Source organism: Chelon labrosus (assembly GCF_963514085.1).
Source record: "Chelon labrosus genome assembly, chromosome: 16".
Lineage (NCBI taxonomy): Eukaryota > Metazoa > Chordata > Actinopteri > Mugiliformes > Mugilidae > Chelon > Chelon labrosus.
The window spans coordinates 628,560-697,361 of NC_140349.1; the positions used below are offsets into that span (position 1 = coordinate 628,560).

The window sequence follows — 68,802 nt, forward strand, 5'->3', positions numbered from 1 at the left end:
TCCACTGATCCATCGCAACGTCACCGTCACTCCAACTCTCTGTGTGTGTGTGCGCATATGTGTGTGTGTGTGTGTGTGTGTGGGGACCAGACATTCACTGAAGCGAACTAAACGTTAATAAAGACGACGTCAGAAACTCTTCAGTCTCTTCACTTTATTAACCAACAGGTCATGATGTCACACAGACAGGAAGTGATGCTAATTAATAAAAACATTTATTAATGTGGAGGAGTTGAACCATCAGTCAGTCAGCTGGTTGATGTTTATTTATTCTGAAGATTTATTTTATGTTCAGGCTGTAATAATTAAAAAGTAAAACATATAAACACTAAACATGAAACTAACAGTATCCTAATAAACAGTAAAGAGAGAAAATAATTAAATAATAAATAATGTTCTGGAGGAGAACCTGTTAGTTTTGTACAAGTGGTTCTAGTTTAATTTGATCTGTAAAGAAACAAAGAAATATACAACTAATGTACGATATGAATATTAAATTAATAAAGTAAAGCTTTAGCTTTAGGGAGTCCTCACACAGGCGTTCCAACGTACCTGTACTTTCTCACACCTGTGGAAATAGAAATAAACTTTATTGATCCACAAGGGAAACTGCTTGGTCACAGCAGCTTAGTTAGACATAAAAAACACTGAGAAGAACCTCAGATAAAAGAAAGATTAAAAAAATGAAGTAAAATAAAAGTAGTATAAGCAAAAATGTATAAATTAGTATATGGACAAAATTACAAGAAATAGAGACGTAAGAATATATATTATATACAGAGATGATAGTAAGGTGTTCTCATCCATTAACATGACTAACATGGAGTTACCTGGTACAGACAGGTGAGCTGTTGAACAGCTGGACTGAGAATGAATGACGTCCTAATAAAGTCTAATGAAACTAATCCAGAAACCCTGAGTCATGTTTACTGATCTCATTACTACATTTATTCTAATAAATAACTCAGAACACGACCTCACAAACACACGAGAGTCTTTTTAATTCTGTTTTATTTGTTGGAGTTTGTGAATAAATCTGGAGGAAATGTCTTAAACTTGATGTTTAGATCCGGATTAAATCCTTCACGTGGATATTCAATCAGAACTTTATTCCTTTAGATGAAAAGTTTATTTTTATTAAAGAATTGTTTTATTTTACGTCTTTGTCAATTAAAAAAGAAAAAAAAAGAAAAAGACACTTGTGGGGGGCGGGGCCTCCCGGTCAGCTGTCATGAAGGAGGAGGTCATGTGACCGTTCACAACAAAGATGGCGGCGGCAGTGCAGACGCGGAGCAGCGTCGTCTTCATTTTTCTCTTCTTCAGTGTTTTTAGTTTGACTCAAAGTTTGTTCAGCGGCGGGAAGACGTTCACGAGACAGGTGAGTGAGCAGGTGAACCCGGAAGTGTCAGAAAAGAGACGAAACAGCGAGAAGAGCGGGGGGAAGTGAAAGTGATGATGAGACGTAAAAGAGTTTAATGTGTTGCGACTACATTTAATATTTTATTTTAACTTTGACTCAAACTGAACATGAAGCAGTCAGTCAGTCAGTCAGCTGATCAACGTTGTTCTCTGTACATGAGACATGTTTTATGGATCAGTCATGTGACCTGTCTTTAGTCTTTGACCCATTGACTGTATACTAGCCTGCTAGCTCTGACCACAGCAGAGAACGTCTAATAAGGGGAGAACTTCCGGCTTCTGAACTGTTCGTTACACTGGGACTGGCCAGGTGTGTGGAGGCTCTCCGGAGACGGGCTCTGACCACAGTGATGTTGTTTCTTCTTCAGCTGTCAGTGGTGGTCAACCCCAACACCTCCACAGTGCCTCCTGATGGCGACCTGCTGCACGTGAGAGCCGTGGGAGACAACGACACGCTGCACTACCTGTTCGGTAGCCAGGGGGCGCCGACGCTGCTGCTGGTCCACACCAACTCTTCTTCTTCTACCGTCAAGGTCTGACAGGAAGTCACTTCATTCATGTCATCAGCCATGACAGCTGCTCTAGGGTCGATCTTATTTTATTTACTTATTTTTATTTTATTTAATTTAATCTTTCTTTTATCTGTGGTTCTTAAGAGTGTTACTGCTACTGTGACCAAGCAAGTTTATCTAAGACAAAGCATATGGAGCCCCCTGGTGGCTGGCTGTTGTATAGGTCATAAACCACGCCCCCTTCATGTTAGTGGGAAACAGGATGTGACATCATGATGATTGACAGGTGCCATTGACAACTGCTACATGAAAAAACACAAAATGGCGGCGGCGGTATCCCCGAGTTACTAGTCATAATTTCTGTGATTCATATTTAGTCACAGACGTCAACATGTCCTCCGTGTGTGATGTCACGTGTGATGTCACGTGTGAGGTCACGTGTGAGGTCACGTGTGATGTCATGCTGACTAGAGCTGAATTAACTTTAAACACGTGTTTCTGTTTCATGTCTAGCAGGACGTTCACACCCTTTCAGAATAAAGGTCTGTTTTATCAGCTGACCAGGTGTTCCTAATGTTGTGGCCTCTCCGTGTCTCAGGTGGACTGGCCTGAGTATCTGAATGCGAGCAGCACCGGTGGCCTGTGGGTGGAGCCAGAGAGCAGCATCTTGTTCAGCACGGCCGTGGTCTTCAGTCGGGTCAGAACCCTCCGTCCATCTTCAGTGTCTAAGACGGTGCTCAGGTGTTTGACCTTTGACCTTTGACCTTTGACCTCTGTCTCAGCTGTTGGAGTACGACGACGCCAACAACACGGCCGAGCCGACCCCGGACGTCCTCCCTCCCTACGAGCTGCAGGACTTCAGCTGGTCTCGTCTCAACCTGTCGGATACGACCGCTCTGCTCTGCGGCGCCGCCTCGTCCTTCGCCAACGGCTCGCTCTGCCTGCAGGTCTGTCGCCACGGTAACCAGGTCACATGACGTCACAGATCAATCAACTGATCGCTCTCTCTCCTTTCAGCTGACGGTGTTTGCCTCCGACGGTCACGACCTGTCCTGGCCCTGCCTCCTTCACTCCGCTAACTCCTCCCAGTTGAGGGTGTGGCTTGATGGCATTTCGCCACGGACGAACCACTCCAGGTTCCTGTTGGAGCTCCAGTCGGTGGGCGGGGCTTATCCCCTGAGCAGAGTGGACATCCGCCAGTCGATCGACGACGAGTTCACGCCATCGATATTCAAGGTGACCAATTCAGTCACGTGACCTTTAACTTCCTGTTTGAGGTCAGCTGACTTGTCTTGACCTCTGACCTCTGACCCCTCAGGTGTCTCAGTGGGTGTCTCAGGTGAACGGCAGCTCAGAGGTCCTGGGCTTCGCTCAGTGGAAGCCCGTGGCGTACCGGCGGCCCAGTCCGGCTCTGGAGGACGCCACGCCGTGCCACCACTCGGAGCCGCGGCCTCAGAGCAGGGGCGCGGTGGCGTCCGCTCTGATCCGAGCGTTCTACTCAGAACCGGACGTCATGGGACTGAACGTGAGCTTCGGGATGGCGGGAGAACAGTTCTACAACAACACCAAGTTCCTCAGCTGGTACGTTGGTTCCCTTTGATCCGTGATTATCAATCAGCCAATCAGTGATTAACCATCGTCTCCTCAGGACGCTGCTGGTGGGCGTCGGCTCTCCTCCCGTCGACTCCTTCTCTCCAATGGTTATTGCCATCATGGCCGTCTGTCTGGGAACCCCCGTGATCCTCCTGGTGGTGGGCGGAGTCTACGTCTGCCACAGGAAGAGGAGGGAGGCGACCGCGGCAGTCTACGAGCCAATCAACTGAAGGCTGATCTGATTGGTCGATGGATGTTTCTAAACGAACTGTTTGTTACAGGTGGGCGGGTCCACGTTGCTGCTGCCGGTCGCTCTGTCCTTTTAGACCAATCAGTGACTTTTAGACGAATCAATGGCAGGAGGTTCAGATGCTTTTATTGTGAAATTTTATTGTTTGTTTTTATAAACTTCAGTTTTTGATTGGATCAATAAAACGAGTCTGATGATTGGTTGTATTATTATTTATAATTAGTTGTTATTATTTGATCCTAAAATAAATAAACTCTTATTAAACCTGATCCATGAACTCACTGATGATTCAGTTTGACCGACTCCAGACGTCTCCACGGAGACCTAAAGTCCCCACCGGTCCTCTAGAGGAAGCGTCGCTGGTGGAACGCGGAGGAGAACCTTAAAGAACAGAAGCTGAACAGAACCTTTGAGAATCTTTTATTTTTTTACTGATGATTTTTCATCGTTCCATGCAAAAACATAAAGAAGCTCATCTTCCATGTTCCTGCGTCTCCATGGAAACGGTCATGCCTCTAACAGTCACATGACTCCCGAGGAGCTGCTGCGATTGGCTGGCAGCAGAACGTGGCTCTCCTTTCCTTTCCCAGCATCCTTTGCTGCGTGGCTCTGCCCTTTGTGGGAGGATCAGGGGGCGGGGCCTCCCTCCTCCCAGTGACATCATCATGACACTGTGACGTCATCATGCAGCATGCAGCAGCAGAGGAGGATCATGGGACTTTTTTAGGCCCCGTCCTGTCCCCCCTCCCGCCCATCACCATGACGATACAGTCAGTCCCGCCACTCGACGCTACGACTTGCCGCCCTCTCTCTCCTTATTGGTCAGCGGGGCCAAGGCGGGGTCCACCAATGAGGTGGCAGGAAACAGTTTGAACCAGCCAATCACCATGTTGGATAAGTCGAGGTCGTCCAATAAGATCTGAGCAGCTCCCATGAAGGATTTATGGTCCATCCGCCCGTAGTCGCCCCAGACGATGATCTGCAGAGACAACGGGTTACACCTGAGTGACATCACACACACCTGAGTGACATCACACACACACACCTGACACACACCTGACCTGAGTGACATCACACACACCTGACCTGAGTGACATCACACACACCTGAGTGACATCACACACACACACCTGACACACACCTGACCTGAGTGACATCACACACACCTGACCTGAGTGACGTCACACACACCTGACACACACCTGACCTGAGTGACATCACACACACCTGACCTGAGTGACGTCACACACACCTGACCTGAGTGACATCACACACACCTGAGTGACATCACACACACACACCTGACACACACCTGACCTGAGTGACATCACACACACCTGACCTGAGTGACGTCACACACACCTGACACACACCTGACCTGAGTGACGTCACACACACCTGACACACACCTGACCTGAGTGACGTCACACACACCTGACACACACCTGACCTGAGTGACATCACACACACACACCTGACCTGAGTGACATCACACACACCTGAGTGACATCACACACACACACCCGACCTGAGTGACATCACACACACACCCGACCTGAGTGACGTCACACACACCTGAGTGACATCACACACACACCTGACCTGAGTGACGTCACACACACACCTGACCTGAGTGACATCACACACACCTGAGTGACATCACACACACACCTGACCTGAGTGACATCACACACACACCTTTGCGTTAGACAGGTGTGTGTGAGACAGTAGTGTGTGTGAAACAGGTGTGTGTGAGACAGGTGTGTGTGTGAGACAGGTGTGTCTTTACCTGTAGAACTTTTCCTTCTGGGTTTTCTTCAAACTGAAGCTGTTGCTGATAAAGAGGATCCAGAGTTTTTCTCGCCAGGCGAGTTCTCCTCTTCAACACACACTTCCCGTTGTCCATCAGATAAACCTTCACATACGGAGCTGCAACACACACCAGAACAAATCACAGTAACTGTAAGTAGTGTGTGTATTATTGTGTATTAGTGTGTAGTATTGTGTAGTGCTGCATTTCTCACCTGGAGTGTTCTTGTTGCCCTGTTTACCCACAAGCCCTCGGGCTCGGATCACCTCCACGTCCAGACGCTCCTTCCTGTACACCATCCCAATCTGGATGTCACCTGACCAGCAGAGAGCCAATCAGAGCAGCTTATGTGTTAGCGAGTAACACAGTGTAACACATAAAGACACAGACATAATGAATACATGCAAACAGACCCATAGGGGGCGTGGCCAGAGTCTGGCGTCCTGCTAGCTGGGCGGGGCCTAATCCCTCCAGGAAGCCGGTGAACTGTTTGTCTGACGCCAACTTGACTCCTGGAAAAATCAGACTGACGAGAAATAATATGATTATTATTACTAGTAACGTTATTAATTAAACTGTTATTAATGTTATTAATTAAACTGTTATTAATGTTATTAATTAAACTGTTATTAATGTTATTAATTAAACTGTTATTAATGTTATTAATTAAACTATTATTAATGTTATTAATTAAACTGTTATTAATGTTATTAATTAAACTGTTATTAATGTTATTAATTAAACTATTATTAATGCTTCATCACATTTTCCTGTCATGTGATCTGCTCAATGATCTGCTGACATCGTTGCTTTCACAGTGACCACGCTAGCCCTCCAGGCTAATGCTAGCTAGCGTGCTACTGTCAACAGTTACAGTATCTGGTTCTGAATGAAGAACAAACTCGTTCTCTTTACTTTCTGCTCTATAGTCTTAAAGTGTTTTTTTGTTGCTCCCTGAAAAAATATCTGAAGGAGGAAGATGAAGACGACTAAAGACAAACTAAAGACTGTTAATTAATTACAATAGAATCAGATTAGTGAAGCAGAGCGTCTCATGATGATTGGAGGACCACAGTAACAGGAAGTGACCAGACAGGGTCATCGTTAACAGGAAGTGATTCGTACGCTCCAGGTTTGGGGTCCTCGGCATCAGGGTCTCGACTCGGCTGTCGGGTGAAACGTGATTTGAACTCGACGGCCAATCCGGTCTCGACACTCCTCTGGACAGGAAGTCTTATCACCTTCTTTTTCTTCTCCTCCTCTGGAAGAATTAAGAGAGACGAGAAAGAGGAGATGAATTCATTCACACTGAACCTCTGCTCTGACTGGACCTGGCCTGCAGGGGGCAGCAGAGAGACGTCGTCCTCCAATCAGAGCAGAGACCGGCCCCATCCTTAACTCATTCATTCATCATTTAAAGGACGGACTGAGAGGACAGGTTAAAGTGTTCTGTCCATCTGTCAGACTGACCCTCTGGGTTGAGCTGTGAGGCGCTCTGACTCTTCTTTCCCAGTCCGACCATTCCCATCATCTTCGCACCAAAACTCGACCGACGCTTCTTGTCGTCATCGTCGTCGTCGTTTCTCCCCAACGAACAAATCTCACCTCCCACACTCGACGACTTGGTGAGAGGAGCTCCGGGCCCCGGTGGCGCCCTGCAGGAGGACAGAGGGAGGGGCTTAAACATCTGTTCGTTACCTGGGGGGGGGGAGGTTCTTAAACACCTGACTGTTACCTGAGGGGGAGGGGCTTAAACAGCTGCTTGACACTGGAGGGGAAGGGATTAAACACCTGTCTGTCACATGAAGGTGATGGAATTAAACACCTGTCTGTTACTTGATAGGGAGGGTGCAGCTGCTTGACACCGGATGGGGGAGGGACTTAAACACCTGTCTGTCACCTGAGTGGGAGGGGCTTAAACACCTGAGAGGACAGACAGGTCTCAACAGCAAACAGGAGGCAGCTTCACCGCCTGGACGACTTCTCTGATTCAGACGTTCTTACTTTGAAGGCTCAGGCACTGCCTCCTCTCCTTCCTCCACTGATTCGCTCTTCTGCAGTGTGGCTCCGCCCTCTGCTGTCCCCTGTACTCCCTCTGATCCCGTCCCCAACTCCATTGACTGGCTCTCCACAGATTCCATCCGACTGTCTCAGCCAATCAGAGGTGACAACGGCCACATGCAGACAGAAACATGCAGAATGATGGAGATGAAGTTCATGCTAACCCAAAGTGCTAATGCAGTGCTAACACAAGTAGCATGATAACGCAACAGGGTGAAGTCTGATGGATGAAAACACGACGAGCAGCAGTAGAACCACGAACATGTTCAGATGGAACATGTTCCGTTTACCTTGGACTAATGAATGAGTCACACCGAGTGAAACCATGATGGATCTGCTGTACCTGTTCTTTCAGAGTACCGGGATGTTGCTAACTAGCCATGTTAGCTAGGTTAGCCACAGTTAGCTTTCACTCACTGTTGATACGTATTCAGCCATCTTGGATTATGGTCTGTGTTGGTGACATTTTCATGATGTTGATGATGAAGTCATGAATACCAGCCTCTCCACAAGTCTACTGGTTCCTGCTCTGTGATTGGTTCCTGATCTGTGAAATATTCATGTCCTCACCTGAACCTGCGTAGAGATCGAGTGTCCGAGGCGTTGGACATGGCCGACACATCGCTGACGTCACTGTCTGAGGATTTAAAGGACTGACTGTCCCTCATCTGCAGAAAGAATTCAGGTGAACAGGTGAGAAGGTGTGAACTCAGAGGAGACGTATGAGCAGCGGTGTGATGTGGTTTCTGTTCACCTTAGAGATGTCCTTCATCACACCTGCAGAGACACGAGAGGACAGTTAGCGCGTTACAATACTCAGTGATGTCATCGTGTTGATGTATTTAAATTTAACGAGGAAACATTCCCAGACACTGAAGTGATGTCACACGTGATGTCATCAGTTTGACACTAACAGCAGAGCTGACGTTATGATGTCATCAGAAACATTTAAAGTGACAGCAGCTCAGAGAGGAAAACGTCTCTACCTTCTATGGTCGCTGGCAACACGCCTCCTTCAGACGACAACGATGGACGGAAACAAAATAAAAACATGAATGAACAGATGAATGAACAGATGAATGAACAGATGAATGAATAGATGAATGAATGGATGAATGAATAGATGAATGAATAGGGCGGGAACAAAATTCAAGATTCAAAGGTCGTAATCTGGTCACATGATCTAGAGACTAGGCACGTTCGACTTCATGCAGATCTGTGCAGATCTGACTTGACGTGATGCATGCTGGGTTGTTATGCTCATAGATCTCAAATATGATTGGTTAAAATGAACTTGTTCTACCCAGCATGCATCACGTCAAGTCAGATCTGCACAGATCTGCATGAAGTCGAACGCGCCTACTAACTGTCTGCAGGTGGGTGTGGCTAACAGGTGGTATCATACCATTGGCTGTTCTCTTCTGTTGGTCCTCCCATGTGACCTCTGCGTTATGCAGACAGAGAGGTGATTGGTCAGACTACAGCAGGTGTGTTCATCATCAAAACACACCTGAGAACATTAACACACTCTGACAAGGGTCACCTGAACCCGAATCAGTCCACCTGAGACTGGACTTGCCTTTTCTGGTTCCTCCAGGTGTCGCTGAGCGTCTCTCCAGCTCTGACATGGACAGGTGTGATGACAGCAGTGTGATGTAAGATGGACATATCAATGAATGAATGAATGAATGAATGGTGGATATCTGGATAGACTGGTCTACACTGACTAGACAGATATGTCAAACCTGTGATGTACACACCTGGAGTCTGTGGGGGTGGGGCTGGTGAGGGGGCCGGTGATGCAGCAGGTGTTGGAGCAGGTGTTGGAGCAGGTGTGAGGGTTGGCGCTTGGACAGGTGGAGGGGCAGGTGCGGGTGTGGGTGCTTGGACAGGTGGAGGGGCAGGTGCGGGTGTGGGTGCTTGGACAGGTGGAGGGGCGGGTGCGCGTACGGGTGCGGGTACGGGTGCAGGTGCAGGTGCGGGTACGGGTGCGGGTGCAGGTGCAGGTGGAGGTGCAGGTGCGTGTGCAGGTGCTGGTGCAGGTGCAGGTGCAGGTGCGGGAGTGGGTGCAGGTGCAGGTGCGGGTGCGGGTGCATGGCCAGGGGCTGGGTGCGGTTGGACAGGTGGAGGATGTGGGGCTTGGACTCGTATAAGAGGAGGTGGTTGATAATTGACAGGGGGAGGGGCTTGTTTGTGGACAGTGGGAGGGATCTGATGATGAGGGGTGGGTGAGACGGCGGTTGGCGGTGGTGCTCCTGAGGTGGGAGTGGCCAGAACTGATGAACATTTCGAGAAAAGGGAAATGAAGAGATGATGAAAGACATGCATAAAAACAACCAATGAGATGCTGAACGACCACAGGAACTGATTCAACAGCGACCAATCACACGACTAGTTCTAGGAACTCTGGGAAATAACAGGAAAACTGAGAAGAGGCAACGAGCTGTGCAGGTAGAAGAACCGGAGCCAGAACCTGAATCTGGACCAGGATCAGATCTGAAAATGTTCCTGGACAAACTGGAGAATCACCTTCAGTCACAGAGAAGAGCAACACTTGATACTGAAAAGTCTAAAGAGCTGTGGTGGGACGTCCTGGGTGGACCTTCAACCTTCAACCTCTGACGCTGAGGTCAGAGGTTGAAGGTTGAAGGTCCACCCAGGACGTGAGTGAGGGTGGACATGAAGCAACATGAAGGTCCGTCTCGTTCTGGTAGCGGTGGTAACCAGACTCATACCTTCTTCTTTTCAGAGTTTCTCATTTTCTAAGTAAACGTTGTGAAGCTGAAGTCTGATATATTTTAGAAACCATGACCAACGTGACACCGACCCCTTGGAGAAGCTCCAGAGACTTTTAGGGGAAGTCTAGATCCCTTCCTTCCACTCTCTCCACATCACTACTGCTACAGACTCTACCAGCAGAACTCGTCTAGTTCTATCGAACAGTACCTGTCTGCACACAGTCAGACGCCTCTCCTCCATCTGAAAGACATCAGTCGTCATATTAATTCAAACTTCAGCCTCTAGACTTTCTCCAGGTTTCTGACAAACATCAACCAAAGACTAGAATATTCAACCTGGAGCTGATCCTGGATGTGACGTGACATGATCACAGCTAAACATCAACTTCCACCTTAATGCAGACGACAGACAGCAACAAGGAGACGCCTGTCTGTCTGTCTGTCTGTCTGTCTGTTAAAACTAAACTCAAGGCCGATCAGACATCACGTTAGAAAACACCAGTCAGCTCATATTCCTTCCAGGTTACTTCCTGTGTGAACCATAGCTGTGCAGCTGATTGGCTGGTTGGACATACATACCTCTGTCCGGAGCTCCTTTGGGAGGGACAGAGGGAAGCTGGCGTCCTCGGCGGCTGCAGACTGGCGTTCCTGTCGGGCTCGTTAGGCCAGAACCCCCCCGAGCGTTTGCCCTGTTGGAAAAAAAACACAGGAATCAAGATGGCTGACGAGAGGGAGGTCAGGTCAAAGGTCAAAGGTTAACATGGTCACATAGTCATTAGAAAGTATAAGTCTTCTTTCTGCGGATGCTTAGATATTAGCTAGCAGCTCTATCTACTGTCTCATGTTTACAGTTACTGAGTCCAGTCAGATAAATTCCAGATGTTCAGGCTTCAACAGCTGCTTGACTTCAAGATGTTTAAACCAATCAGACCCCTGCGGGTACTTCCTGGTTTGAGGAATCATCCCGATGTCCTCTGAGGACCAGGAACACACCTGAGACGTTCAACCACTTCCAGATGTTATAGGGTGAGTCTCTCAGAGCGTGAGGACGTTTACTGATCGTAGAGAGGGACATGGAGACGAGGACCGATGGACGCTAATGTCACTAATAAATCCAGGACGTCCATGTTTCTACTAACTAATCTCTGAGGGACATCCACCCAAACGTCTGCTGTGACTGATGTCCATCAGTTCTCTCATGGAGGCTGTCCTCATTCTGTCCTTCATCTAATTCATTTCTGTGTCAGAGTTGAACAAACATGAACAACCATGAGCAACATGCAACGAACAGGACAACAGAAACCAACGAGCAGCATGCTGAGAGACAAAATGAAAAGAATCAGAGACGTCAATGGATGGGAGAAAACAAAAGACGTCATGCTTCTGGAGCTGCTTTCTGATTGGACGGCTGTGGGTCACCTGATTGGAGCAGGTGAGGGGGGAGCAGAGCGTCCAGACCTCAAGTGGGTGGAGTCAGTTCTGTCGGTGGAGTGTGAGCGCGTGCAGACCGGACGATCTGCCATCGCTCGTTGGTCCGCTGAGCGAGAGCGACTGTAGTAGTCCCTCCGGTCCATCCCCCGACTGTACCTGCACATCACCATGACAACCGTCACCCACATCCCCCCAACACCTGCACCTGGGGTGGATTAGTTAGTCACCTGGCAACCAGGTGGTCATCACCTGCAGAGGGCTGGTAAACAGGAAGTATAAGGCACTGGAGGCTGGAGTTGACACCAACAAAGAAGAAAGCCTACATTTCCCATAAGGCCTCAGTGAGAGAGCAGACAGCAATGAATGATGAGAGATGTGAAAGACGTCATCTCAAGATGGACAATGCCATATCCAGATTCCTAAGACAAACCCTATCTGTCCTCTACACCTGTCCTCTACACCTGTCCTCTACACCTGTCCGTCTGTCTGAAAGTCAAACTGTCCGTCCGTCTGTTTACCTGAGGAGTTCCTCATCATAGGCGTCAGGTTCGTAGGGGAAGTCTGGGATGAAGTCCTGACTGAAGAACAGAAACTCGTCAGAACTCCGGAACATGGTAAAAATCAACCCATCTTCGTCTAACACTACATTACCCAGAAGCCCTGGGGCTCACCTGTAGTCCTCACAGCTCCCATTCATCATGTGGTTTGTCCAGGTGGGGTTTGGACCATTTATATATCTTCCACAGACAACAACATGGAGGTGAGAACACGTTTACCTGCTACAGCTGTTACCATGACTACTACTGAGGCAACTGTACCTGTCGTGGGAATCTAGAGAGTTGGCAACAGACATTCTTCTCCACTGTCTCCTGGACACAACGAGAGACCGACGGTCAGAGCAGGAGTACAAATATAGCTAGGACTACAACCAGGACTACAACCAGGACTACAGCTAAGACTACAACCAGGACTACAGCTAATACTACAACCAGGACTACAGCTAGGACTACGACCAGGACTACAACCAGGACTACGACCAGGACTACAACCAGGACGGCTGTGGTTCAGTAGGTAGAGCGGGTTGTCCACGAACCAGAGGGTTAGCGGTTCGATCCCCGGAATGTGCCACATGCCGAAGTGTCCTTGAGCAAGACACTGAACCCCCAGTCGCTCCCAGTGCGTGGCACTGGTGTGTGAATGTGTGTGTGCTTGTGTGAGCGAATGGGTAGATGTGTCTATGACTGTAAAGCGCTTTGAGAACCAATAGGTAGAAAAGCGCTATATAAAAGCACGGCCATTTACAGCTAGGACTACAGCCAGGACAACAAACAGGACTACAGCTAGGACTAAAACCAGGACTACAAACAGGACTACAGCTAGGACTAAAACCAGGACTAAAACCAGGACTACAACCAGGACTACAACCAGGACAACCAGGACTACAGCCAGGACTACAGCCAGGACTACAGCTAGGACTACAACCAGGACAACCAGGACTACAGCTAGGACTACAACCAGGACTACAGCTAGGACTACAACCAGGATTACAGCTAGGACTACAGCTAGGACTATAACCAGGACTACAACCAGGACTACAGCTAGGACTACAACCAGGACTACAACCAGGACTACAGCTAGGACTACAACCAGGACTACAGCTAGGACTATAATCAGGACTACAACCAGGACTACAACCAGGACTACAGCTAGGACTATAACCAGGACTACAACCAGGACTATAGCTAGGAACACTAGGAAACCAGGACTACAGCCAGGACTACAACCAGGACTAAATCCTGTATTTTGATGGGTGCACTACTTGAGATGGCTAAGTCCAGATGGCATCCTGATTGGCTGGAGTCCTGGTGACCCAGCTCAGGTTGCTGTGGTTACCTGTCCGGGCTGCCGTACTGGCTGGCGTCGGAGTACGCTCGGCTCAGTTTGGAGCCTCGCAGCAGCCGGACGGCGTCCTCCCGGTACAACGGGTACAGTGGGGTGCCGCTGGCAACCAGAGGTCAAAGGTCAGAGAGTTCAGAGGTTATGGTTAGATGGAGAGAGGGTGATACAGAGAAGGTGAGGCCTTGCAGGAATCTGATTGGCTGCCTGGGGTCAAAAGGGTAGCCAATCAAAAGGTAACGATAAAACAAGTACGACAGAAGCATCATCTCATTTCATATCATGAGTTTTCTTGAAGCAGCTTCTGTTCTTTCTTCTCGTTGTGAAGTCATTTCAGACTTTTCTTTGTGTCACTTTATCTCAGTCTGAATCTCACCTCACACGGACGTTTACCTTTGAGGAGGCGGTTGACTTGGCGACCGTGACCTCATCCTGGCCACGTCGGACCGAGAGCTGTGATTGGCTGACATCACCTGGTCTGGCACTGAGAGGGTGGAGCTGTGGAAATCCCGTCCGTTTTGTCTGTAGTCTGAGAAACAGAGAGTAAAACCGTCACGGCCGAGGGATGTGGACGTGAAACCTGAGTCAGCGTGGAGCGCTTTAACCAGAGAACCAGATTAAATCTAAAACAAACATCACTGTAAAATAAAATCACTTTAAGATGATTTTAACCCCAGGCTTCATCCGTCTTATGTAATAACTGATCCGAGTGCAGGTGATGCAGTGCATGATGGGATATGGAGTTCACCTGATATCACCCCGATGCCGTCTTCACAGTCATAATCTGAAAACTCGCTGTCGCTGATCCTCTGAGACCCTGCAAAGAGACGGCAGAGACATGAAGACAGAGGACGCTGTTTAATCCTGTAAGCAGCTCGTCCATAATCCTCCACAGGAAGGTCAACAAATACGACCCAGAGACACGAGGAGCTGCTTCAGCAACGTCAGAGAACTCTTTAACTGAGAGAGACTGACTTTAACCGAGGTTGAAACCTCAAGCTGGACAACGACAGAGATGCCGGAACATGAGAACATTCATAGATTCAACTTCATTATCACGTACACAACACAGAGTCTAAACAGGAGAGTAACATGAATCCAGTAGTACTGTATGAGTTTCCCAGAACCTCCATCAAGAACAGTCCCAGAATGATCCTGGAGATCCCATCCACCTCTCAATAACCCCTGCCTTGACAGCCATTCTCTACAGCCCTCACTGGTGAGGTCTCACAACTGCCCATTAATCCCAGGAGAACCTCGTAGATCCCGAGAACATCTTTATTTCAACATCTGTGATACCCCTGGGACACATATAAGGATAAAGCTGAAGATCCTCTAAGAACCCACAACACTAACTACTGGACACCTACGCTGGGATCACTTTAAAGATGACTGATGTCTCTTCACAGAACCCTAGAACCACCAGGAGTCCACAGAGCTGCCACAGAGAGTATTTATAGGTCTCTCTGTCTGGAGGACACTTGGAGACTATTAAAGGAACCTAAACCCCTTCATGAAATCACCTCTAAAGGACCCATTAGGTTTAGATCCATGGGGCACCTTCAGGATGACTCTGCTGTGGACTCGGTGTAGCTCTTGAATAGAAGTGTTTGTTCACCATTAATGAACTTCAGAACCTCAAAACAATTCCCAGAATCCTGTCAAGAACCAGTGAACCCATGGGAACATTTTACAGATGTCTAGAACTTGTACATATGTCAGGAAACCATGAACCTTGTTGATGACATCCTGACTTAAAGCCATGTTGATTGATTAGATCCAATAGAACGTTCTACCAGAGGATTTATAGTCTGATCACGTTACGCTGACGTCACAGAAAACATTATAAAACAGTGTCTCCTCACAGTTAGACACAAAGAGTCAGCAGACAGACAGGTGTTATTACCTGAGTTATAATACGGATCTTTGTCTGGATGGAAGAGTAAAAGAAAAACGATGTGAACAAAAGCAGAGAAAGAAAAACGCATTAAAACAAAACGACACGAGACAACGACAACGAAACACTTCTAAACATAATAAAGGTGAGAAAAGGTGTGAGCAGCGGTAGAGTCTCACTCTGCAGCCTCCTGCTGCTCTGCGTGGGCTCGGCCTGGAGTCCTCTCCTCTGCAGGTAGGGGGAACCACTGGGCAGCGGCAGAGACGACACGTCATGAAGCTGCAGCTTGTACCAGTGAGGCTGGTTGTCCAGGAGAGCCGACTCCATCTCTATGAGAACCTGTGGACGGAGAACGTCAAGAAAGAACGGACAGAAAACAGATGGAGAATGTACAGAAGATGTATGTAAATGAATGTAGAAAGGATGTAAAGGTGTGAAACATACAGAGGGTGGATGGAGAACGTCAAGAGAACGAACCAAAAAACAAAGAGACAACATAACATAACCACAGTGATTATTAGATCAGGAGATTGTTCCTTTAAGATAAATGAAGAATATACGCTTCAATGTGTTCTCCATGCTCTTCATGTTCTCACCTCTCCTAGGAACTGGCTCTCTTCCTCTCGGACCCGGGCCTGGTCCCAGAGCGTTAACTCCAACATTCGCTCTCTGAACTCACGTCTGTGGACCGGTGAGTACATAAAGGTTTGGTTCCACCGAGGTTCCACCGATTTCTTCACTGTCTTCGTCCTCCGTTTGCTCTTATCACTGTTCAGACAGGAACGGAGGATAAATGGCCAGTTATTAAACCCAACCAGAGGTTCTACAGGTTCTGCTAAAGAACCGTCTGGTCCATAAAACTCCAGGTTTAGGTTCCGTCTTTTTTACCTTCTGTCTGGCAGGAAGTAGATCTTGACATATGGGTTCCGGGGTCGGCCGTCATCCCGAACAGGAAGTTCTTTGGCTCCAAGAACAGTGACGATCAGCTGATGACCGACTTTATCGTACCACAGCTTCACCTGCAAAAGAAAACCACAGAACGGCATCAGACTCAACTGCAGAGGTAGTGTGGAGAACATCAGCGGAACCATTCTGTCTACGGAACCATTCTGTGTGTTTACGGGGAAAACCCTGCAGCACAGTGACGCGTTCCAAACAGCTGTGAAAGCCATAGAACAAACGCAGCTCCAAACATAATAGAACCAAGTATAGTCCTTTATAGAAAATCCTCTACAACACTAGTATAACCATAAATAACAATAGAGAGAACCCTATAATCAGACAACCCGCAGAGAACACCTGAACAGAGGAACCTTGGTGAAAGAAATTAACATAAAACAGAAGCAGAATAATACACAAAGACAGAAGAACCACAAAGAGTCCTACAGACAAAGTAACCACAGAGGGTCGATGAGAAACCTCAGAGAACATGAGAAGAACTACAGATATGCATGGGCCAATGGGTGGAGCAACAACAACAGAATAAAGCAACTGGACTAAGAACCCTTAAAACCCTAACTGTGGTAGTCATCAGCAGGAACCTCGCGACTTCCAATGATCCCACAAAAGATTAAGTATCTGGGACTCCCACCGGCCTGGTTGGAACTGAAGAACCTTTTGGATGCGACTTGAAAGTCGAGTTGTTTTAATTACTTCTATGCCATGGGTTCTCTTCACACAAAAACTGAGAAGAAGCAGAATTGCTGGGATAATAAAGAGAACCTCAGAGCACACAGATAAAGAGTCCCTCTGAACAGCAATGGAACCAAGTGTAGCAACATTAGAACTATCTGACATGAAGGCAAAACTCCTAGTAAAAGCAAAACAACCATGTAAAAAGAAACTTTGTGAACAGAACCAAAGTTCTATGGGACTGTCAGAGAACCCTCAGATCTGATGGCAGCAGAGACCAAATGATACCCAGAAACCATTGAAGTAGAACCTAAAAGGACAACAGCAGAATTTCTGGCAGCTACAGAGGGACCCTGCAGAACACAAGAACCACCATGTGGAAGCCCAGATATCAGAACAGATACAGAAACAGCAACTCCGATTGACAGAACTAGGAAGAATATTTGAGGTTCTACTTTAAGCATCTATGTAGACATGAACCTGAAGCCTAACCTTCAACAACTAAACTACAGAGCAACGACAGGTGGAACAAACCGCTCTGTTCTACAGTTTACCTGAATCCTGGGAACCAGAGGACGTCTGTTCACGTTCTGAAAGAACACGTGTCACCGTGAAAAGGACCGTTAACGATCAGCTGATTGACTGTGAGTCTGTGCAGTGCATGCTGGGTAAACTTACAGAGACCTGTCCGGACAGAACACTGGGGCTCATGGGAGACGTGACGGAGATGGACGGCCCAACTTTCTGAGAGTCGAAGGAACTGGAACCTGAACACAGAAAGGAGAGGTTCAGAGAGAACCTGGTTTAACTCTGGTATTTAACTCTGGCAGGATGGAGGTTTAGTTTGTGTAACTCACTGGAGTCCAGCTGGACGTCTGCTGCTCTGGAAGCATCTCTGAGAACCACAAGAACAATCTGTTAATAACGTTCTCACGGAAACATCGCTGTCAGTGATTTGTTCCATCACCCACCCGATCGGTCGGCACACCACCAGCTCCACCTGTGGCTCAGGTTTAGACTCCAGGATGATGTTATAGACCTCATTAAACGTGGCCCCTTGAAGAACCCGACCGTTCCACTCCAGAACCTGATCACCTGGAACAGAGAAGAACAGGTTGATGACAACCCTCCCAGTCCATGTGATCCCTACAGCAAAGCACTACTGCCTCAGTCAGTCAGGGTATTTACCTGGTCTCAGGTGTGTTTACCTGGTCTCGTGTGTGTTTACCTGGTCTCGTGTGTGTTTACCTGGTCTCAGGTGTGTTTACCTGGTCTCAGGTGTGTTTACCCGGTCTCATGTGTGTTTACCCGGTCTCAGGTGTATTTACCTGGTCTCATGTGTGTTTACCTGGTCTCATGTGTGTTTACCTGGTCTCAGGGGTGTTTACCTGGTCTCAGGTGTATTTACCTGGTCTCATGTGTGTTTACCTGGTCTCAGGTGTATTTACCTGGTCTCAGGTGTGTTTACCTGGTCTCGTGTGTGTTTACCTGGTCTCGTGTGTGTTTACCTGGTCTCATCTGTGTTTACCTGGTCTCAGGTGTGTTTACCTGGTCTCAGGTGTGTTTACCCGGTCTCATGTGTGTTTACCCGGTCTCAGGTGTATTTACCTGGTCTCAGGTGTGTTTACCTGGTCTCGTGTGTGTTTACCTGGTCTCGTGTGTGTTTACCTGGTCTCAGGTGTGTTTACCTGGTCTCAGGTGTGTTTACCCGGTCTCATGTGTGTTTACCCGGTCTCAGGTGTATTTACCTGGTCTCATGTGTGTTTACCTGGTCTCATGTGTGTTTACCTGGTCTCAGGGGTGTTTACCTGGTCTCAGGTGTATTTACCTGGTCTCATGTGTGTTTACCTGGTCTCAGGTGTATTTACCTGGTCTCAGGTGTGTTTACCTGGTCTCGTGTGTGTTTACCTGGTCTCGTGTGTGTTTACCTGGTCTCATCTGTGTTTACCTGGTCTCAGGTGTGTTTACCTGGTCTCAGGTGTGTTTACCCGGTCTCATGTGTGTTTACCCGGTCTCAGGTGTATTTACCTGGTCTCATGTGTGTTTACCTGGTCTCATGTGTGTTTACCTGGTCTCAGGGGTGTTTACCTGGTCTCAGGTGTATTTACCTGGTCTCATGTGTGTTTACTCGGTCTCAGGTGTAATTACCTGGTCTCATGTGTGTTTACCTGGTCTCAGGTGTATTTACCTGGTCTCAGGTGTGTTTACCTGGTCTCAGGTGTGTTTACCTGGTCTCAGGTGGCCTACGGTGTCAGCCAGACTTCCTCTCTTCACTTTGGTGATGAATGCACAGAGACGACCAGACTCTGTCATCTTCCCACCAACCACCTGAAAACAGATGAACCATGAGTAAGAATCAGCAGCAGCAGAAGAAGAAGAAAAAAGAGAAGAAGAAGAGTCACCTTCAGTCCCAGCAGCGCCCCAGTATCTGCGGGAACCGTCCCATCCTTCATCCTCTTGTTGAGCAGAATTCGACCAATTAGACGCTCTCCATCTTTAGACGGTTGCCACGTGACCGGCTGCTGACACAGTGGTAAACACATGATTGTTACTTAGCAACAGCAACAATCAGCTGGAGGAGAAGTTTGATGTTTTATATAGTGTTGAGGAGCAAGGACATGTGGAGGCGGGGCTGCTAGTATAATTCATGGAGGGGGCGGAGCTTAGACTCACCATAGACATGGGTGCAGGCTTGCCATGCCAGGAACCTTGATCCCACCATTGGCTGTCCATGTCTCCTAGCAACCAGAAGAATCATGTAAACGTCATTTAACAGTTATATCAGTTTTTAGGTTTCAGATAGAAGAGTCATGGAGGTCAGTCACATGGATCCGGTCTCATCCTGTCGTCACGCCTCAGGTCACTGCTCTGGGATCACCTGTCATAATTCCAACCAATCAGCACAGAGAAACCCTAATGACGCCAGACCAGTGGAACCAACGTGAACCATCAGACGTGAACCATCAGACGTGAACCAACATTGTGTTCTTGGGGTCTGGAGGCCGGCGGGTGGGGGTCGGGGTGGGGTGGAGGTGGGCTCTGCTGTACTCACAGGTCAGGACGCCATGAAGGAGGACGAGGACGATGAAGAGGAGGAGGTGAACCTGCAGCTCTGTGTGCTGTTTGCCCCGATCTCTGCCTACAGGCTGCAGACCAGTACATACCTGACTCTAATTAGTCTGTTAGCATTGTTAGCACTGTTAGCATCAACAGAATTAGCCTGTTGTGTCAGACAGTAAAACAGACGCTAGTGGAGGCTGCTGAGTTTGGGTAACACCGCCACCTTAACCCCGCTGCCTTCCTCCAGCTGATCCACCACATCAGAGCTGCAGATGTAACCAGGAAGTCACCAAAACCCCAGATGAGCCGGGGACCCCGTACTCCTGTGGACTAGTCCTCTGTTGGGGAGGGCCGACATGTTGCTGGTTGGTTTGTCCACAGTTGCGTTGCCTCCTGCAGTCTGTGTTTCTATTTTTGTGTCTATGCAGTGACTCCTGATAATCCACACTCTCCTCTTTTAATCCAATTGAACGACAGCAGAGATGGTGATTCGGCACCGGGGGGGCCGGGTCCAGGACCGGTACCTAATCTGGATCAGATTATCACGGGGTTCTCCATGATCCTCCAGGGTTCTCTGGGTGCCTTTAGGCCTGGATCACCTCGGTTTGTGGAAAATGAACGTTAGTCTTGTTCCGACCTGATGTCTTCACGTCAGCACCAAGAGAGACTCTGAGCTGCTCAGTCACCTCCAGGGGAGGAGCCTGGACTCCTCTGAGCCAATCAGAGCTCCTAATCTCTGACCAGGTGACATCTGGTCCAATGACACGGAGGCAGCAGATTAACTCATCAACATGACGCCTGACTTCCTGAGAGACGGCCGCCAGCAACTTAATCACAACACATTCAGCAACTGCAACGACTCCAGCTCTCGTTACTAGAACAGCAGAGCAGGAGAACATCTGCAGAACCAGGAAGACACAACATATCCCCAGAAAACAGGAAACAGTTGCAGAACCCTCAGCAACACAACAGGAACGCCACAGCAGTGGAGAGGGACTCTTGAGGACTTCTGGTTCTTACAGAAACATGTGGAACATCAGTGTCATTTGAAACAACACCAGAACCCAATGGATCAGCAAAAAAACCCACAGAACTGAGCCACAACAAAGGACCAGAGGAACTCAAGATTGGAAGCCAATGATAGGAACGTCCTGAATAACTACAGAAGTTACTTCTATTGTTCTCTGAGTAAAGTCCCAGCCTCATATTCCGGTTCTTAGTGTTTTCTGTGGAACCCTCTGGTGTCCTGCAGAGAAAGTGCAGGTGAAGCTGGTTGGAGGTGAAGACAGATTCAGTCGTAAGAAGATTATCACACTGAGCTAATTAGAGCCAGAGAGAACTCTCTACTTCCTGTTCTTCTCACATGGTCTTAGGGTTCCCCAACAGGAGGCAGAGGAACGTCTGTTTTATCAGTATGTTGGTTCTCTTCATGCGTGGTTCTTTATCTGGAGTCAAATGAACGTTTACACTTTAAAAGCTGATGGATCTCTTTATGTTCAGCTTTTATTCTGAAAGGACTCAACCAGACATGAACCTAAAAGAAGCTCAGCTCTTGTTCCACGTCTTTATTTATTCAACTGATTCTATTAAAAGTTTTCTAATAACTCTTTTAATTCGTATAAAAAGCTGCTGAGCTGCTGTCAGACAGAAATATAAACTAATCTAAATTAACAGCCAATCAGAGTCTGGAGGATTAAAGCATCACTTCACTAAAACACCATGTGACCTTTGACCCCCATCTCTTTGTGTCTGCTGGTTGTCTGTTTATCCCTCAGTTCTGACTCTCAGGCTTCATGTGACTAGCGCTTAGCATGTAGCCACTCACGGTCAGGCTCATCACAGCTGGTATAGTCAGGCGTGGTCACTAGCTCCTCCTCCGAGCTGCTGAAGCTACCAATCACATGCATCTTGCCCATCCTCCGTCCCCTCTGCGCTGCGTTCTCACTGGCCGACTTCATCTTGAGGGCGGCGCTTGGGTCCAGGTGTTGCTGCGGTAACGGGCTGCGGCGTGGAGATGTGGGGCTGGCGTGATTGGCTGCCCGGTCGACAGAGAGCGACCTCTGTCCTCCAGACACGACCAATCCCTGAGGACGATTGTGACGGAGAGCTGCGAGGGAGACAACGGGTCAGACGGCGTGTGGTCGAGGAAGGAAGCCGGGCGCCGGTTCTTGGCCGTATTCCTACCTGCGTGCCTCGGGGTTAGGAGGTCAGCGGTTGCCAGGGAGACGTCGCTGTGGCGGCGCTGGTGGCGGACCCTGCCGACCTGAGCTAACATCCTCATGGCCTCCTCGCTCGGCTGTGGCTTCACCGGGTAACGAGCCAGGTTCGGGTCGCTACGGTAACGAGCCTGAAACTCCTCCTCTTGGCGTCGCCGCAGCTCGCGCTCGTCCTGAACCTGGTCCAGAGGATGGTCCTGACCCAGGAGAGGAAGGCCAATGTCATCAATCAGTCTGAAACTTGATGACGGTGTGAGTTTAATAAAACACAACCTAACCTGTGAGTGCCAGCGGCCTCGTCCGTCTCTGATTGGTCGCCTCCTTGCCCGAAGTTCCTCCTCCCTGTTTCCATGGCAGCCGTACGGTGAGCGAGTGTGGCGGTCCAAGTCAGAGGGAGAGCGAGGCATCCTGCCCTCCCCACCATCGTAAGACGACCCTGGGGGGCTCTGCCTCCTGTCAATCACACAGCAAACACCAATCAGAGAGAAAGGGGGAGGGGCCTGTAGACACAATGGATCACACAGACACAGAGTGTAATAACACACATCACATAGACACAATGGTTAAAAACACACACCACATGGACACAGAGTGTAATAAACATAAAGTATTATCTCATTTCATCTCATTTCATCTCATTTCATCTCATTTTATCTTATTTCATCATAACGAGCCTCTTACTGTTTTTCTTTCAGCTGTTCGTCGTCTCAAGCTTCATGTCGACACATCAACACACTCAGCAGGTTTATGACTGACGGCTGGAGCAGACTGGAAGCCCCGCCCACTCAAGACTCTGTGTGGCTCCGCCCACACAGGAAATTACTGCTGTCACCCTGTGTGTGTTCGTCTGTGTGTGTATTAATATGTGTGTATATTAGCCTGTGTGTGTTCGGTTGTGTGTGTGTGTGTTAATATGTGTATATTAGCCTGTGTGTGTGTGTTAGGTTGTGTGTGTTAGCCTGTGTGTGTGTGTTAGGTTGTGTGTGTGTGTGTGTTAGCCTGTGTGTGTATTAATATGTGTATATTAGCTAGTGTGTATATTAATATGTGTGTGTTAGCTTGTGTGTGTTAGGTTGTGTGTGTGTTAGGTTGTGTGTGTGTGTGTGTGTGTGTGTGTGTGTGTGTTAGCCTGTGTGTATTAGCCTGTGTGTGTTAGGTTGTGTGTGTATTAATAAGTGTGTATATTAGCTTGTGTGTGTGTTAGGTTGTGTGTGTGTGTGTATTAGCCTGTGTGTATTAGCCTGTGTGTGTTAGGTTGTGTGTGTGTGTGTGTGTGCGTGTGTGTGTGTGTGTATTAGTCTGTGTGTATTAGCCTGTGTGTTAGTGTTCTGTATTTAGCAGCAGTAATCCTGTGTGAACTACAGGATTATTAATCTGTTAATCTGATTACATGTGTGTGTGTTTGTAGATGTGTGTGTGTGTGTGTATTGTGAGGTCACTCTAATTAACAACAACCTGAGGAACCTAATTAACTCTCATTCACACTTTGATTCCAGTGATCAGTCGATAAAGATCAGCTGATCAGCAGACTGGGACCACTCACCACTCCATGGCTCCGTTACTCAGGGGACCCGTGGCCCCCGGCGGCCCCTGCGTTGGTGGGTGAGGAGCCCCGTGTGAGCTGTGATTGGCAGACAGCAGCGATGTGTTGGAGTAAAACTCCCCCGAGCGAATGAGGATGTCCTGCTGCTGCCTGCACACGTTACACACCCACATCACCTGCAACAGGTACAGACACAATCAGCAACACAACACTGACGCCTGATTGGCTGGTGGTGACGAGACCAGTCTCTACAGAACATGTGGCTCCACCTGGTGTCAGAACACAACAACAACCACACACACAGGGCTTTAACTTCATTAACGTATTAATTCATGTGTTGTCATTAGTTCTAATTTCTTTCATTAATAAACTATTAGCTTTAATTGGATCTTGATAAATCATTTTCTGTTTACACTGAGACATGTTCTTATTTCAGTCCATCAGAACAGACATATTTATATTTATAGTCTTTTCCCTCATTATTTAATTAATTCATATTCATTCTTATCTTAATCCTAAAACCTTCACAGCTACAAAAAAATAGTTTTAATAGATCCATCAGAAGAACGTGTCCATGATGAGTTATTAAAGACGTCCTGATGAACAACATCCACATCATCTGTCTCTGCTTGTCCCAGCAGAGGGTCCACCGTCCACCGTCCACTGTCCACCGTGGCCCCCCATATCAATTTACGTAAATGAGACACAGAAGACATAGAAGTGTAGCTGCTATTCTTAACTTGTCCACTGGGGGTCGCACTGTTTTAGTCATAACAGAGTGAAGACACTCTCACCTTATTGGCTCTCAGAGGGACACGCCCCCCACAGCGGGCACAGAAGCGGCTCTGACAGTAGCAGCAGGCTCGACCACAGCCGTCGGCAAACTTGGTTTTGCGACAGACACCGCATGTGGGAGACTCCGCCCTCGGCGTCGGAGCCACCGGAGGCTCCTCCCCCATCTTCTTCACCTGGTCTTTGTACATCTCAAACTGCTGATGTAGCTTCCTGTGGGGGGGGGGCGGGGGGCAGAGGGTTAGAATCTGTGTGGAGACACTTTAAGATACCGATGGTGTCTGAGGTTCCCTGGAACAGGACGGACGCTAGAGACTAAAATAATCGTGGACTAACGGTCAAACAAATACAACCAGTGAATGAAACCATCACAGTGACGTCCTTCAGACCTTCACCTGTGTTACATTATGGGACTGTTAGCAGAAGTTAGCTCTGACCATGTCTGACCTCAGCTCTGGGTTCTGATCCAGATCACGACTCTCAAACATTCTGTCTGAACATCTACAAACAGCTTCTGGTTTTTACTCACGTCTGAAACTCGTCGTTAGTTGGACTTTTAACTTGAAGAACTTCGGACACGTTGGCGGCAACGTTATTGACCAAATGACTGAACCCTGAGAACGGATTCCACCTGTCCAGGTAACACAGACAGTCAGCTGACAGGAAGCAGATTCACTGGGAGTGGGAGGAGTTCGGAAATCAGGAAGTAGGTCAACGAGGGAAAGGGGCGTGGCCAGGACAGGAAGTAGTTCTGACTGAGGTACTTACGTGGTTGAGGGAGGTTTCACTTCCTCCTGATCCCTACAGACACAAACGTGAAATAAAATAAAATAAAATGAACTTAGACACAAACGTATAAACAGTGGGGAGGTTCTAGTCGCCACTGAGGAGTGAGGAGGTTCTACAGGTTGGTAAGAGGGTTTAGAGGTCCGTGAGGGGGTTCTCGAGGTTGGCAGGGAGATTCTAGATGTTCACAGAGAGGTTCTAGAGGTCCACATGGAGGTTCTAGAGGTCAACATGGAGGTTCTAGAGGTCAGTGAGGTTCCAGATATCAGTGAGGAGGTTCTAGGGGTCAGTGAGGAGGTTCTAGGGGTCAGTGAGGTTCCAGAGGTCAGTGAGGAGGAACGCCTGGAACACAACACTCTATTCTTTAAACGAGGAATGAAGAACATCAGCAGCAGTTCTTATTTTGGAAAAACAAACAGAAATAAAACACGTCAACGATTAAAAGAACACACAGACATGTGGTCTAGACTTCCTCTGAGCAAGGCATCAGACAGGAGTCCATCTGGCCACGCCCCCAAGTGATGCCACAGCACCTGTTTGTTCTTGACCAAGTCTGATTAACGCGTCAATCAGAAGCACCACCTACTAATTTATAGAAAATAGCGCTGACTAAAACCCCGCCCCTTTCATGTGACTAATTACTAGGCGCGTTCGACTTCATGCAGATCTGGGCAGATCTGACTTGACGTGATGCATGCTGGGTAGAACAAGTTCATTTTAACCAATCATATTTGAGGTCTATGAGCAGAACAACCCAGCATGCATCACGTCAAGTCAGATCTGCACAGATCTGCATGAAGTCGAACGCGCCTAATGAGCTGATCACGGTCTCCATGACAATGATCATTGACCTGGGTTCAGTTCCTGGTTTCATGTCAGAATAAAAGTGAAACCTAATAAAACCTGAGGTGTAGCTCAGTCACTGTCTACAACCAACCAACCAACCAGCAAAGCATTCTGGGTAACATGTACACCTGCACCAATGAAACAACTTTAGACAATGTGACGTCATCATGAAGGTCCAATCATCACGCATCTGTTTCCTCCAGACGTCTCTTAGGCTGCGTTCAGACTGCCAGCCAAAATCCGATTTTTAGCCCATTCAGATTTGAATCGGATCTCGATTTTGAAGTCTGAACAGTGACAGATCACATGAAATCCGATTTTTGCCAAACGGTTGCAAACCACATCCAGAGGTAGTTTCATATCGCATTCGTATCGGATATGGACAGATGCGTCTCAGTCTGAACAGCTCCCAACACTCAGATGGGTTTTGACTGTCCGTGACGTCACTTACGCGACGCCAGGCCAGAACCAATGTGCCAGACCGCGTGCCTATTTCCGTTGTGGAGGAGCCACGTTACGGCCACGGACAGTGATATTACAGCTATCACAATGGAGGAGGACTTTGAAAACAATTCGCCTTGGACAGAGGAAGAAACTGCATGCCTTATAAATCTTTACACTGACGTGACGTACATCCATCGTGTTGTTTGTTGTTGTTTTGCTTGTCGCTGTCGCAATTATATGACGTCTGACAAATACACGCGCTGAATGACGCTTCCGCTCGTTGCTACAGCAACCTATCAGACCGGTGAAGAATGTGGCCCAGTCTGAACAGAACCATATCCGATTTGGACACTTGCTAAAGGCAGTGTGAACAGTCAGCCCTAAAAATCGGATATGAGAAGGAATCAGATTTGAATCAGATCCGTCTGCAGTCTGAACGCAGCCTTCTTCTTCTCTGCTGCCTGTTTACACGGTAGAAAATGACCTCATCACCTCCACCTGGGGAGGGGGCGGAGTCTAGAAGTGAAACAGGTGTGATTCCTCTGAGAACCAATGACATCACTGGTTCCATGAAGAGCAGGCTGATAATAATAATAATAATAATAATAATAATAATGACGTGTTTTCTATTGTTATTATTCATGTTTCTTATTTGACCTCAGCAGCTGATGAGTGAATCTCATCAGTCTCTGACAGGAAGTCTAAGACTCAGGTGACCCCTCTACCTGCAGTCAGCTGACTCACGTGGAGGTCAGAGGTCACGTGACGTCACTGTCACTCCTCCTTTCTCTGCTGCGGCATTAGCAGGCTTTTATTTTGAAATGAATCCTGTGTGATAAATCAAGGCTCTGTCTGATCTCTTACTTCAGCATGCTCTGCTCCTTCGCCTCCTCCTTCTTCTGTCTCTCCATCACCGACAGGATGATGCTCCGCTCCTCCTCCGTCAGGTGGCTCAGGTCCGGCAGCTCCGGACCTGCACCGGCCCCGGCGGGCGGTGCAGGTTCGGCCCGGGCGGGTGGCGCAGGTCCGGCCGGCCCAGACATCCTGACTGAGGTCCGCTGGAGGAGGAGGAGGAGTAATACTGATCAATCAATGATGGAGGTGATGATGATGATGGTGACAATGATGAAGGCCACATCACTGTCCAGGTGGAGGAGAGTCGTGAGGAGCGGACACAGCAGCGGTCAGACCTCTGCTACATCTGCCCCATCAGACCCTCCACCTGTTTATCACATCTATCCACATCCCTCCATCCTTCTGTCATCTCTCTGTCATCCCTCTATCATCCCGCTATCATCTCCTCCGCCCCCCCCCCCGTCTCTCCCCCCCCCCCCGGGTCTCTTGCCTGTCTACTCCGCGGTCATGGCGCCTCCTCCGGGGTTCAGCGGCTCCTCTCGGCTCTCCGTCCCGGCCGCGGCTCTCATCCTGCGGCCTTACTGCTCAGCCCGCTGCGGTGCTTCTTCGTGGTCTAATGGAGGCGGAGGAGAAATAAATAAATCCTCCATGAGAGGGGGCGGGGCCACGGCGTGACGGCGTGACGTCTGACAGAGATCAGCTGATCCGTGAGGGGGAGGGGGGGGGGGGGGGGGTTAAAGATAGACCTGCAGCTAAAGATAGAAACAAACAGGCTGTCAATCAAAGACCTGGGGGGTATTCCAGAAAGCAGGTTTACCGCTAACTCTGGGTATGTTAACCCAGAGTTAGCGGTAAACCTGGGATTTCGGTTCCAGAACGCTCAAATATGATCAGGCTATGTAAGTAACTATGGTAACATAGGCTCTGAATTTATCTGGGTATGTTAACCCAGAGTTAGCGGTAAACCTGGGATTTCGGTTCCAGAACGCTCAAAAATGATCAGGCTATGTAAGTAACTATAGTAACATAGGCTCTGAACTTAACCTGGTAGGGGTAGGTTTTGTTCAGGTTATGTTCGGGTATTTAGGTGCACGTTCAGCCAGACCGCTGTTTCCACACTTGTCACACAATGACGTTTCCTTTTGAGGAAGATCCAATTGACATTGAAGCACAAATCATTCGGGCTATTCACCGTGAGAGGGTATAAGACCACGACTTAATATCCTTTCTTTTCCTGATGAGTTTTTGCCAGAGCACTACTGTTTTTCTGCGGAATCTTTAATATATTTAAACAACATTCTCCATCCCCACATTTCGAACGTTACGCATCATGGATTCGCTCATCGTAATTGTTGCGCGTGCGATAGCCTATTGCACAACATTGCAACGTTGCGCAATGAATTAGTTCCTGCTATTGATGAGCAGATAGGAACACATTCAGCAACTTGACATCAGAGATGGTCAAAGAATGCGTGATGAAATCTGTCACAATCACTTCAACCAAAAAAAAAATAAAATAAATGCACGTAAGACTGTTTCACACATTTATTTGCCCATTGCGTGTTTCATGGCCTGAAAAGAGAAAACACTTCATTATAGAGCAAATGTTCTGATCCAGTGTTCTCATGCACTGACAGAAAACATGAAGAAACTATGCTCTAGTCTCTGCACAGCATTTCTTTACCTCGATTCCTCCGTGACTGCTAATGTCTATTCATCCTCCTATTATTTATATGAACGGTAATATTGGCTATAAATTGGTAATTTTCGAACATGCAAGGCTACACAAATTAGACATAAGTGATTTAGGCGTGGGCCTATTAGGGTAAATACATTGCACTTGTTCATTTTGCTCCTCCTGGGAGGTTGAGGGCTCCGATGACGTGCCCCCAGGAATCCCCTCCATCATCGGACGCCCTCGATTGATACTGATCGCCAACTCCTCCACAGGGGTGAGGGGGGACACCGCTGGCCCAGAACCGGTCTTCCTCTCCTCTGCTTTCTTCCTATTGGCTTTGAAATGAACGTAACTTGTTGCAATATGGCAATTCAAGAATATAATACTGGATAAGTGATGTCTACGATGATGCACCCAGATATATCTTACCAACTTGGACAATGTTTTTATATTTTGTTTTGACTTGCGGCCACGTTCTCTTGAGGGCGGTCGGGTTACATCTAATTAAAAATAATACAATATATGACAAGGTATTCTATAGTATAAGAAAGTCTCATACAAAGCAGTTAATATGTAGCCTAATATCTACTGAATTATTGTGCTTCTGACACATTAATGTGCTATATCCTACTAAACTTACGCATTTACGCGGTCGGCAATTCTCTGCCAAGCAAGGTCTCGTTCCTTTTATTGCTTTTTTTCGTGATTATCGCTCTTTCCTCCTCGTACGCCTCGAGCAGAACTTGCTGCTCCGCTTCAGAAAAATAGGCTGCTCTGCGCTTTGCCATTTTTACTCATGGTTTCGACTCTCAATAGATGATGCCTTTATAACTTCGCCGTGATCGCGCACAACTCTAGGTTAAACAATCCGGGGTTGATTGAACTGATTGCAAACCGGTGTTTTGGAACCGACAGCTCGGGTTTAGTCGCCTCAGGTTCAGACAAGCCAGAGGTTAAGTTTTATCTCAGTGTTTGTTAAACCTGCTTTCTGGAATACCCCCCTGATGATTAATGATCAATAAAGATAATAATAATAATAATAATAATAACTCATCATGTTCCTAATAAAGTGGCCACTGAGAAGACAGAACCCAGAGACGTCTCTGTCTCTTCCATGTTTCAGATTCATTGATCAGAACCAGAACCAGAACCAGAACACAGTGGAACCTGATTTGATCACATGATTTATTGACCAACCAGAGGTCATGTGACCACAGGAAGTGAACACAACACACATGGACACACACTAGGCGCGTTGGACTTCATGCAGATCTGTGCAGATCTGACTTGACGTGATGCATGCTGGGTAGAACAAGTTCATTTTAACCAATCATATTGGAGGTCTATGAGCATGAACATCCCAGCATGCATCACGTCAAGTCAGATCTGCACAGATCTGCATGAAGTCCAACACGCCTACTGTTTCTAGTTGAAGGACTTCCTGTTGGTCTGCCGTCACCTGACCGTCTCTGTCTTCCTGTCCTGTTGGAAGCTGTTCCCACAGACAGAACAGCTGAAGGGTTCCTCCTGGTTGTGTCTCCTGTGCTCACGTGGTTCTTCAGAGTTCCACCTGTTCCATGCTTGTCCCCTCTGCCTGGGACAGACAGATCAATGTCCTGTGGCAGACGGAGCATCCAAACGGTCGTGTGGACTTTCTGAGTGAAACCTTTGTGACAGGACGGGCGGCTGAATGGTCCCTGTCCCGTGTGAATCCTGCTATGAGTCTGTTCCTTCTGGATGAAGATCGTCCCACGCTTGGAGCAGGTGAACAACTTCCTGTCTGAAGGACCGATACCTGACAGCTGCTCTGCTCCGGTGCTGAGTCCACCAGGTGAAGCTCTGCTCACAGAGAGGACAGCAGAAGGCTCATGTTCACCTTCTGAAATGTTCAGGGACCTCTGTGGTTTTCAGGGACATTTAGAGACATAGACTCTGGTTCATAACAGTTGTTAGAACTCAAGGCCCAGTCTGGTTCTGACCCGTCAGTCCAGACCTAATCATCCTGGTTCCTCTCCGTCAGGACGTCTGTAGACAGAGACAGAATCCAGTTCAGACCTTTAAATAACAACTGATCTGGATTCATCTCAGATCTGGATTTATTTATTCATTCATCAACAATGACCAAAACGTTGATTCATGTTGTTCTGACTGCACAGAGTTCCTTTGTCATTACTGGATGAAGACTTGAAATATTGGAAATATTAAATGTTTGTTTTTATTGTTGGATTGTTGAAGGTCTGGAGCCTGTCCCAGCTGTCATTGGTCTAGAGGGGGGGGGGGGGGGGGGGGGGGTCCGCCCTGGACAGGTCTCCAGTCTATTCCAGCTGTCACTGGTCTAGAGGGGGGGTCCACCCTGGACAGGTCTCCAGTCTATCCCAGCTGTCATTGGTCTAGAGGGGGGGGGGTCCGCCCTGGACAGGTCTCCAGTCTATTCCAGCTGTCATTGGTCTAGAGGGGGGGGGGTCCACCCTGGACAGGTCTCCAGTCTATCCCAGGGCTAACACAGAGAGACAGAATCACCAATGAACCTAACCAGCATGTCTTTGGACGGTGGGAGGAAGCTGGAGAACCTGGAGAGAACCCACGCAGACACAGGGAGAACATGCAGACTACACACAGAAAGGAACCAGAACCCAGAACCTTCTGGCCATCAAACCAGCACTCATACACACCACAGCTTCTGGGACGCCTTTCAAAATAAGAGAGTAGTTAGCTTAATAGAACCAGAGCTGGAACCAGAGATAGAACCTACTTATTGTTCTAGTGATGATGATAGAACAGTGTGATGATCTTTAGTCATCATGACCAACCAGCTGTAGTTATTAGTATCAGTAGTAATATTATATAATATATAAATATATTTACTTTTATATGGTTTCTCTTGTCTTTTATTTTGCCCTGACCTTCCTCTAGTCCACAGGTGTCAAACTGATCCGTGGGGGGGGGGGGGGGGTTTCATTCCAACCATGCAGCGGCACACCTGACTTGGCTCAATCAATCAACTGAACTGCCTTCACGCAGGTGTCCTCTTGCTTGATTGGAACAAAAACTTGCCAGCCACACCCACTGCATGGGTGCTGCATGCAGCGCCCCCCCCCCACGGATCAGTTTGACACAACTCCTTCATCTCTCTGTTCTCTGTGAATCACTCTGTTCCGTCTCCTTCAGCTCTTTGTGTAAAGTTAAATGTTAGAACTGAACTCTGGACTTTTTGGACTTTTCTATTAAAATGCGACGCTGAGATCAGAACAGATTAACCATCAGCTGATCATCATCAGCTGACTCGGTAATAGGCGCGTTCGACTTCATGCAGATCTGTGCAGATCTGACTTGACGTGATGCATGCTGGGTTGAACAAGTTCATTTTAACCAATCATATTTCGAGGTCTATGAGCATGAACAACCCAGCATGCATCACGTCAAGTCAGATCTGCACAGATCTGCATGAAGTCGAACACGCCTATTGATCGACTCGATGACGTGACGTCACCGTCTGGTCATGTGACTCCTGATGCAGAATAAGAGGATTAATGTGTTTCCTCTTTCAGCGGTTGTTTGTGACACAGAAGAAGAAGAAGAAGACAGAGGACTGAATGATTGACAGGTTGACTGATTGACAGGTTGATTGATTGACAGGTTGATTGATTGACAGGTTGATTGACAGATGGAGGTGAGGGGGTGGGTCGTGGCGGTGCTGCTGCTGATCAGCTGTGTCTCTCTGGAGATCATCGACTGCAGTTTACCTGAGCTCCCTCCTCCTACGGCCGGGCTGCAGGTAGGACAGGTGCATGCTGGGATTGATCAGCTGTGACCTCTGGGGTCAACGTGTTGATCTGTTCTTCGTCCGTCAGCAGGAGGTGTCGGTGAAGTCTTCTGTGGAGGAGAACCCCGGAGCTCGACTTCCGGGACTCTGTCGACGGCTGAAGAGACGCAGAGTCACCGTGCTGGTAACCATGGCTACAGGAAGGACTCATTTCAAAGTACAGTTGTTGTCTTTAACGCGTCTTCCTGCGTCTCCTCCTCCAGTGTAACCTGGAGAAGTTCTGTTGGGGGCGGAGTCGGGGGCGGAGCCAGCAGAGTCGGTCGGGCCAGGTGTGTCGCTGTCCGCGTGGCTCCAGGTGTTCTCATTTCTTCATCCACAGCCTCTGAAACAGGAACTGATTTCATGTTGAATTCAAATGTTGATGCTGGTTTAATAAAGTGTTGACATGCTGCATGTTGACTGTTCTGTCTGACGACCAGCAGGGGGCGACTCCTCTGCCCACAGACATAAACCCACCCACAGCCACAGCACCGATAATATATATATATATATTTTTTTTTTTTTTTTTTTTTTTTTTAACATTTATTTTGTCATACACATAATACAAACAATTAAGGCATGAGTTGTAAACTTACATTCAAGAGGTAGAACGGCAGTTCAGAAAAGAAGACATACAGGAAGCAAAGAAAGAAAACCAAAATAATAAAATAAATAAAGTGAGGGATTTACTCAGGGATCCCATGAAGTTCAAATAAAGAATATAGTCTCAGGGCATTTTTGTTGTTCATCAAAAATAAGGATTTTTTATAACAGTTCAGATCATTCTTCCATCCGTTGATGTGGGGTTTGATCTTGAGAAATTTGCATCTGTGAATGTAGTGCTTGCCAAAATAATTAGGTTGTTAACCAAGAAGTCCAAGTTTTTTTCTTTCAGTTTTACTCCAACTTTGATAGACGTCCAGTTCAGATGCTGTAAAGGAATTTGCTTTGTCAATATCCAGCCACGAAAGGACAACCAAAAGTCAATGACAAAATCACAGTCAAAGAAAATGTGCTCAACCGTTTCAATGTCTCTTTCACAAAATACACATGAATTATTGTCCCAATTAAAACGTTTAAACAAAAAGTCATTGGATGGATAAATATCATTTAAGACCTTAAATGTGACTTCTTTGGCTTTGTGTGGGATCGGATAAGATAAATATTGCTTTCTTAGTAATCTAGCCTCCACAACCGAATACTCCTTTAAAACATATTTTCTTTTTAATTGACTGGGATAAAGAAGATTAGTTAAGAGATTTCTTAAAAATTTGTTAGAGAAAGATTTGTTGCCCAAACTAATACCTTCCACACTGAGGGTTCTCATTTGGAAAATGTTAGAATGAAGCACCATTTGTTGTGTCAGGGATTGGAAGGCAAGAGGAATGGTTTTTATAACTGCATCATACTGTTTGGTTGAACATTGTAAATTAAATTTGAGACAGAGATTTCCATGAGTTAGAAAATTCCCTTCTTCATCTAAGAGTTGGGAAACAGACCAGATTCCTCTATTTAACCAAGATTCTAAAAACAAGGATTTCCGATGGGACAAAACATATCTATTGTTCCACAGAGGAGAATTTTGAGGAGTAAAGTTGTGGTGATAGATTAGCTTCCAGTAAAGAAGAACTTGCTGGTGATAGTTGGAAAGTTTCACAGGCAGTTTGTAAACATCATAATCACAGCGTAATAAGAATTCAATACCACCAAGTTTTTGAAAAATTGCATTTGGAATTGTAAACCAAAAGGAGTCTTTGTGTAGAATAAAAGAACTGAGCCATTTAAGTTTTAGAGCACCATTCATAGCAGAGAAATCAATGGCATTTAAGCCACCTTCTTCAATACTCTTAACCACATCAGCTCTTCTAATATATTGGCATTTGTTTTTCCAAATAAATTTGAAATTTAAACTATTAATAAGATTAATCATTTTATCAGAGATTTCAAGAGAAAAGGCAGGATAAATAGATCTTGATAAACTTTCCATCTTACTAAGTAGCACCCTCCCAAAAATAGTAACGTCTCTCTGAAGCCCCGATAATATATGAAAACATGAACTGATTGATTTGAACTCATAGCTGATGAGCGCGGCAGCTGCTCGGAGCTACGGGAAGCGCAAAGACAGAAAACTATGGTCGCGTTTTCTCTGACTGAGCGTCATGTCAGCCGAAGACGGCCGAAGTTAGCCGAAGTTAGCCGAAGTCAGCCGAAGTCGAAGATAAATACGTGTATCGAGGGAAAAGGAAGTGACTCTTATTGACTTTCAAAGTAAATGCTTGTCCATTAAATTGTACCCTCTAATAAATAGAAGGGTGTATTTAATACATTCCCACAAATGAGAATGTCTATTAAGACGTTTAAGTTAAATACATTAAATTACTGATAATAATTTATTATAATTTTGTCTGACTGTTTACAATCCGTGGAGCTCATGCTTTTATTCTGAAGACACGCTGCCGGAAGTGTTCCACAGGCTGCGTTTACTTGTTGGTGTTTGTGAGGCCGCGGACTCCGTTAACAACCGGGGGACTTTACCCAGTCCTCCCTTAGACGGTACTTTTACCGGTCAGCTCGTGTCTCGGACGGTTTAATCTGCCGTGTGTTGGTCTTCGTTCCCGCGTTTGCTCCAAAATGGCCGCTGTTTGGTCGGATTAGGTGAGTGTTCGTAGCGGAGCTAAGCTAGCTGGTGTTAGCTCATCTCTGTGGGTGAATACAGGCTGTTAGCATTAGCCGACGGTGTTTATAATGAGACTGATGAAGAATCAGTAGCCAGGGTGCTAGCCGCTATGCTAACCTCTGTCTCTGTAAACAGTGAACAGCGTCATTCCAGATGATCCTCAGTCATCTTAGTGACGGAGTCTGGACTCACTGTTACTGCTCGACTCATTGATCGTGTTTATCTTTTCGGTTTCATCAGCTGGAGCTCATCAGGAACCAGTCGGTAACAGAACCAGTCAGTGGAACAGTAACAGAACCAGTCAGTGGAACAGTAACAGAACCAGTCGGTGAATCTGGTGGTGTCTGTGTGCTGTAGGAGCAGACCGATGGAGAGCGACTGTCGGATCCCTGTGGCCTGTTGTCGTCCTCGAGTCCTCGTCCTCCACGCTCTGTTCTGGGGCCTCGTCTCCCTCAGGTCAGTCAGGGGTCAGGGGTCAGAGGTCAGGGGTCAGAGTGTCTGTGGCTTAGAGAACATGGAGAACCGGTAACAGTGAATCATGTTGGTTGTGTTCCAGAGTGTTTGGAGCAGCTCTGAGAGGAGAAGACAGAACCACAGGTACAACTGACTCACCTGTCCACGTCTCACCTGTCCATGTCTCTAGTCCATGTCTCACCTGTCCATGTCTCTAGTCCATGTCTTACCTGTCCATGTCTCACCAGTCCATGGCTCACTAGTCCATGTTACTAGTCCATGTCTCACTAGTCCATGTGTCTAGTCCATGTCTCACCAGTCCATGTCTCACCTGTCCATGTCTCACTAGTCCATGTCTCACTAGTCCATGTCTCACTAGTCCATGTCTCACCTGTCCATGTCTCACTAGTCCATGTCTCACCTGTCCATGTCTCTAGTCCATGTCTCACCTGTCCAGGTGTTGTCTCTGTCTCTCAGGTGTGAGGCCGGTGCTGGAGCCCTGTTGGCTGCTGGAGGACTTTGTGGTGACAAAGGAGTGTGAACGCTGCACAGACTTCTACTCAGTGAGTGACGTTTACAGAGTGTCCTTGAACGCACCACAGTCAGTCTCTAAGTAACAGTCACTGGGCAACATATCAGCTGATGAACAACCAATCAGAGGCCAGAAGCTTCTCTTTGTTGGTGTGAGTAGCATTAACCGTCGGTGGTCATGTGACTGTTTCAGACGTCTCAGCTGGCGTGTCGACAGACGGGATACGTGGAGAGAGTGAACTGCACCAAGACCAGCCGAGAGGAGTACAAGAGGTCAGAGGATAAACTACAAATAAACACAAACCTTCTTCTTCTCTGCTCCCACATGTTCAACCTGAAACAACAAAACTTTATTGAGCAGAGAAGAAGAAAAGTTTCAGGAGACAGGAAGTGACTCTGTGTTCTTCTTCTTCTTCTTCTCCTCGTGTCTGATTGCAGCTGTCGCTCCGCCATGATGGACGAACACCTCTTCTGGAAGTTTGAGGCGGCCATGTTGGCTCTGACGGCAGTCTTCGCCGTTGTGGTGGTCATCCGTCAGCGCTGGCTCGACCGCCTCGCCTCAGAAAAGGTCCGGCGCCAGATTGAGTCCATCTAGATGGACATGGACCAGATTCAGCGTTCAGACCTGAACTTTATTTAAAAGGAACTGACGGATCCAGGATCAAGCTGAACTCACAGAGACCAGGGTCACTTCCTCCTCTGTTAGTGGTTATTGATTAGTGATGAGTTGACCTGATCAATAATGATGATGTTGATGATCTCTGATTGGCTGACGTCTCTGCCTGCTGTGCTGTGATTGGTCAGAGGGGATCAGCTGACTTCATCCTGACGTGGAGCTTCTGGCAGATCAACAGCAGGGGGCGCTAAATGTCCAGCTGCTCCTTTAAAACACCACAGAAGAAGAAACAAGCCAGCGCCCCTTCTCATCTATTTTTCTAAACGGACGTTGATTTATTTAACGAGTTGATCAATGATGTGATGTTTTACTCGACATTTAATCTTCACCAGACGTCAACAATAAACATGTTTAAATGAGACGAGAACGTGGAGCTGATTATTAACGTGAATGAATAATCAGAGTTAAATAGAAGGCTGAACAAATCCACTGACTAACTCCAACAGGATTCATCTTAAAAACAAATGACCAGACTGGTGTAACCTCATCAGACACAGCGATGAAAACTCACATGCTGTGGTCGGATAGAGGCAGTCCATGCTCTACTTCCTGAAAAGACTCTGGATCCAAACTCACAAGATGGCGCCGCCCGTATCCCTGGGATTCTGGTATCGGTTTGACCCATAGACGGTGGAACAGCTCCTCTAAACGCCTAAACTAGAGCTCCCCCTGGTGTCTGGCTGCAGTATAGGTCATAAGCTCCACCCCCTTCATGTTAGTGGGCGGGACTTGGGCCAAACTAAAACACTAAAATACACATTTTAGGTAGTTAATATAATGTTGATGAATGTTTAAAGTGTCAGTTTTTTTGGATAAGTTTTGTTTTAGTTATTTGACGCTATAGAAACAGGATGTGACATCATGGCGACCACCAGCTGCCATGACATCTGCTCTGTAAAGCGTCCTGTCGGAGCATGAAAGCTTTTAATCAGTCCAGTGTATAATCCATCATCTCCTTGTAACAGGTGGAGGTAGAGCAGAGCGTGGTATTAATGAAACTAAAACATGAGTGAGTCTGGAGGAAGTGTGGGCGGGGCATCAATATCACGGCTCCACGTGGCTCCGCCCTCAGACCGTACTGATCAGACTCTGGATCCAAACTCACAAGATGGCGCCGCCCGTATCCCCGGGAACATAGAGTCAGTTTGACCAATGAGAGGAAGAGGAGACATGGTGTCCATGTTTATATACAGACCATGAGGAGGAGGCAGAGATGTGTCGGCCATGTTTTTCTGTTGAGGCTGCAGGAGCTGGCAGTGACCAGCAGAGGGCGTCAGAATGAAGCGAGTTCCAGACGGAGAGACACTGAAGGTGAACTTTAATCTTTAGTGAATCAGGTTTAAACTTTTACACTCAAAACAAAAACTAACAGCAAACAACTGAGATCATGCAGGTCAGAAGAAAAGAAACAGCTCCACCACAAATAAACAAGTAAACAACAACAACAATAATAACAACAACAATAATAATAATAATAATAATAATAATAGTGAGGATGAGAACTGTGGTCACATTAATAATAAATAGACGCTCTCACACCAGGAACAGAAACAAAGACGTTGGCTTCAGTCTGGGGGAAGTCACCACACACTAGAACTGGAGACGGGCCGGTCCAGACCCAGGTTCTGTTCCTACTCGTCACCTCTGACCTCCAGACACGGCGTCCACTTTAATTAACGGCTCTGGAACCGAGCAGAACCTGTCAGAGGGAACCAGACAGGAACCCAGCAGAACCAGGGTCATGTGACCTCTGGGAGAGGCCCAGCTAGCAACAAGGATCTAAAACATTCTTTATTAATAACCGGGTTAGGTCATGGTGGTACCAGTACAAACAACAGCTAGCCTGCTAGCAGCTAGCTTAGGCTACCTTCACAGGTCACATGACCCGGGTCCTCGTGGCCATCAGGGTTCAGTCCAAAGTTCTTGTCAACAGGGAACCTTCCCTGGTTTCCCTCAGGACTCCATGTAGCCTCGTACCAAGGAGAAGGACGGACCGGGGACAAGGGGACAGCTTTCAAGGTCGTACCGATGAGAATCCATTTAGTGACATCAATAGGTACCGATCTCCAACATCACTGGGAGCTAACCTTTAATCCAGCTAACATGCTAACATATGCTAACAGAGTCCAGTGACTAGCCATCAGCAAGAGATGTGGGGTTTGAAGTAGCTTGTTAGCATAGTGGGTTGACTGCTTAGCGTGTTAGCAGTAAACTGTACATGTACAAAGTAGTGTTAGCCTGTCCGTTAGCATGTTAGCCAGGTGGAGGTGTATTGTGAGCAGTATTAGCCAGTTTTTTTTAGCGTGTTAGCCAGCTGTAGGTGTATTGTGATCAGTGTTAGCCTGTCTGTTAGCATGTTAGCCCAGTGAGTTAGCAAAGCAGCAGCAGCTCGTCGTCGCTGCTCTCCGTCTTGCCCGTGGCCTCCAGGCAGGCGTCAGGGATCTGAGCCGTGTGGACCATCCCACAGTGTTTACAGAGCCCGTCCCGCCCTCGACCGCCGTTTCCATGGTGATGATGGGTGGCACCGTCCACAGACGAGGGATGTGGGTCAAGCAGCGGCTGCCGGACGTCGCTGAGCGCCGAAGACGAGGACGATGTGTCAGAGTCGGAGACGGGGATCAAGAGCTCCACGTCCTCTTCTTCTTCTCTGCTCCCCCGCCGCTCTCCGCCCTCGGCCCCGCCCCTCCCCGTCTCCAGCTGGCGCAGAGGGCTGTGATTGGACCAGCTCTGGTTCTGCTGGCTCTGGCCAGTTCTGGTCAGGTTTCTGGCGAGGCGGTGCAGGTTCTGGGCCAGGCGCTGTAGAGCGGAGGTGGGCGGATCCTGGAGCTCCACGGCGTCGCGGTGGCGGTCTGGACTGGACGTTACCACGGTGACAGGGCTGGAGGGGGGAGGGGCCTCTCGTGGCCTATCGCGGGCTCTGTCAGGACCGGATGTTGGCGTCACGGACATCGAGGACGCCGTCACTGAAACCACAGCCTCCACGGCGGAGGGGGGTGGGGCTTTGTGGGGGAGGGCACCAAGAGGACCGCCCACTGCTCCCACACCGCGCTCCCTCCCTCGCTCGCCCTCGGTGTCCGTGTCATCTGAGTCTGGGGACGGCGGGTCAGAGCCAGAACTCCCGGTGCCGGTGCTGTCCTCCAGGTCGGCCGAGACCAGCGCCAGAGAACCCGACCGCCGAGACCGCGAGAAAGTGAAGAGTCGGCGCCACAGGTTGCTATGACGACCAGAGGACGGAAGTCTGAGGGAGGTGAAGCCGAGCTGTGAGCGGACCGCCAGACGCAGGTTTTCCAGAACAGACGCCTGAGGACGGAAAAGCATCAGAACCATCAGAACCACCAGAACCATCAGAACCACCAGAACCTCTGGTAGAAGAGTTCTGGTTCAGAAGCATCAGAACCACTGGTGAGACCGTTACCTGGCTCCCAGAGCACACCGGAAAATCCTCCACTGGAGGGATCAGGCCCTGCGCGATCAGCTGACCGTAAGAGGGAGGAGCTTCCCTCCTCAGTAGCTCCGCCTCCACCCTGGACAGCTGGGTCTCAAACGACCTGCAACAACCAATCACAAGCGTTAAAGCCGCAGCGTGGACCAATCAGTGAGGAGCCACGAGGCGAGGGGCCGAGTCTCACCTGCGTTCAAACATGCGCAGCGAGTAGAGTTTACAGGTGCAGCCGAGGGCGATGACGAGGAGGAGGCCACAGATGAGGCTCCCGATGACGGCGGCCGTGATGACTCTGGTGGGAACGATGACGGGACAACTCTCCTCGTCGCTGCCGTCGCCGCAGTCGTCCTGAGCGTCGCACACCCACGACTCAAACACACAACGGTTGTTCTGAGGAAAAGACAACATCAGTACTCGTGTTCTTACGTCCTCCCCTGGCCCCTCCCCCGGCCCCTCCCCCGGCCCCTCCCTTCAGACCAGGTGTGGGTCAAAGACGATACCTGGTCTGTTCTAATAAGGTTCTGATAACGACGTTCTACTGGACCCGACCAGGCTTCAGTACCTTGCAGTGGAAGTTCCCGGGCTGACAGAAGAAGCAGTTCTTCTCGTCGGACCCGTTGGGGCAGCGGTTCTGGTAGTTGCATCGGTCCGATCGAGGGTAACAGGCTCCGTTTCTGGAGCAGGGGAACTCGTCTTCCTGACACGAGGAGCAGTTGAGCTCGTCCCGGCCGTTGGGACAGTGCCAGTACCCGTCGCACCGCTGCTGCTCGTTGTAACAGCCCCAGTTCCCTCCACATGGAACCTCCCAGGGCAGACAGAACCCATCCACCTGGAGAACCGGCCAGGTTAGAAGCTGAACACATAGAACCGGGTCTAACAGAAGCCCTTCAGACACGCGGCTACGTACCTGGTAGGTGACGTTGAAGCCTCGGGCGGCGTTGATCTTGTCGGCGTAGAAGTGGACCCGGAGCTGACCCGAGGACGAAACCACGGCAACCGACGCTCTGGAGTCGATGGCGGTCAGAACCCTGAGGAGGCGCCGAGGGTTCTCCTCCAGACCGTCGTATACCTTCACATAGTCACCGTAACCGGTGCCGTCGAGCTTAAAGTCCGTGAACCTCAGGATGACCTGCAGGAGGAGGTCAGAGGTCAGAGGTCAGAGCTCCTTCAAACTTCATTTATAATTATAAACTGGCTTTTAGAGCAGAGTGAAACCAGACGGAGCACACATTAATGAGATGGAGATTATATTAACATGAAAGTGGGAGGAGTTCTGAGGCGAGAGCACCTCTCGGAGAACGTCTTTCATCTTTAGATATAACCAGGGTACCTTCCGGTGGTCTCCGGTGTCGATCAGCCAGGTGCAGTTACTTCCTGGAGGGTAGAAATCAGGGTAGTTTGGAGAACTGAAGGAACCGTAGAAGTTCTTTAACCATTCTCCACAGGTAGGAACATCACAGTCGATCTCATCCCCGAGGTCCTGGACAAACAAACGAGAGACGGGTCGGTCTGTTAGCTCTGTCTGCTAGCACGCTAGCTAACCGGTCTGACCCGGGCCGGACCGGGCCGGACCGAGCTGAGCCGTTACCTGGCAGTCAACGCTGCCGTCGCAGCGCAGGCTGTGGGGCAGGCAGGTGTAGATGCGGGTGTAGCGGGACAGGCAGGGGAACTGGTTGAGGCTGCAGGGCTGGAAGGAGAAGGGCGAGTCCACACACAGCTCCTCGTCTGAGTTGTCTCCACACTCGTCCATGGAGTTACAGCGCCACAGGTCTGGGATGCACTTCCCATTAGAGCAGTGGAACTGGTCCTCGTCACAGCTGGACGCCTCCGCCTTACCTACAACACAGACATCCACCAGTTAGACGCCTGAGGGGAACCACCCACCATCAGGAGACACTGGACAACCACGGTGTGATGGACAAAGACCCGTCCTCACCGGTGACATAGGACAGCCGGAAGCCCTTTCCTGTCAGGCTGTCGTCAGAGTGGAAGTGGATCCAGACGTGGTCCTGGGAGGACATGTAGGGGGGCGGCAGGGAGGAGCCACAGACCCTCAGCCCGTCCAGGCTCCGGTAGCTGCTGATGGACATCCAGTCTGAGGTGCAGTGGTGGGAACCCTGGAGGTCAAAGTCCTGGAAACTACAGAGGAGGACACCTTTAATCACCTGACGTCACTGGACTGAACCTAAACCAGATCAGATCCTTTCACACGTCTCCTTTAGTTCGGAGACGTGTCCAGGTGTTTGTCTCTGTGACTGGTCCTCGTGGACCCTCTGGTAGCCATGGAAACGGCCTCACCTGATAGTGATGGAGTCTCCGGGTCGAGCTCTGATGTTCCAGCTACAGTTGAGTCTGGACGGGTACTGGAAGGGCCACCCGGGGCTGGTGACCACGCCGCTGGACGCCCGCAAGAGTTCTGCCACCTCGCCACAGGCTAGGGGGGGGGGGGGGGGGTTAACACGGGCTGCTCATGTATTCAGCTTGTGTCATGACTGTCAACTCACCATTAGAAATCCCTGAGACATACACGTTGTCATTCCTCTGGGAGGCAGCGATGCATTCTGGGAAAAAAAAAACAGAGACCATTACCAGGAAGAAGTGGAGGATAAGAACCACAGGCTAACAGGAAGCTAACAGGAAGCTAACAGGAGGCTAACAGGAAGCTAACAGGAAGCTAACAGGAGGCTAACAGGAAGCTAACAGGAGGCTAACAGGAAGCTAACAGGAAGCTAACAGGAGGCTAACAGGAGGCTAACAGGAAGCTAACAGGAGGCTAACAGGAAGCTAACCAAGCCACACTGATGGCTCAGTGTCGTTCACATGAAGCATAGTGATCAGTCATTAAAGCCTCAGCTGATCAACAGTTAGAATCACGTGAACACGTTAATGAACTCATGACGTCACTGATCGGTGGAGGTGAACTCTCAACAAGATGGAGACGTGCTGCTCCTCCAGCCTCCTCACCTGACAGGAGGAGCAGGTAGACGGCGGTGAGCCTGCAGCCCGAGCCGAGGGCCATCATGACCCAGATGTGTCCCGCAGAGATGAAGAGTCCAAGGTCACTGGACCGGGAGGTGCATGTCAGCTGACGGTAGAACCAACCGATCCGTTAACGCTCCATCTGCTGCACCGGGACACCGAGAATCACCGAGCCTGCTCCAAACCACCGGCTGGCCGAGCTAACAGTCCGAGCTAACAAACAAAGACATCTGAGCCCGTTAGCTCCGGCTAACAGCTAACTGTTAGCGCAACACCGACCCGTTAACCCGTTAACGGAGCCTTGGACACATACTGAGACTGAACCTGGTTCTCTGACTGCAGCAACGAAACAAAGAGCAGCTAGCGGCCAGGCTAACCCCCCCCCACACACACAGAGCACCGAACCAGGCTAACCCCCCCCACACACAGAGCACCGAACCAGGCTAACCCCCCCCACACACAGAGCACCGAACCAGGCTAACCCCCCCCACACACAGAGCACCGAACCAGGCTAACCCCCCCCACACACAGAGCACCGAACCAGGCTAACCCCCCCCCACACACAGAGCACCGAACCAGGCTAACCCCCCCCCACACACAGAGCACCGAACCAGGCTAACCCCCCCCACACACAGAGCACCGAACCAGGCTAACCCCCCCCCACACACAGAGCACCGAACCAGGCTAACCCCCCCCACACACAGAGCACAGAACCAGGCTAACCCCCCCCCACACACACAGAGTACAGAGCCCGGCTAACCCCCCCCGCACACACACGGAGCACAGAGCAGGCTAACGGGCTAAACTGAACAATACTGGCCGATTAGCCGCAGCATGCTAACGGAGCTAAGCGGTCACCCAGCCCGTCCTTCCCCCGCAAATACGAGGACATAAACGGCGGAGTGGAGACTCTGACCCGGGTCAGTCCGAACTAACTAACAGAACCGGTACCGAGGTCAGCAGAGGGACTCCCTGTGTCGGTCTGAGCGCATCTTCACGGTCCCGTTAGCCGTTAGCTCCGTGTCGAGCCGAGCAACAACAGACCGCAGTGTGACAAGCCCCGCCCCTCCACGTCGCCGTGACGTCACGGGCCAGATTGTTTTTAACGTGTTTATTTGTGTTTTTATTTATTGTTACCTGCATCTGTCAACGAAACATAAACAAACAGTAAATAGTTTTATTATTATTTTTTATCCCTTTAGCATGTTAGCATATTAGCATATTAGCATGTTAGCATGTGTCCCATACGGAGCCAGGACACGTGATCACGTGAACAACAGAACAGCTGGAGCTTCTCAGCTGTTCACACACTAACTCTGCTGCAGCCTCTTCAGAGATTAACTGTGACCAATCATCTTATTAAACATATTAAACTTTATTAATCATCACATTCTGAGCATCAGTTTGATTTAAAGAAGTGAAGCTTCAGCGAGCTAGCAGTCGGCTAGCAGTCGGCTAGCTTCATGCCTTCCTTAATGCAATCATCAGTTATTGATCAGTCAGCTGATTATTCTGAAGGGTCAGTCCTTCATCATCTCAGTTCAATGGACCAATCAGAGTTCAGCATCAATCAACACAGTCAAATAAATCTGTCTGCAGACGTCCAGCCGCCTACACACTGACTGAAGACGAAGACAACGATGAAGACGATGAAGAGGAGTTTCCTGTGTATCTCAGCAGGAAGTGGTCCAGACTGAAGACCGCCCCCCAGCCCACAGCAGCGTTCATACTGATGAAGTCATCCAGGTTCATCTGACTCTCTGCAGAGGACAACAGGCACACAATGATGACATCATCGACTGGTCACATGGTATACACTAGATAAAGACGGGGACATGTGACCTGCAGTGTGGATGGGGGGGTAGGGTGGGGGGGGCATCTTCCAGGACCCGTCAGGGTTCTTCATGTGAGATCGATCAGACGCAAAATGCAACAAGAAGCTGTCGGCAGGAACCACACGGAACCTCCTGTTAGAGACAGACGGACACGAGATCAGCTCTGGGTTACCTGTCAGTACTCACTCAGGTGTGTTACCTGGGGTTCTCAGGTGTGTGGTACTCAGGTGTGTTACCTGTGGTACTCAGGTGTGTGGTTCTCAGGTGTGTTACCTGGGGTTCTCAGGGGTGGGGTTCTCAGGTGTGTGGTACTCAGGTGTGTGGTTCTCAGGTGTGTTACCTGGGGTTCTCAGGGGTGTGGTACTCAGGTGTGTGGTACTCAGGGGTGTGGTTCTCAGGGGTGTGGTACTCAGGTGTGTGGTTCTCAGGTGTGTTACCTGGGGTTCTCAGGGGTGGGGTTCTCAGGTGTGTGGTTCTCAGGCGTGTTATCTGTGGTTCTCAGGTGTGTGGTTCTCAGGCGTGTTACCTGTGGTTCTCAGGAGTGTGGTTCTCAGGTGTGTTACCTGTGGTTCTCAGGTGTGTGGTTCTCAGGGGTGTGGTTCTCAGGCGTGTTATCTGTGGTTCTCAGGTGTGTGGTTCTCAGGTGTGTGGTTCTCAGGGGTGGGGTTCTCAGGTGTGTGGTACTCAGGTGTGTGGTACTCAGGTGTGTGGTTTTCAAGTTTGTTACCTGGGGTACTCAGGTGTGTGGTACTCAGGTGTGTGGTACTCAGGTGTGTGGTTCTCAGGGGTGTTACCTGTGGTTCTCAGTCTCAGGTGTGTGGTTCTCAGGTGTGTGGTACTCTGGTGTGTGGTTCTCAGGGGTGTGGTACTCTGGTGTGTGGTTCTCAGGGGTGTGGTACTCAGGTGTGTGGTTCTCAGGTGTGTTACCTGGGGTTCTCAGGGGTGGGGTTCTCAGGGGTGGGGTTCTCAGGTGTGTGGTACTCAGGTGTGTGGTACTCAGGTGTGTGGTTCTCAGGTGTGTTACCTGGGGTTCTCAGGGGTGGGGTTCTCAGGTGTGTTACCTGGGGTTCTCAGGGGTGGGGTTCTCAGGTGTGTGGTACTCAGGTGTGTGGTACTCAGGTGTGTGGTTCTCAGGGGTGTTACCTGTGGTTCTCAGTCTCAGGTGTGTGGTTCTCAGGTGTGTGGTACTCTGGTGTGTGGTTCTCAGGGGTGTGGTACTCTGGTGTGTGGTTCTCAGGGGTGTGGTTCTCAGGGGTGTTACCTGTGGTTCTCAGGTGTGTGGTACTCAGGTGTGTGGTACTCAGGTGTGTTACCTGGGGTTCTCAGGGGTGGGGTTCTCAGGGGTGTGGTACTCAGGTGTGTTACCTGGGGTTCTCAGGGGTGGGGTTCTCAGGGGTGTGGTACTCAGGTGTGTTACCTGGGGTTCTCAGGGGTGGGGTTCTCAGGTGTGTGGTACTCAGGTGTGTGGTTCTCAGGGGTGTGGTTCTCAGGTGTGTTACCTGGGGTTCTCAGGGGTGGGGTTCTCAGGGGTGTGGTACTCAGGTGTGTGGTTCTCAGGTGTGTGGTTCTCAGGGGTGTGGTTCTCAGGGGTGTGGTACTCAGGTGTGTGGTTCTCAGGTGTGTTACCTGGGGTTCTCAGGGGTGGGGTTCTCAGGTGTGTGGTTCTCAGGCGTGTTATCTGTGGTTCTCAGGTGTGTGGTTCTCAGGTGTGTTACCTGTGGTTCTCAGGGGTGTGGTTCTCAGGGGTGTGGTTCTCAGGCGTGTTTTCTGTGGTTCTCAGGTGTGTGGTTCTCAGGTGTGTGGTTCTCAGGGGTGGGGTTCTCAGGTGTGTGGTACTCAGATGTGTGGTTTTCAAGTTTGTTACCTGGGGTACTCAGGTGTGTGGTACTCAGGTGTGTGGTTCTCAGGTGTGTGGTACTCTGGTGTGTGGTACTCTGGTGTGTGGTTCTCAGGGGTGTGGTTCTCAGGGGTGTGGTTCTCAGGGGTGTGGTACTCTGGTGTGTGGTTCTCAGGGGTGTGGTACTCTGGTGTGTGGTTCTCAGGTGTGTGGTACTCAGGTGTGTGGTTCTCAGGTGTGTTACCTGGGGTTCTCAGGGGTGGGGTTCTCAGGTGTGTTGTTCTCAGGTGTGTTACCTGGGGTTCTCAGGGGTGGGGTTCTCAGGGGTGGGGTTCTCAGGGGTGTGGTACTCAGGTGTGTGGTACTCAGGTGTGTGGTTCTCAGGGGTGTTACCTGTGGTTCTCAGTCTCAGGTGTGTGGTTCTCAGGTGTGTGGTACTCTGGTGTGTGGTACTCTGGTGTGTGGTTCTCAGGGGTGTTACCTGTGGTACTCAGGTGTGTGGTACTCAGGTGTGTGGTACTCTGGTGTGTGGTTCTCAGGGGTGTGGTTCTCAGGGGTGTTACCTGTGGTTCTCAGGTGTGTGGTACTCAGGTGTGTGGTTCTCAGGGGTGTGGTACTCAGGTGTGTTATCTGTGGTACTCAGGTGTGTGGTACTCAGGTGTGTGGTTCTCAGGTGTGTTACCTGTGGTACTCAGGTGTGTGGTACTCAGGTGTGTGGTACTCAGGTGTGTGGTTCTCAGGTGTGTTACCTGTGGTACTCTGGTGTGTGGTACTCAGGTGTGTGGTTCTCAGGTGTGTTACCTGTGGTACTCCGGCCTGATGCTGTGGTCTGAGCGGAGGGCCTGGGCGCCGTAGAGCTTCAGGCTACAAGGAAACGGGAGCTCAGAGTCCAGATCGTAAACCAGCGCGTCTGACTGGAGACCCACCTGCAGCAGAACCACGTGGTAGTCCTGGAACACAGTATGACATCATCACAGTCACGAACTGTCCGGTGCCATGGTAACAACATGCAGTGACATCACTGACCCAGATCACAGGACGGTCTCCATGTCCAGACTTCTGTTTCCACAGAGGAACCTGATGGAGAACAAACACAACCTTAGGAACCCGACAGGTGTTCTTCTTTAGAACCTGACCAGTGTTGGGTAGAGTTACTTTGGAAAGTAGTTAGTTAGGTTACAACGTTACCATCAATTAAAAGTAATCCGTTACGTTACAGCGTTACCTATGAGTAACAGTAACGCGTTAGAGTACTCATGCGTTACCAAACATTAAAAGCCGTTTGCAGCGACACACACATGCTGCAACTCAGCGACACACAGCCTCCTTTAAATGCACCGAGAAGTCCTGACAATGAATAACGTCATTCATCCAACCACATTAACTCTGCAGGAGAACAACACCAGGGTGATACAGTGGTGTTAGGATACGAGATGGTTTTTTAAATTGGAATTTGAGCAGGGCACAGACGCATCATCACAGCGCTGCCCCTCCGCTGACACATCCCCAGGTGGGACAGTACTGTCTGACAAAAAGCAGCTGCAGTCGGAATTTTTCTTTCCTAATCCGGAGAAATTCTTAAAGTAACGGATTACTTTTTAAAAAAATAACGAAGTTACTGATTACTCAACGCACGAAACTAACGCGTTATGTTACAACTTACACGAAAAAAGTAATTAGAGTACTCTAACGTGTTACTTTGTAACGCGTTACCCACAACACTGAACCTGACAGGTGTCCTTCTTTAGAACCTGACAGATGTTCCACCTCGCCCACGTTCTCACCATTCGGTTCTCGTTGGAGATGAAAACCACGAGCAGCTGTTCCAGCGGTGCCGTGTTCTTGGTTCTGATAAACTCACAGAGCTTCCAGACATTTTCTTCACTGCAGAACAAACGGAACCGATCAGCTGATCCAGTCAATAGAACCTGTTATCCGTCTGATTGATCTTTACCGCAGCCGTCAGTCAAACATATATATTTATAAACATTACATCATCCTCTCAGTGATCAGTGTTTACCAGTAACAGCTGGTGTAGACGCAGTCCTCGCGGCTCGGTACGATCCCGTCTTCTCGCTTCATGATCTGGTGTTACACTGAAACCGCTCCGCCGGAAGTACCCAACACACCCGCACTGACTTCCGGGAACCTTCAGATTAAAAGCCCCGCAGAGAGTGAGGAGGTTGTCAGTCAGTTCATGGTTTAAGAAAAAGTTTTGTCCAGAGAAAACAAATGAATCATTTGACTGAAGGACAGGAAGTGATATCAAGAACAGCCCTTCAAAATAAAAAATCTGTAATTCTCTGACAGTTAATGACTGAATGTATTACTACAATTATACATTCAGTAATAATAACTGTCAATGTCACTGTCTGTCAATAAAAAATATATAAATTTAGAGGAATCTCTCCGTTTGCTCCTCAGGTCATCAACCAGGAAGTAACAAGAACCAAAAAATGTCAAATAATGAAATGAATAAGTGGTTTAAGAGCCGTTATTATCTGACAGACCAGACAACGACCACGACACCACCGCCATCACCACGACCACGACACCACCACATACAACAACAACAACAACAACAACAACAACAACAACAACAACAACAACAACAACAACAATCTGGACTCAGTGGAAGGTTTTTATTAACAAACAAAGAAAAGGTTTCACTTGGATGAAAAACATAAAATCAAGTCCTCCGCTCTGAACAGCCATTGGCTCCGCCCACCATGGCCACGCCCACATGTCTCTAAGTGAAGAGGCGGATGGTGGCGTCGGCTCCAGACGAGAAGATCCACGGCTGTGTGGGATGAAACGTCACGTCCAGAACACCGAGGTCATGAGTGATGGTGTGACCTCTGAGGACCTTCACCGGGACGATGAGGGGGTTCTGCAGCAGGTCGCTGTGGGGTGGGGGAGGGTGGGGGGTGAGGTAGGGGGGTTAGTGTGATCAGGTGTGAGGATCAATATGGGATGAATACTGTGATCGGTTCTTACTTGTAAACTGTCCCGTGACAGACGATCACCGACCCGTCATCAGACGCTGAGGCAAACAGCGGGTAAGCTCTGTGATAGGCCACGCCCCTCACCGCCTTCTTATGGTGCCTGCAGACAGGAAGTGATCAGCGCGGCCAATCAATACTCAGATCAATACAGTCTATACCAAACATTAGACGACCAATAACACACAGATGGAGTGATTGACAGGTGTCAGGGTGATTGACAGGTGTCAGGGTGATTGACAGGTGCCAGGGTGATTGACAGGTGCGTACCGTAGCATCTTGTAAGGTTTTGTTGAGAGGTCCAGGTCAAACCAGCTGAGCCTGCAGTCATAACTTCCACAGATCACATGATCACCTGGAGGACACACACAGACAGACAGACAGGTGAGACACAGGCCCCGCCCCTCAGCAGTGACATCACCATGGACGTGTCACGGTGCTTGTGGTCACCTCCTGGGTGCACGGCCATGCTGGAGATCCACTTGGAGTTGACCTGTAGCTTCTTGGTCATTTCCTGTTTGACCAGGTTGTAGATCCGGACCGATCGCTGCGTCGCCACAAAGAAGTAGGGCCGGACCGGGTGGAAGGAGACGCACTGGACCAGACCTTTGTTCTTTCTGAAGGGGTTCTGGCTCCGCCTCCGGCTCACCTGGTGGATGAACACCTGCAGGTGGCTGGAGTGATCCGGCATAACCGATGCCAGGTAGTCTCCTTTAGCGTGCCACGTGACCTGGTGGACGGCCTGAGGAGAAACCCAACAGTTAGACCAGCCCAGGTATCATCAGCGCTCCGTGGATTCATCCGTCGGGACTCCTCACCTTAGGATGTTGTATTTTAAGGCGGATCCCCTGGTTTAGCTCCTCCCCCTCCGCTTCACTCCACACTACTGGCCCCGCCTCCTCTGATGGCTCCACCTCCTGTGGACCACCGATGAGTCGCTCTGACGCCGAGACAACCTGTCTGTCTGCCAGAGAGGGAGACAGGATCAGGACCACCGAGTCCCTGAAAGAGACGGAGACAGGGTTTACTTCAGACAGGAGGACAGATGGACAGACAGACAGGAGGACAGACAGACAGGAGGACAGACAGACAGGAGGACAGGTCCTTACAGGGCGACAGCCAGCAGACAGATGGTTGGGTTTGGGTTCCAGGAGACGCTCTTAACAGCTCCGCCCACCTGAACCGTCTTCATACAGCGAGACGAAGACACCTCCCAGAACCTGACGGAGCCGTCATCACTACCTGGAAATAAGGACAAGACGTGAAGACAGGTAGAGACGAGGTAGATGAGGGGGGGGAGGAGGAGGAGGAGGAGGAGGAGGAGGAGGAGGAGGAGGAGGAGGGATTTACCTGATGCGAGCCACTGTCCTGATGGAGAAACACTGATGGAACGAACCAGACCACTGTGACCTCGATACACCTGAACACACAGGTAGAGACAGACAGGTAGGGACAGGCTAAATTGTGTGTGTCCGTGTGTGTGTGTGTGTGTCTCCAGGTGTGTGTGTGTGTGTGTGTCTCCAGGTGTGTGTGTGTGTGTGTGTCTCCAGGTGTGTGTGTGTCTCTCCAGGTGTGTGTGTCTCTCTCCAGGTGTGTGTGTGTGTGTCTCTCCAGGTGTGTGTGTGTGTGTGTCTCCAGGTGTGTGTGTGTGTTTCTCACCAGACTCTGTGTGGTGGGGAACGGCTGCAGGTCTTTGGGTTTGGGGAGTTTAGGAATCAGATCCTCTGGGTTGACGTTGACCTGCAGAGACACGGAGGACAAACCAGGTGAGAGGTCTGCAGCGCCACCTGATGGTTGGAGGGCGACCTGCAGCTACTGACCCTCATCTTCCTCTGACGAGGACACAGGTAGAGGTCGAGACAACGCTCAAACCTCTCGTGAATAAACCGAGGGAACGCTGGAACCTGACGGAGACTGGAGAACTTCCTGGGAACAAACGGCAACTTCCTGTCTGATGGGTCCTGCTGCTCCCACAGAGCTTTCTGGAGACAGGAAGACAGGTTGACAAGGACAGACAGGGTTATTATGACACCTGTAAACCCGTCCATCGTGTCTCAGGTGAGGGGACCGGGGGACAGACCTCCTCCTCAGTGAACAGGTACTCGGGTGGGGGGTTGTAGGACTCCTGGTGTCCAGGTAGAGGGATCTTGGGGGCGGGGAGGTGCATCCTGTGTTTGGACAGAATGGACGAGTCCTCACCGGCCCACAGGTCGTAGTAGCGTCCCCTGCTGTCGTCCTCCACCCGCCGCGGTTTGATCCAGCCCATCTTTATAGCATGGACCAGTTTAGACACCTGCAGACAGTGAGACAGGAGGGACAGACAGGTGAGGACAGACAGACAGGCAGGTGAGACAGACGGGTGAGGACAGACAGACAGGCAGGTGAGACAGACGGGTGAGGACAGACGGGTGAGGCGTGTGTTTTACCTTCTCCTTCTCAGTCAGTGAGGGGATGAAGCTGCGTTTGTCTGCAGGTCTGTTGGTGACTGGATGAATCATCACGTCACTGCTGAAGAACTCCACGGTCGGCTGGAGGGGGAGAGAGGGTGGGGGGGAGAGGGGGAGAGAGAGGGGGAGGGGGAGAGGGGGAGGGGGAGGGGGAGGGGGAGAGAGAGAGGGACAGGGAGAGGGAGAGGGAGAGAGAGGGGGAGGGGGAGGGAGAGAGAGAGGTTCACTGTAACAACTGAGTTTAGATGTTGTGTCCAGATGTGTCCAGATGTGTCCAGATGTGTCCAGATGTGTCCAGGTGTGTCCAGGTGTGTCCAGGTGTGTCCAGGTGTGTGTGTGTCCTGTGCAGCAAGCGAGAGGTCACCCAGAGTGAGGGGGCGGAGCCTCAGCCTGTTACCTGTGCGTACCTGGTACTCGTTGAAGTTGACGTCTCCAAACTGTCCTTTCTGCAGACGGCGGACCAGCTCCACCTGCTCGTCAGACAGCACGATGTCACTTCCTGTCTGTTTGTCGTGGACCGTTCTCCTGCAGACAGAACGCGGTTAGCATCGTTAGCATCGTTAGCTTCACTCGGCAGGCAGCGTCACAGGAAGCAGCTCACCAGTAGTCCGGGTTCTCCATTTTGTCCAGGAAGTCGTCCAGCTCGTCCTTGTTCCTGATTGGCTTATAGATCTTCTTCCCCTCCAGGTCGTAGCCAATGTGAGGAAAGTCTTTGTACCACTCCATAGGAATGTTCCCCACCGTGTTCCTGATGTCCTGCAGAACCACCAGAGACAACGTCAGCAACAGAGGACAGGGGAACATGGCAGAACAACAGAGAACCCACCAGAACATCCCAAAGGAAGAAGCTGACAGAGATTAGAACGCTAGAGGAACCTGAGAGGATGAACTCGTCTTACTTCCTCGTCTGATGTGTCGTGTTCGTACTCGTCTTCTTTCTTCTTCTCTTCTTCTCCTTCAGTCGCTGCTCTCTCCTTCTTCTTCTTCTTCTTCTCCTCCATCTGCAGGTAGAACACATGAGACGTTCTACACTCCACAGGTGACTCACAACTGGCCAATGAGGCGTCAAGACTGACACAAGCTAAACTCTACCTGCCCACGCTGTCCCTCTTCATCTTCATCATCATCATCACCATCATCATCATCATCTAACCCCCCCTCATCATCCTCGTCCTCCTCGCTGTCCGTCCCAGAATCCTCTAGTCCTGAGTAGACACTGTCCTCGCTGTCAGACAGATCTTCATCACCCTCGTCTTCCTCGGCTGGTTTGTTGTTGTTGTTGAAGTTAAAGATCTGAAGAAGAAGAAGAAACTCGTCACACCAGACTCCATACAAAAACCTGGTTATTTTAGCTGCTCTTTACTGACCAGACAGAGTCAGACATGGATCAGTCCTATTGTTATTATTATTATTATTGTTATGATCATTATTATTATTATTATTGTTATGATCATTGTTATTGTTGTTATGGTTAATAACAGGTTGTTTCATCAAACCTTTTCATATCTGATGGTCAGACAGGTTCAACCTCTGGACTCATCTAAAAACGGTCATTTTTTGAATGGGGTTTGGTCTGAGTGTTGGCTGAGAGCCAGCCTCTGCCTTCTGTTTACACGCTTGGTTAGCTTCAGCTAGCATTAGCATCTGTGGTTCCAGAACAATCTCCGGTCTTCATTCAAAACCCCGTTCAGAAAAAGGCCACTTTAAGCGGCTTGGCAGAGCTCGGCTGGACTCGGTTTAGCACTGACTAGCGTGTTTTAATGTATTTTCTCCTGCTAGCATGCTAACAGCTAGCCGACTGCTCCTCTCCACTACCTCCTCCTTCTCCTTCTCCTCCTCCTCCTCCTTCTCCTTCTTCTCCTCCTCCTCCTCCTCCTGTCTCACCTGCTCCTCGTCCTCCTCTTCCTCCTTCTCGTCCCTCTTCTTCTTCGCTGTTTTCTCTCGGACTTTCTTCATCTTGTCTGTCTGTTCGTGGCTCCGCATGTTCCCACTGATGTCTGCCATTAAACCACGTGGGAACGCCGGGGTCAGAGGGCAGGCGTCACAGCCGGAGGGGCGTGGTTTCCGCTGGCGCCATCTTGTGGTCAAGCGTCATAACTACCATGTTTATTTTTTGACCGTGAATGATTTATGAATAATAATTAATAAATAATAGAACCGTTATTAATGAATGGTTAGATGAATATCCAGGATGAATCTTCTCTGCTGTTCATTATTTCTGTTGTTTGTTGGTTTAATGAAGAAGAAGAAGAAGAAGAAGAAGTGTTTATTGTCATTGTCCAGTGAAAAACAATGAAATACAGTTTGGGAGCAATAAAAATAGAAAATATAGCTGCATGCAGCAATGGAGGGTTCAAGCAGGACGTTTCGGATAGAGCTGCAATAGTGCTGATAGCGTCGGCATGATCCAAGGAGTCCAACAGTACCATGTTTTTGAATATCAGGCATACGGGTCAAAAGTTATAAGCAAAAATGCAATTTTGCTATTTAAATCGCCCCCTGGTGGCCGAATGACACACTATTTGGAGCCAAAAAGAGACTTTCGCTAATCGTAGCGCCCCCTAGTCGCCGAATGACACACTATTTGGCATGTCCCCTCGGGACGGGGTCTCTAAACGTACTTTGAAATGTAGTGTTGATACGTCGCACCGTTTCTGAGATATGAGCTTGTAGCCCGTTTGCCGTATTCGCCACCGACTTTGATTGGCTGTAGCGGCCGAGCGGATTTGAAGCTGAAGACGCCTGATAGTAACTTTTGTCCGAATTGGTCAGAAGACGGTTTGTGCCAATTTTCGTGAGAATCAGACAAAATTTCAACCGCTGAAAATTTTGTTTCACTTTCAACAAAATCGTAAATTGCGAAAAAATCTTTCAGAAGGCATTATGACGTCATAGGGTACGTTGATCTCGACATGATCCAAGGAGTCCAACAGAACCATGTTTTTGAATATCAAGCATACGGGTCAAAAGTTATAAGCAAAAACGCAATTTTGCTAATTACATTTGGAGCCAAAAAGAGACTTTCGCTAATTACAGCGCCCCCAAGTGGCCGAATGACACCAAATTTGGCATGCCCCCTCGAGACGTGGTCTCTAAACGTACTTCCAAATTTAGTTTGGATTGTTATACATTGTTATACATATACATTATCATGTTTTTGAATATCAGGCATACGGGTCAAACGTTATAAGCAAAAACGCAATTTTGCTAATTACATCGCCCCCTAGCGGCCGAATGACACCAAATATTTATTGCACACTTTTAAGGGAGTGTCGAAGCGTGTGACCAAGTTTGGTCTTCGGAAATCAAAGCATCACCGAGATATAAGGAAATTTCATGTTTGGCGGCTTCGCCACTGACTGCGATTGGCTAACACGAAAAGTTGGCGTGAACTGTCACTGGGGCAACCCACGGTATCTGCGGATATCACAATTTCATTTCAAATAAAAACGCATCAAGAGATATGAGCAAAAACAATGTTTTGCTAATTATAGCGCCCCCTAGTGGCCACATGACACCAGATTTTGTCCGTGCACTTTGGACAGTGTCTGGAAGCGTGTTACCAAATTTGGTTTCATTGCACCAAAGTGTTGGCGAGATATGTGGTCAAATGGAAAACAGCGCCTTCGCCGCTGATTTTGATTGGCTGTATCAGCCAAATGGTTTCCAAGCCCAAGACGCCTGATAGTAACTTTTGTGCGCATTGGTCAGAAGACGCTCTGTGCCAATTTTCGTGAGAATCGGACAAAATTTGTGACCGCTGAAACTTTTTTCGTGTTTTCGACAAAATCGTAAATAGCGAAAAATCTATCATGACGCATTGTGACGTCATAGGGTGCGTTGTAATCGTCAGGATCCAAGGATTCCCTTATTTTCAAAAATCGGACATACGGTTCAAAAGTTACATGCACAAATGTACTTCAAACTTTGACCAGTTGGTGGCGCTACACCGCGCTTAGTGCTTACAAGTAACTCAGTCAAAGTAATATTGAGACTGCCCTTAAGCTATGTGCCAAATTTTTACAACTTTCGACCATACGGTTCTTAGGGCTGCCATAGACTCCCATGGCGGAAGATTTAGGAATAATTAAAGCTGCAAGCAGCATTGAGGTGGCCAAGCAGAACGTTCAGCAGTCCAGATTTGCCATGTAAGTTGCATGATGCAGTGGCATCAGACATATGTGTTTTAATTCTAAGGACAACAGCAGCTACAGGCCAAAATGCATGGTTGCTAATTGCAGTACCCCCTAGAGGTCAAAGGTCACCAACATTTTTGAGCGTCCTCCTGATGGGGTTGAGACTGTGTACTAACTTTGGTTATAATAAATGAAAGGGTTGCGGAGATATGAGCTCACTTCCTGTTTGGCGGCTTCGCCGCCGATTTCGATGGGCTGTTACGGGCGAATGCTTTTGCCAATTGTTCCAGAAAGCAATGCATTGATAAGGCATGGTCTGAAGATGGCCTGTGCCAATTTTGGTGAAGATCAGATGAAATTTGTGACCTGCGAAAACTTTTTGATGGTTTTGATTAAATCAAATATGGCGGCCGAATCAATTACGATGACATCACAAGTTGACGCGGGTCGGCCTAAGGACGTCTAAAAGTATTACCAGACACCATTAGTACATTTTAATTCCAAACACATCAACAGCTAAAGGCCAAAAAGCATCTTACTTAATTGCAGCGCCCCCTAGAGGTCAAAGGTCTTGAGCGTTCCCCTGATTGGGTCCTGAGTCCATGCACCGAGTTTGGCTTTGATACATGCAAGGGTTGCTGAGATATGAGCTCACTTCCTGTTAGGGGCTTCGCCGCAAATTTCGATTGGCTGTTACGGGCGAACGGTTTTAGTTCCGAAGACAAAAAGTAATGCATTAATGAAGCATGGTCTGTAGATGATGTGTGTGAAGTTTGGTGTCGATCGGACAAAATTTGTGACCCGTGAAAACTTTTAAGTGTTTTTGATAAAATCCAAAATGGCGGAGAATCCAATGGGGCGAAATTAACATCATAGGTATCGTTGATCTCGGCATGATCCAAGGAGTCCAACAGTACCAAGTTTTTAAATATCAGGCATACGGGTCAAAAGTTATAAGCAAAAACGCAATTTTGCTAATTACATCGCCCCCTAGTGGCCGAATGACACCAAATTTTTATTGCGCACTTCTAAGGGAGTGTCGAAGCGTGTGACCAAGTTTGGTCTTCGGAAGTCAAAGCATCACCAAGATATAACAAAACTTCCTGTTTGGCGGCTTTGCCGCCAACTGCGATTGGCTAGCATGAAAAGTTGGCATGAACTGTCACTGGGGCAACCCACGGTATCTGCGGATATCGCAATTTCATTTCAAATAAAAACGCATCAAGAGATATGAGCAAAAACAATGTTTTTCTAATTATAGCGCCCCCTAGTGGCCACAAGACACCAGGTTTTTTTTCGTACACTTGGGACAGCATCTGGAAGCGTGGTACCAAATTTGGTTTCATTGCTCCAAAGCGTTGCCGAGATATGAGATAAAATGGAAAACGGCGCAGTCGCTGCTAATTTTGATTGGCTGTAGCGGCCAAATGGTTTCGAACCTGAAGACGCCTGATAGTATCTTTTGTGCGCATTGGTCAGAAGACGGTCTGTGCCAATTTTCGTGAGAATCGGACAAAATTTGTGGCCGCTGAAACTTTTTTCGTGTTTTTGATAAAATCCAAAATGGCGGAAAATCCATCATGGCGGAAATTGACGCCATATGGTGCGTTGAACCCGGCGTGGTCCAAGGATGCCGAGGATACCTTGTTTTCAAAAATCGGACATACGGTTCAAAAGTTACGTGCACAAAGGTACTTCAAACTTTGACCCGTTGGTGGCGCTAGAGCGTGGTTAGTGCTTACATGAAACTCTGTCAAAGTAAAGTTGAGACTGTCCTTAAGCTGTGTGCAAAATTGCACAACTTTTTACCATACGGTTCTATGGGCTGCCATAGACTCCCATGGCGGAAAAATAATAATAGGGAAGAAAACGTACAATCACAATAGGTGTCCTACGCAGCTTCGCTGCTTGGCCACCAATAATAATAATAGGAAAAGGTAGAATAACAATAGGTTTCCAGCAGCTTCGCTGCTTGAACCCTAAATATAGCTGCATAAAGATAAAAAACTATAGCAGCTATACACAATCAAATACAATATATAGGATAAAAGCTCACAGTAGCACATAAACACATGTAATGGTACAATGAGGGGAAAAGTGTTTAAAGCAGTAAACAGTTAAACAATAGTATAAATGGTATCTATGTTCATGCAAATATACCTGTTGAGTGCAGGTGGATGGGGAATGAATACGGGGGTTATTACACCTCAGTCTATGAAGGAGAGGGTGAAGGTGTGAGGGATTTGACGTCTTGAGGGTAGAAGCTGTTTTTTAGTCTATTAGTTCTTTGATGACTCAGTGTCTCTCCCCAGAGAGACACTCTGGAGGACCGTCTATATCCAGGCTGAGTTTCATCCCTGACTGGCTTTTCTTTTGGAAGCAGCTGATGGTCTGCAGCCTCACCACTCGCTGCAGGCCTCTGTAGCAGCAGCAGCAGGACAGGATGCTCTCTACAGCTGACCTGTAGACGTTTGTCAGGAGGCGCTGGGGCAGGTGAGCGTACCTTAGCTTCTTAAGGAAGCAGAGTCTTTGTTGTGCTTTGTTCACCTGGTGGAGACGTGTGAAGCCCAGGTGAGATCAGCTGAGATGTGGACACAGAGGATCCTGCAGCTGCTTCATTAAACTTAGTAAAGACACTGAAAACATTCTTCTATTCTAATAAGTGTGTTTTTTATAATAGTGAATATAGAACAGTATGATCTGACGTGTTTATATTTACATGTTTGGCTGTTTACATCTTATATTTGTTTACATGTTTATATTATATTATTATATTATACTTATTTTTATATATTTTTGTACAACTTTTATTCTATTGTATTTGCTCTGTTAACTAGCAACTGTCACTTTGTGGGAGCAACAGCAACAAAACAATTTCCTTCAAGGATTAATAAAGTATTCTGGGGGGTATTCCATCAACGTAGCTAAGAATTGCCAGACTTAGGTGTAAGCTTGAAGCTTGACTAAGCTCCACTTCCCAATCTAGCTCCAAGTCGTTCCATCAAGTGAAATCAGCTAGCTCCACCTGACGCTTAGTCAAGCCTCACCTGTTAAGTCTCAACTTGTGCACGCCCACAGGGAAAATAAAAAGCCCATTATAGTCGAGTGCCGAACACTGTCAAAAATGCCGAAAAGCAAGGGAAAGCGCGCAGAAATATTCTCTGCAGCGGAGCAAACCCTCCTCATGGAGCTATATGAGGATTACAGCCATGTAATCCGAAAGAAGGGCAATACCGCGGCAAACAATAAAGCGAGGGATGTGGCGTGGCAGAATATTGCCGACAGGCTGAATGCGTAAGTGACAAAGAAAATTAAGTATTTCAGCATCATCATGTTATATAAATCCCCCATCAAAGGGACAAAATATATGTAGACAATAATCTACCAATTGATTTCTTGATGGTTTATGTTTTAAACTAATCAATTATGTGGACCTATTAATGCAACCAAATCCCTAAAATTAAAAGGAAAATCCCCAAAGAACAAAAAGACAGCCCTAATAAGTAACATTCATATGAACATAATTAAAATAGCATTATTGTTTCACTGCAATTTATGTGAAATTCTCCATATTTTATCATTTGGCAGCCCTAGTAGTAATGTTAGAAAGTGATATTCATCACATTTATCAACTGATTGTTATGCAAATCGATGGGATAGCTTTAATTTATTTCCTGCATGGCCAATTGCTCTGTTTAATTGTATAGAATTTATATCATTTTCATTTAAGCCTGTCATTTGTACATGCTGTATTTGTGCTACTTCTGTATTTTGTCCCAGATGCTATATGTTGAATTGTTGTATTTTCATTTTATGTAAAGCACTTTGAATCACCTTGTGCTAAAATGTGCTATATAAAGTTGCCTTGCCTACATTTTTGGTAATGATAGGCTACATTTTATCAAAGTATTTTACATGACTGTCACAAACCTGCAATTGCATAGAATGTCTCCTTGATCCGCTGTGGGTCATGATGGCCAGGGAAGGTGATGTAGATATTAAGGAACTGCTTCAGGGCCAGGTAGACTGCTCTTACCTGTAATGTGTTTGCTCTGTGTCATGTTTAATGTATAAATATGAAAGATAACTATGGAAATTACTTTATTCAAATAAATATATTACGTCATTGCCATCCGTCTCTGTTTCCAATTAGTCATGGCCTATGACAATATGACATCATGGATGCCCCCATGTGACCATCTCAACTCCTTTGCATAATATGTGGCGATGCTGGAAATAATCACAAATGAATAGAGGACATATAATTGTTACCTCTCTGCAAACAGTTGCCTTACTTAACTTCTCAGCATCACCAACACTGTAGAGAAATGTACCGCTGGCAAAGAACCGCAGTGCAATACAGACTGACTGCACAGTGGTCAGAGACTGGCTGCGGCGAGTGACCCTCATAATGTCATTTTTTGGCTAATTTGTTTAATTTTATTAATTAATTTATTTGTGTCTTATTTTTTATTATATTTTATTTTCATGATAATGTTATTTAATGTACTTATATATAATATATATATATAATTATTAGTATAAATAATTTCTTTAATACATTTTATTATATATTTTATGTTTTACATATTATTTTATCATTCCATGACAGTTGTGTGTCTCTGTTTCTGTCTATTGGACATTCTTTGATCATAAATGGTGCTAAGCTTCACTTTTAGCCTGCTACAGACCAGGTTTGCCCGGCAGGATAAGTTACCATGGTTACTTGGCTGGCATTCACATTAGCCACCTTGGTGGAACAGGGTTGAGGCTCAGATTGATGGAACGGAAACCTGGGGGGTATTCCAGAAAGCAGGTTTACTGGCTTAACTGGATATGTAAACCCAGAGTTAGCGGTAAACCTGGGATTTCGGTTCCAGAACGCTCAAATATGATCAGGCTATGTAAGTAACTATGGTAACATGGGCTCTGAACTTAACTGGGTATGTAAACCCAGAGTTAGCGGTAAACCTGGGATTTCGGTTCCAGAACGCTCAAATATGATCAGGCTATGTAAGTAACTATAGTAACATAGGCTCTGAACTTAACCTGGTAGGGGTAGGTTTTGTTCAGGTTATGTTCGGGTATTTAAGTGCACGTTCAGCCAGACCGCTGTTTCCACACTTGTCACACAATGACGTTTCCTTTTGAGGAAGATCCAATTGACATTGAAACACAAAAATCATTCGGGCTATTCACCGTGAGAGGGTATAAGACCACGACTTAATATCCTTTCTTTTCCTAATGAGTTTTTGCCAGAGCGCTAGTGTTTTTCTGCGGAATCTTTAATTTATTTAAACAACATTCTCCATCCCCACATTTCGAACGTTACGCATCGTGGATTCGCTCATCGTAATTGTTGCGCGTGCGGGCTCCACCACTCCACCGCCACCTACAACTGAGAAGTTCATAAATTGGTCATTTTCGAACTTGCAAGGCTACACAAATTAGACATAAGTGATTTAGGCGTGGGCCTATTAGGGAAAATGCATTGCACTTGTTAATTTTGCTCCTCCTGGGAGGTTGAGGACTCCGATGACGTGCCCCCAGAAATCCCCTCCATCATCGGACGCCCTCGATTGATACTGATCGCCAACTCCTCCACACTGGTGAGGGGGGACACCGCTGGCCCAGAACCGGTCTTCCTCTCCTCTGCTTTCTTCCTATTGGCTTTGAAATGAATGTAACTTGTTGCAATATGGCAATTCAAGAATATAATACTGGATAAGTGATGTCTAAGATGATGCACCCAGATATATCTTACCAACTTGGACAATGTTTTTATATTTTGTTTTGACCTGCGGCCACGTTCTCTTGAGGGCGGTCGGGTTACATCTAATTAAAAATAATACAATATATGACAAGGTAGTCTATAGTATAAGAAAGTCTCATACAAAGCAGTTAATATGTAGCCTAATATCTACTGAATTATTGTGCTTCTGACACATTAATGTGCTATAGCCTACTAAACTTACGCATTTACGCGGTCGGCAATTCTCTGCCAAGCAAGGTCTCGTTCCTTGGCAGACGCGCAAGTAGCCTATTGCTTTTTTTCGTGATTATCGCTCTTTCCTCCTCGTACGCCTCGAGCAGAACTTGCTGCTCCGCTTCAGAAAAATAGGCTGCTCTGCGCTTTGCCATTTTTACTCATGGTTTCGACTCTCAATAGATGATGCCTTTATAACTTCGCCGTGATCGCGCACAACTCTAGGTTAAACAATCCGGGGTTGATTGAACTGATTGCTAACCGGTGTTTTGGAACCGACAGCTCGGGTTTAGTCGCCTCAGGTTCAGACAACCCAGAGGTTAAGTTTTATCTCAGTGTTTGTTAAACCTGCTTTCTGGAATACCCCCCTGAGCCACAGTTCTGGCTTAGCCATGGTTGAGGCTTAGCCGGAGTCATAGTTTCCATGGTTACTGAGTTGGGGCTAATCTCAGCCTCTTTGATGGAACCAAACTCTCACTCATATTAGCCAGACTTGGCCATTTAAGCTTGACTTTGCCTTTAGCCTGCTTGATGGAATACCCCCCTGATTCTGATATTAGTGTTTACATGTTTACATGTTTACATGTTTATATTAGTGTTTACATGTTTATATGTTTATATGTTTATATTATTGTTTACATGTTTATATTATTGTTTACATGTTTACATGTTTATATTATTGTTTACATGTTTACATGTTTATATGTTTATATTATTGTTTACATGTTTATATTATTGTTTACATGTTTATATTATTGTTTACATGTTTACATTAGTGTTTACATGTTTATATTATTGTTTACATGTTTATATTATTGTTTACATGTTTACATGTTTATATTATTGTTTACATGTTTACATGTTTATATGTTTATATTATTGTTTACATGTTTATATTATTGTTTACATGTTTACATGTTTATATTATTGTTTACATGTTTACATGTTTATAGTGTCAGTGTTCGTGTCCGTGCTGACCTTCCGTTAATCATTTAATTAAATCTTTTCTGACGCGTTTGTTAAAATTAAAGAGTGTTCAGATCATGGTCCGGATGACGCGTCATGACGTCACAGAGCGACCAAACGTTCCGGTTACGTTTTGCTGTGACGCCATCAGTCTGCGACAGAGCCCTAGCTACGCAGTTGTTTGCTTGATCGGATTTGTCGGAATTTTCCACTGAGCTGCTGCTCAGACTGAGTTCACCAGGTCGTCCCTGGAGCAGCGGACCCCTCCAGAACCCGGACCCGAGACCCCCAGGACCCGGGTCAGACCGCTGATCGGCTCGTGTCGCAGCGGATCGGTTTGTTTGTTTGGAGATCTGGCAGCAGGCTAGCTGTTAGCATTAGCTCCGACTAGCAGCAGTGTCTGTTGAAGACTCCGGTGTTTGTTTGATTTTTGTTTTTCTGATGGAGTATCCCGGCGGAGGAGGGGCGGTGCTGAGCGCTGGGAACGTCCCGGCCTTCCTAACAAAGCTGTGGACCCTGGTGGAAGACCCGGACACGGACCCGCTCATCTGCTGGAGCCCGGTACTCCCGTTAGCCTAAACCTAGCGGAGCTAACAACTAGCGGCTAGCAGCTAACAGCTAACAGTAGAATTGTGTTTAAACGGCCGGGGCTACATGCTAGCTCCAGTTAGCTGTTAGCTTCAGTGCGATCACGCAGACAGATTATTGATCAGTGGAACTTTATTTATAAAACGTCAACAACAAAACAACTTTGACGCTTTTTCAGAATCAAGAACAACGTGAACATTAATGAGACGACGCGTTCACGTAGAAACTGATCGCGATAAAAGAAGCAGATATAGATGATGATGAATAAATCTAAATATAAAGGCGTCAGTGTCAGCTGTGCTCCTGTCACAGGTGAGTTAGAGGCGACTGTTAACGAGCTGCACGTGACGGGGCACGTGCAGGAGGAGCAGACAGACACCTCTCTGCTTTTAAGACTTTCCTTTTTGGTAAAGCTGATAGTTGGAGGTGAATCAGGTGATCACCTGGCCTCTACGGTCTCCTGAAGCAATGCACAGTTCTGTAGGTTCCTAATAATGTTATCTAAAGGAATCATGTTCTGGTCCGAGCACAGAACCCTGAAGAACTCCATAACGTGATTTTATAAAATCAGACAGACTATTTAGAGTCTGTCTGACGGGTAACAGACGAACCAGTCAGAGTGAAATAAAAAGATCTAACTGGACAAGTAGAGACAAGTCCATCGTCTGAAGCCATGAGGAGACCGTTAGAACCTTTAACCAGGTTACCATGTTCCTAGAGAACATCTGAGCGTGGTGGTAAATAATAATTAGCTCTGATTGATGATGATGATGATGATGATGATGATGACGGTTCGGTGCGTGACTGTTTCTGTTTCTGTTTCTGTTTCTGTTCTGTCAGAGTGGTACCAGCTTCCATGTGTTCGATCAGGGCCGGTTCTCCAAAGAGGTTCTACCGAAGTTCTTCAAGCACAACAACATGGCCAGCTTCATCCGACAGCTCAACATGTGTGAGTATCACTGATTGGTGCAGGTCTGTAACGAGGTCGGTCGGTCTCGAGGCTGACCCGGGTTCTGTCTGGTCACGTTCAGACGGCTTCCGGAAGGTGGTCCACATCGAGCAGGGCGGTTTGGTGAAGCCGGAGAGGGACGACACCGAGTTCCAGCACCCGTTCTTCATCCGAGGACAGGAACACCTGCTGGAGAACATCAAGCGCAAAGTCACCAACGTACGTACCTGCACAAACACCTGAGAACATCTGGCTGGTTATGTCACTAAAGCTCAGGTACCTGTTCAGGTGTCTGTCTCCATGGTAACGGTGTCTCTGCTTTGATTGGTGCAGGTGTCGACGGTGCGTCAGGAGGAAGTGAAGATCTCTGCAGAGGAAGTCAGCAAGATCCTGAATGACGTCCAGCTGATGAAGGGAAAACAGGAAACCATCGACTCCAGGATTGTCGCCATGAAACAGTAAGAACCTGAACCAGAACCTGAACCAGAACCAGAACCAGAACCTGAAACTGAACCTGGGTCCCGTCGATGTCCTCCTTAATGAAGCTGCTGTGTGTTTCAGTGAGAACGAGGCTCTGTGGAGGGAAGTGGCCAGTCTGAGACAGAAACACTCTCAGCAACAGAAGGTCGTCAACAAGGTACGAGGAGGGTGGAGGGTGGTGGGGGGAGGGGGGAGGGGGCAGGGAGGGAGGGAGGGGCCACGTCAGGTCACAGTGGACCAGCTGTGACCTGACGTGGCCCCTCCCTCTATAAACAGTAAATGCTGTGCTGTGCGCAGGGATCGGTTGTCAGCCTGTGGGGTCCGTTAGCATACAGTCAGCACCATGCTAACAGGTGCTGTATTACCATTGTAGCACGTTAGCTTAGCTTCCTGCTCAGCTAATAATAAACTGTGTCTCTGCAGCTCATCCAGTTTCTGGTGTCTCTCGTCCAGTCCAACAGGATCCTGGGAGTCAAGAGGAAGATGCAAGTTCAACCACAAATACTATAACTACAAATACTACAAATACTATAAATACTTCAATTAATACCCCAACTAATTCTACAGTTACTTTACTGTACCAGAGTTTACTGCTGCTTTACTTTAACGCGGCCGTGGACGTCTCTGATGATGACCTGTACCGTCCCTAATGTTTACTGTCCGTCCTCAGGCCTCTGATGCTCAACGACTCTAGCTCCGCCCACTCCGTGCCTAAATACAGCCGGCCCTTCTCACTGGAGCACGCCCAGGTAACCTGTCACCTGTCTGATCCAGCTGCAGATGTTTAAGAGCTCAGGTCATGGCCTGCGGTCGGTCTGATGAGTCCTGTGACGTCTGTGTCTCCAGGCTGCAGCCAGTCTCTTCTCCTCGGCCGAATCACCGCTCAGCTCTGGGCCCATCATCTCTGATGTCACAGACGTGGCCACGCCCAACGCGGACGATGTGGTCGATGAGTGGACGGACCCAGGGTGAGGACCAATCAGATCAGCTCACAGATCTCAGTCAGTCAGCCGTTGGTCAGTCTCTAACACCTCCTGATCTCCCTGCAGAGAGAACCAATCAGCTGACATTAAAGAGGAGCCTTCCAGTCCTGACGTGGAGGTGTGTCCTGGTCTGGACGGCGTGGCCTCTCCTGTAGACACGCCCCTCTCCCCCACCACCTTCATCAACTCCATCCTCCAGGACAGCGAGTCTCAGCCGACCCCGATCTCCTCCTCCTCCCTCCCTCCTCCAGGTGATACCTGTTCTCAGCTCCTGATCAGAGACATGGACTGTTGGTGTCTCTCAGTTTAACCTCTTCTGTCTCTTCTGTCTCTTCTGCAGCCAGCTCCGTTGTTGTGATGAGCCCCGCCTCCACTGGGCCCCTCCCACCATCCACAACCAGCCAATCACCGGTGTCTGTTGCTACGTCAAAGTCTGCCACTAGCCCCGCCTCCACTCAGCAGAAGTGTCAGACCATCGCCTGCATTGACAGGTAAGAACAGCAAACGACTGAGCCAGTGACAGCCCTGCACCTGGACAAACCACCGTCAACCATCAACCACCATCAGCAACCAGCAACCATCAACCAGGCAACAAAGGTTAAAAAAAAAAGGCAACTGGACTTGTGGAGTTGTTTAGAGAAGACGTTTCATCTGAGTAGCGTCTTCAGTTCTAGGGGACTGGTGGGAAGACTTCCAAAAAAACTCCACAAGTCCAGTTGCCTTTTTTTTTAACCTTTGTTGGATAAACCATGACCTGGATGACTGAGAACCTTCACAGACATCAACCATCAACCATCAACATGAGAGCAATGAACGGGTGACGGCCAGCTCCCCGTTGCCCATCGCCCGTTCATTGCTCTCATGTTGCCGTCCTTGTAGAGTTGCCTTCAAGTCTTTTTTCTGTACTGTAGCTTTAGACGCTCTCAGTATTTGCTGCATCTGTTCTCAGATCATAGTCCTGTTGAAAATCAACCCCTGTGTTTCCCTCAGACCCCCCCGCCCCCCTCCCTCTGCAGGTGGACTCTCACCTGACGTTTGGCGCTTCGTATCTTCACAACCTGACAAGTGAATCTATAAAATGATTATTAACATTTTAATCACTACACCTCTGGTGATGTTGTACATTTTTCTTTTCGTCGTTGTGCAGAGCCAAACCAACTCATTAGACCCCACCACACCTGACAGTACCTGTCTGCCAGCTGTTTAAAGAGTCACCTGTTCATTAGGAGCCAATGAGCCTGACAGGAAGTAGTAGGAAGTATCAGGTCAAAGTACCATGTGACCAAGTACAGTCCCAAAACCTGGATGTGTTCTGGCTCCGCCCCTTTTATGGAGGACACGTTAGGAGGTGACTTGTATGGACTTGGTACAGCCAGGTATCCCAGAATGCATTTCATTACACTGCTGTTCCAGTTACACAATGACCTTCCTCCAAGTCCATGTACCTGACACTTATAACGGCTCAGACGTCAGACAGGAAGTCAGGCAGGAAGTCAGGCAGGAAGTCAGGCAGGAAGTCAGACAGGAAGTCAGACAGGAAGTAGATGTTACTGTTGGCCACTGAGACTATTGGT

The 68,802-nt window shown here is 48.2% G+C and overlaps 8 protein-coding genes across 10 annotated transcripts in view; 4 read left to right on the forward strand and 4 right to left on the reverse strand.

Moving 5' to 3' along the window:
- The window catches only part of cct3 (chaperonin containing TCP1, subunit 3 (gamma)), an 8,807-nt gene extending 8,668 nt beyond the window's left edge, over positions 1-139 (forward strand). The window contains 1 exon segment of the mRNA XM_084563686.1: positions 1-139. This exon segment is cut by the window's left edge and continues 120 nt beyond it. The gene's annotated coding sequence lies outside the window, so the exon portion shown is untranslated.
- Positions 140-1,267: 1,128 nt separating this feature from the next.
- On the forward strand, positions 1,268-4,036 carry glmp (glycosylated lysosomal membrane protein; the record flags this gene model as incomplete). Its single annotated transcript, XM_084563717.1, has 7 exons — positions 1,268-1,378; positions 1,788-1,952; positions 2,530-2,628; positions 2,714-2,878; positions 2,949-3,167; positions 3,250-3,512; positions 3,580-4,036. 7 exons carry the CDS (start codon positions 1,268-1,270, stop codon positions 3,752-3,754), a joined length of 1,197 nt encoding a protein of 398 aa, XP_084419843.1. The 3' UTR covers positions 3,755-4,036.
- Positions 4,037-4,179: 143 nt separating this feature from the next.
- On the reverse strand, positions 4,180-27,969 carry rims2b (regulating synaptic membrane exocytosis 2b; the record flags this gene model as incomplete). Its single annotated transcript, XM_084563651.1, has 37 exons — positions 4,180-4,753; positions 5,564-5,703; positions 5,799-5,900; positions 5,998-6,110; positions 6,710-6,845; positions 7,055-7,239; positions 7,589-7,729; positions 8,216-8,313; positions 8,400-8,422; positions 10,592-10,624; positions 10,963-11,072; positions 11,803-11,970; positions 12,333-12,392; positions 12,486-12,551; positions 12,633-12,683; positions 13,708-13,815; positions 14,104-14,239; positions 14,459-14,527; positions 15,617-15,640; positions 15,787-15,946; positions 16,204-16,375; positions 16,496-16,626; positions 17,794-17,829; positions 17,918-18,006; positions 18,097-18,134; positions 18,211-18,334; positions 19,468-19,567; positions 19,642-19,761; positions 19,913-19,977; positions 22,125-22,406; positions 22,484-22,712; positions 22,794-22,968; positions 24,059-24,234; positions 24,853-25,063; positions 25,380-25,481; positions 25,619-25,651; positions 27,791-27,969. 37 exons carry the CDS (start codon positions 27,967-27,969, stop codon positions 4,565-4,567), a joined length of 4,374 nt encoding a protein of 1,457 aa, XP_084419777.1. The 3' UTR covers positions 4,180-4,564.
- Positions 27,970-33,232: 5,263 nt separating this feature from the next.
- Positions 33,233-37,959, forward strand: jtb (jumping translocation breakpoint). The gene is made up of 7 exons (XM_084563715.1): positions 33,233-33,406; positions 33,486-33,577; positions 36,296-36,394; positions 36,495-36,535; positions 36,869-36,954; positions 37,116-37,195; positions 37,361-37,959. The coding sequence occupies exons 1-7, from the start codon at positions 33,248-33,250 to the stop codon at positions 37,515-37,517; spliced, it is 714 nt and encodes a 237-aa protein (XP_084419841.1). The 5' UTR covers positions 33,233-33,247; the 3' UTR covers positions 37,518-37,959.
- A 940-nt stretch (positions 37,960-38,899) lies between these two features.
- lrp12 (low density lipoprotein receptor-related protein 12) lies at positions 38,900-44,441 on the reverse strand. Its single transcript, XM_084563665.1, has 11 exons — positions 44,005-44,441; positions 43,545-43,601; positions 43,339-43,474; positions 42,977-43,179; positions 42,629-42,876; positions 42,371-42,520; positions 41,948-42,169; positions 41,603-41,869; positions 41,228-41,430; positions 41,014-41,146; positions 38,900-40,898 (listed from the first exon to the last, which is right to left on the reverse strand). Exons 1-11 carry the CDS (start codon positions 44,060-44,062, stop codon positions 39,969-39,971), a joined length of 2,607 nt encoding a protein of 868 aa, XP_084419791.1. The 5' UTR covers positions 44,063-44,441; the 3' UTR covers positions 38,900-39,968.
- A 323-nt stretch (positions 44,442-44,764) lies between these two features.
- ntaq1 (N-terminal glutamine amidase 1) lies at positions 44,765-49,882 on the reverse strand. The gene is made up of 6 exons (XM_084563716.1): positions 49,712-49,882; positions 49,476-49,575; positions 48,718-48,768; positions 48,493-48,641; positions 45,862-45,986; positions 44,765-45,779 (listed from the first exon to the last, which is right to left on the reverse strand). Exons 1-6 carry the CDS (start codon positions 49,771-49,773, stop codon positions 45,631-45,633), a joined length of 636 nt encoding a protein of 211 aa, XP_084419842.1. The 5' UTR covers positions 49,774-49,882; the 3' UTR covers positions 44,765-45,630.
- Positions 49,883-50,318: 436 nt separating this feature from the next.
- On the reverse strand, positions 50,319-55,151 carry bop1 (BOP1 ribosomal biogenesis factor). The gene is made up of 16 exons (XM_084563667.1): positions 55,025-55,151; positions 54,233-54,433; positions 54,040-54,141; positions 53,742-53,896; positions 53,548-53,665; positions 53,120-53,221; positions 52,774-52,986; positions 52,514-52,675; positions 52,353-52,433; positions 52,044-52,113; positions 51,803-51,935; positions 51,512-51,695; positions 51,144-51,435; positions 50,964-51,048; positions 50,689-50,796; positions 50,319-50,594 (listed from the first exon to the last, which is right to left on the reverse strand). Exons 1-16 carry the CDS (start codon positions 55,142-55,144, stop codon positions 50,441-50,443), a joined length of 2,280 nt encoding a protein of 759 aa, XP_084419793.1. The 5' UTR covers positions 55,145-55,151; the 3' UTR covers positions 50,319-50,440.
- A 9,240-nt stretch (positions 55,152-64,391) lies between these two features.
- The window catches only part of hsf1 (heat shock transcription factor 1), a 7,904-nt gene continuing 3,493 nt past the window's right edge, over positions 64,392-68,802 (forward strand). For 2 of the 3 annotated variants that reach the window (XM_084563681.1, XM_084563682.1), the window contains exons 1-11: positions 64,392-64,789; positions 65,657-65,765; positions 65,848-65,984; positions 66,099-66,223; positions 66,327-66,402; positions 66,669-66,730; positions 66,916-66,994; positions 67,092-67,213; positions 67,295-67,479; positions 67,569-67,719; positions 68,219-68,293. In XM_084563681.1, coding sequence (XP_084419807.1) covers positions 64,670-64,789; positions 65,657-65,765; positions 65,848-65,984; positions 66,099-66,223; positions 66,327-66,402; positions 66,669-66,730; positions 66,916-66,994; positions 67,092-67,213; positions 67,295-67,479; positions 67,569-67,719; positions 68,219-68,293 — 1,241 coding nt within the window. In that variant the 5' untranslated portion in view covers positions 64,392-64,669. The remainder of the gene's footprint in view (positions 64,790-65,656; positions 65,766-65,847; positions 65,985-66,098; positions 66,224-66,326; positions 66,403-66,668; positions 66,731-66,915; positions 66,995-67,091; positions 67,214-67,294; positions 67,480-67,568; positions 67,720-68,218; positions 68,294-68,802) is intronic. The other variant, XM_084563683.1, reaches the window with a different exon arrangement.

Bases quoted from the DNA above. Each gene is read 5' to 3' on its own strand.
- jtb (XM_084563715.1), top strand. From the start codon at position 33,248: ATGCTGGGATTGATCAGCTGTGACCTCTGGGGTCAACGTGTTGATCTG. The intron at 33,407-33,485 runs GTAACCATGGCT...CTCCTCCTCCAG, and splicing joins GACGCAGAGTCACCGTGCTG to TGTAACCTGGAGAAGTTCTG. The intron at 33,578-36,295 runs GTGTTCTCATTT...TGTGTGCTGTAG, and splicing joins CGCTGTCCGCGTGGCTCCAG to GAGCAGACCGATGGAGAGCG.
- lrp12 (XM_084563665.1), bottom strand. From the start codon at position 44,062: ATGATGGCCCTCGGCTCGGGCTGCAGGCTCACCGCCGTCTACCTGCTC. The intron at 43,602-44,004 runs GTGAGGAGGCTG...TTTTTTTCCCAG, and splicing joins CTACCTGCTCCTCCTGTCAG to AATGCATCGCTGCCTCCCAG. The intron at 42,170-42,370 runs GTACCCTGGTTA...CTCCTCCTGCAG, and splicing joins ACACCGGAGACCACCGGAAG to GTCATCCTGAGGTTCACGGA.
- ntaq1 (XM_084563716.1), bottom strand. From the start codon at position 49,773: ATGAAGCGAGAAGACGGGATCGTACCGAGCCGCGAGGACTGCGTCTAC. The intron at 48,642-48,717 runs GTCAGTGATGTC...ACTGTGTTCCAG, and splicing joins GAGACCGTCCTGTGATCTGG to GACTACCACGTGGTTCTGCT. The intron at 45,987-48,492 runs GTAACACACCTG...TGTCTCTAACAG, and splicing joins ATCAGGCCGGAGTACCACAG to GAGGTTCCGTGTGGTTCCTG.
- bop1 (XM_084563667.1), bottom strand. From the start codon at position 55,144: ATGGCAGACATCAGTGGGAACATGCGGAGCCACGAACAGACAGACAAG. The intron at 53,222-53,547 runs GTACGCACAGGT...CTCCCCCTCCAG, and splicing joins TCAACTTCAACGAGTACCAG to CCGACCGTGGAGTTCTTCAG. The intron at 51,936-52,043 runs GTAAATCCCTCC...CCTTATTTCCAG, and splicing joins AGGACAGTGGCTCGCATCAG to GTAGTGATGACGGCTCCGTC.